This window comes from Notolepis coatsorum, assembly GCF_963971535.1.
Source record: "Notolepis coatsorum genome assembly, chromosome: 6".
In the NCBI taxonomy this organism is placed as follows: Eukaryota; Metazoa; Chordata; class Actinopteri; order Aulopiformes; family Paralepididae; genus Notolepis; species Notolepis coatsorum.
Genome location: NC_140170.1, coordinates 129,461,546 through 129,533,634, shown reverse-complemented (window position 1 = coordinate 129,533,634; position 72,089 = coordinate 129,461,546). Strand labels below are relative to the sequence as shown.

The 72,089-nt window shown below is 42.8% G+C and overlaps 1 protein-coding gene across 1 annotated transcript; it reads right to left on the bottom strand.

Annotated features, from left to right (window-relative positions):
• Window positions 1–18,088: 18,088 nt before the first annotated feature.
• Window positions 18,089–68,021, bottom strand: LOC311230777 (protein SSUH2 homolog; the record flags this gene model as incomplete). The annotated part of the gene is made up of 12 exons (XM_084317136.1): window positions 67,970–68,021; window positions 38,535–38,627; window positions 38,318–38,396; window positions 34,233–34,362; window positions 27,923–27,983; window positions 24,061–24,185; window positions 22,108–22,170; window positions 21,778–21,857; window positions 20,855–20,947; window positions 19,583–19,688; window positions 18,853–18,960; window positions 18,089–18,223 (listed from the first exon to the last, which is right to left on the bottom strand). Exons 1-12 carry the CDS (start codon window positions 67,992–67,994, stop codon window positions 18,089–18,091), a joined length of 1,098 nt encoding a protein of 365 aa, XP_084173262.1. The 5' UTR covers window positions 67,995–68,021.
• Window positions 68,022–72,089: the final 4,068 nt, after the last annotated feature.

Sequence of the window (72,089 nt, the reverse complement as noted above, 5' to 3'; positions counted from 1 at the left end):
CTATGTTCGCAAGCAATCCGATAGGCTTCAGACATCTTCTCAGCCCATTGCTCCGCGTATCCTCTGGGTGAGTACGGTTCCTCTTTCTTCGTTAACCCAAACAACAGGTCAACGGGGAGGTGTGGATGACGACCGTAGAGGAGGAAAAAGGGTGAGTAACCCGTTGATTCATGTTTGGTACAGTTGTACGCGTGTAACACATGCGGGAGGTGGTCCTTCCACCGCAATTTCTCATTTTCAGTCAATGTCCTCAACATCTGTAGTATGGTCCGATTGAGCCGCTCCGCTGGGTTGCTCTGTGGATGGTAGGGTGATGTTCTAGAGTGGCCGACCCCAGACAGCCGTTGCAGTGCTTGGAACAGTTTATTCTCAAATTCTCGACCCTGGTCGTGATGTAATTTCGAGGGATAACCGAATTTGGGTATAAAGTCATTAAAGATACGCTCTGCAGCTGTTTTCCCACTCTTGTTCTTGGTGGGGTATGCCTGGGCAAACCTTGTGAAATGGTCGATCACCACTAGGATATATTCATACCCTCCACGACTGGTTTCCAGATGTAGATAGTCGATACACACAAGTTCTAATGGGAAGTTGGAGGTAATGCTGCCCATGGGAGCTCGGACATGGGTGACCGGCTTCTTAGACTTGATACAAGGACATCTTCGGGTCACATATTCTTCAATCTCTCTGGACATGAAAGGCCAGTAGAATCTTTCTCTTGCGAGGTGGATCACTCTTTCTGTTCCAACATGACCCATCTCATTATGTAGATGTTTCAGGGCAAGTGTTCTATATTTTACAGGGAGGACCAACTGTTGGTATTGATTGGTCTTTCTGTAAAGGAGATCATTTTCAATATGTAATCTGCTCCATTCATGAAGTAGCTTTCGGGTTGCTGCGCTTACGGTTCTTCGTACGTCGTCTGACAATTTCGTGTTCGACTCTTTCAACTCCCTGATCGTGTTGATGGCTTGGTCCTCTTTTTGGGCCTTCACCAGTTCATCGTGGCTGATTGTTTGTAGGTGTGGGTGAGACTGCTGGTTTGAGTCTGGGGACGCGATGTTGAGCGCCGCAACCCATGCCACGTCTTTCCTTTCAGCTGCTTGGCTTCCTTCCCACGTTGCTCGTACTGCTTCATTAGAGAGCTCTTCTGTGCAGGTCCTTTCATATCTCTCCATATCCAGGGGAAGGCGGGAAAGTGTGTCTGCATCTATGTTGGACTTTCCGGGTCTGTATTTGATGTCAAACTGGAAGTCTGCCAGTTCTCCAACCCACCGATGACCGACTGCATTGAGCTTGGCAGTACTCATTACATAGGTCAACGGGTTGTTGTCGGTGTAGATAGTAAAGTGTGGGGCATAATACAGGTAGTCACGGAATTTCACACACACAGCCCATTTCAATGCAAGGAACTCCAGTTTCCCACTGTGCATATGGTAATTTCGTTCGGCTGGTGACAATGTTCTTGACCCGTACCCGATGACTCTCAGTTTTCCATCTTGATGTTGATACAGAACAGCTCCCAGGCCTTGGTCGGAGGCATCCGTGTGCAACCTGAAGGGTAGGTTGAAATCAGGATATGCCAAGACAGGGGGGTTTGTGAGAAGGTCAATCAGTTGTTCAAGTGCTCTCTGCTGTTCCGTGGTCCACTCTATGGGCTCTCTGGAGGGCAACTGGGGGCGTTTGATGTTCTTACTCCGCGCTGGGGCTGGGGTCTTTCCTGGCTTGATTTGGAGTAGCTCGTAGATGGGTCTGGCAATTCGGGAAAAATCCTGAATGTATGAACGGAAATATCCCAGGAATCCTGTTATTTTCCTCACTTCGCCGACAGTTCTGGGTGTCTTACTTGACAGGGCTTTCACGGCTTCAATGTCTCGTGGGTCTATCTTGACCCCTTCTGCTGACACAAGGCGACCCACGTATCTGACTTCTTGCTTGAAGAGGTCACACTTCTCAGGTCTCAATTTCACTCCGTGACGTTGAAGGGCTTGGAGAACCTTGCGGAGGGTCTCTACATGTTCTTCAAATGTCTTTGCGTAACAGAGTACGTCGTCAAGATACGGGATACAGCATTCGTCCCTGAGGGGACCTAGCATCTCCTCCATGCTCCGTTGGAACGTTGCAGGGGCATTCGAGAGTCCAAATGGGATGCGCACCCACTCGTAAAGACCCCAAGGAGTGATGAAGGCGGTGAAGGGTCGTGAACCCTCGGCGACGAAGCCCTGGTGGTAGGCTTTCCCTTGGTCTAGGATACTAAACCAGGTATAGCCTCCAAGCGTGTCAGTCAGGTCTTGTATTCTAGGTAGTGGATGACGATCGGGCACAGTCTTTTTGTTCAGGAGGCGGTAGTCGATGCATAGCCGTAGGCTGCCGTCCTTCTTTCTGACGCAGACTACTGGGGCAGAATATGGGGACTTTGACTTGACTATCCAACCTTTCATTAACAGTTCCTGTATGTACTCTTTTACTTCTTTAAACAGTGGCTTTGGTACTGATGAGTACGTCTTCTGGACCGGGACAGTATCATGGAGAGCGATTGTCATCTGCAGGCTCGGGATGCACCCAATGTCACCACTGTCTTGTGCAAAGGACCCAGCCTCTTCACAAAGCATCCGGTTGACTATTGTCTGTTGTTCGTCGTCGAGGTGACTGAGATCGACGGGGGGTTTGAACAGGATGGAGCTGGGCACAGCCGACGTTGTAGCAGCACGGTTGGGGGGTACCGTGGGCTGGGAGATTTCAGGTGAGTAGGTTGGGATGGGGGTTTGCCGTGGGGAGTCTGTCGTGATGACTTTCCCAACACAATGGATGCTGCCCAGGGCTGTCTTCCTGGAGAGAGTGACGTTATGCCTTGTGTTGTTTCCCACAGGCACGGTGACATACGGCTTCCTGGGGTTTTGCGCTTGCAGCAGGCCTTCTCCAACATCCAGTTCTGCCAGCGCTAAACTGCTGTCATCTGGTTCGAACAGGAAGGTGGGGTCAGACAGGTCCACGTGGGGGGGGATTTGGCACTTGACCCAGGCCACTTGACCGGCGGGGATGACAGTGGCTTGTTTACCTGTTCGTAGACGACCAACCTGGACAGGGGGTCTGTCAGTCTGGATATAACTCACCAGGAGTTCTGCCTTCTCGGCTGGTATCACCATGGCGTTACAGAGCAGGCTGGTGAGAGTTGGGATCAGTCTTCCAGGTTGTTCTTGTATCATCACTTCCAGCACATTAAAACCCAGTAGGGGTCTCTCAAGGACAAGGCTGCTTACAAGGAAAGGCACAGTGATTGACAGGTTAGGATCTTCATTCCCCTTTAAGTTCACTGTAAGGGCCACCCAACCATCAAATGGGAGGACCTCACCGTTTACCGCATAGACTTTCAACTCCTCTTCTTCTTCGATGATTTCGCTAAGGGGTCTGACTGGCATGTCAGGTAAGTATCTATTCTTCCAAGTTCTGTCAATCATGCTTACTTGGGCCCCTGTATCAAGCAGGGCTTGGACTGCTAAACCGTTTAGGTTACAATGGGTGAGAGCTCTTCTCCCTACGAGCTTGGCGAGGCATTCACTCTTAGTGTTTGGTAAATTAGGGGGGTCTGTGTGCTTCTGTATCTGGTTTACCGTCTTGGTTCCTGTTCTAGGTGCAGTCTTCTCCTCTCTTACTCTTTCCTTCTCAGGCTCACTAGTACGACGGTTGTCAGGTTGGGACAGTAAAGGGGAACCGGTCAATGGTTGTCCTCTTGCAGTGACCGGCCTCAGTTTCCCTGACGCGGTGGTCTCTTTTGACAGCCTAACGCTCTATGGCCTTCTTCGCCACAATGGAAACAGTGAGGGCAATTAGGTAAATTCTGTGCTACACATTTGCTACAGCCATATGGCCTGTCCCTCTGCCTATTTATCCTCCCTGTTCTGACCTGGGGTGGTTGTTGCAGGAGATCCACTAGATTGGTAAGTTTCTCTACTTTCTCTGTTAACTGCTGGATCGGGTCTAGTTTAAGTTTCTTTCCTGTATTTTCTTCCCTAGTGGGGGGGGGACACTGTGCTCCCTTCACCTCAGCACCTGCACTATGTACATGGGGGGGTCTATTGCGATTGGTAGGCCCTAACCGTCGCCGTCTTTCACTCTCATCGCTCATGACCTTTTTCATCTGTCTGAGAATGGCCTCATCAGGTACTCTGTCTTCAAGTAAGGGTTTGAGTTCCCTACGAATGTCATCATGTTTGTGTCCTAAACCTTGATATACAGTGTGGAGAAAGACATCCTGAACGGTTCGTTCGTTGTACTTAACGTCAGTAGCAGCATATTTTGATGCTAGTAAAATCTTCTGCTTGAGTCCTATGACTCTATACAAAAACTGCTGTGGTGTTTCACTATCCTTTTGCTTTGTACACATGAGTTCTTGAAACAACTCTGTATTACTTTGTTCACCGAGGTGAGAATGGAGAAAACCCTTCAGCTCATCGATAGTCAAATCGTCTTTTACCATTAACATATCCTTAAAGCTGCCAGCTTTGATCACTCTCAAGACTGCTCTAACAACCTCTGCATCGCTGAATTGCTCCTTCAGACCTTCGTCGATCTGTTTGCAGACACTGTTGTAACTAATGTCTGATCCCTGGTCTCCTATCTGACCTCCCTGGAGCTTAAACTCCCTGCGGTGAAGGTACGACAGTTCTCGTAAAGATATTAGTTTATCTGGCGACACACCAGGGGTTTCCTGTTTACTTTCGGTGTCTGTTACACTCTTATTCAATGGCACAGCCTGAGCTGTGGGTGGTGGTATACTGGGCAGGCACTGTAAAACCTGGTTGCTTACTCTTGGAGTGGGCACACCCTCAATGGTTTCACTTACATCATAAAAGACGCTAACGGGGTCGACTGGTACTGCATCACTTTGACTGGTGGACCGTAGGCCCTCGGTTTTACCCTCTTCTAGACCCACCACCTCACTCTGCATAAGTCCATCAGTTACATCTTTTATCTGTAATAAATAAGACAACCCTGTATCCTCTAACTCCAGTAAAACCTTACTGTACAGGTAGTCGTTGATAAAGTTGAAGCACCCCTCCACGTCGTCTACGGTAAGGTGGGTTCGGTCAGACGTCTCCAGTCCTGGTATCAGTTCCAATGCCTCGGCAATGCGAAACAGTTCATCCGCAGGTAGAGTGAGCAGGCTCTTCTTGATGTCCCACACCAAGCTTTTCCTCTCGCTGTCTCCCATGGCTGCTTCCCGATTCCTCGCACTTGGCTCTCAGTTCAGGATAACTGTGACGACTTTCCGTGGTGGGTGGATCTCCTCTACACGACACCGGTCTTCCTTCTCGTCAGGTAGAGTAGTGGACGTAGTCTCGTTGTCATCTGGCATCAGATGAGGCACTTCACTGCTGTCGATACTGCGCAGATCAATCCCTCATTCGACGACCTTTACACCGGGCGTTGGTTCCTGGTTCATCGGGTCGCGGTTGGTCCAGGTGTCAAGATCTCTGGATCAGCTCCCATCCAGCAGGTGGCGCTGATCCCGGACGAGCCCCCAATAAACTGTTACAGGTACCAGGATATGGCACCTGATAGCAGAGATATGTTTAACCTATGAAACAGGTTGTAGTTAATCATTTGACAAAGGAAAGGTGCAGACACGATGTTATTGACTCTGGCTCCTCCCGGTTGTATATTTCAACAACATTTATTCATTCAATAGAATAATCAATCAATCATCATCATCATTGTATCATCATTGTATCATCATTGTATCATCATTGTATCATCATTGTATCATTTAGTTACATTACTTCAATACATTCAATTATAATCCCATACTTGTTATTAATTCAAAAGCATATTCATCATTGCAACACACATTCTACCCTTTTAGGATACCCTGGTTCACTTCAATAGCATTTTCCTTTTAAATGTAATTATCCAGTATTATATACTGTACATTGTGATTACTTATGTCTTTATACATATTTGGCGTCTTAAATATAAGCACGTGAGAAGAGAAACATTATCCTGTTAACCTCTGTCTAGACATGTCTAGGCATGTTGGAAGGGACCATAGTATGTCTTTTAACCAACACTGTCATTCTCATTGTCTGTCAAACAATTCCTTAAATCACCAATAAGTGTTACCTTTATCATCAGTCACTTATCATCAGTCATATCCACTATTCTCTAGTATACCGAAATACCTCCACACCTCAGTGTTATCCATAGTTGTGTTCCTGTCTCAAGTTCTATTGAAACTCAAATGTGCACTGAAAGTACATTTATATATATATTTGTATCGGGCCGTTCTCAACCCTACTAGGAATTTGCTAAACCGTGACCATGGTATAACTCAAGGGAATAGATTTATATTTACATTTAACTGAGGGCGCAATAGAGAGAGAGAGAGAGAGAGAGAGAGAGAGAGAGAGAGAGAGAGAGAGAGAGAGAGAGAGAGAGAGAGAGAGAGCATGTGGTACAGCCCCGGTGTTTAGCTACCTTCTTGGTAGGGTAAGCTAAAGTACTTTCCCTCTAACCATCTTGTACACAATATACACATTTACTACACAGCAATTCAACCCAACACAGTATGTATTTCAAAACATAAACCTTTATAATCCCCTTGGAGATACTTAACTTCGACACGTTAGTGCTTAAATGGACAATTGTGTTCCAACACTATTTAAATGTACCAACGAAACGTGGCGCCATCAATAGACGGTCTGCTTCTCAACCACGTTACCTGTCGTCTTAAACTTCTTAAACTTGACTCAAACATCGACAATAGTTACTTCATTTGAACCCTCGACATTGCATGTATCCTTGTTAACCTTTATGTGTGTTTTGTAGTATATTACCCACCTATGAAACAGGTTGTAGTTAATCATTTGACAAAGGAAAGGTGCAGACACGATGTTATTGACTCTGGCTCCTCCCGGTTGTGAGGCTGAGATTGCCTCGTGCGTTCCTAAGCACACCGTAACGGGTCCCTGGAAGGCGAAGTCACTAAACACCAGTCCTATACCGCCACCTATTGACCAGATTATGTTAATGTCTCCCATTACATATAAATGACTCTTCTAACTTGTTTCTGATGGAGGTAATCCTGTACCCATATGTTCACACTGTTTTGACACATAATCTAAAGATATTAACATGATACCACTTCTAGTGGGCATCACAATAACATATATGACATACAGGTAGACAGATAGACAGTAGGCCTACTGCTACATCTAGACATTTATGACATCCAGATTTACAAATACAGTACTGTTTGTGATACAAAGAGTCCAGAAAAGAGAGTATATAATACATTTGATGTAGAAACTGTACATTGGAGGAGGTTGGGTAGGTGTGAGTGGGGGGGACTGTACATTGCTTCTTCTAAGTGTCTATGCTTTTTTTTGTCAGTATTTACTGGCTTTAAAAAAAAAGAACATCTTGTTGCTTGTGTGTTGAAGGACTTTTTACCGAAGGGTTACACATATCATGTCTGCACATACAGACGTGCGGTGAACCCATCCTGCGTTGACCATACCTCTTTTGAGGCCACTGTGCGAATGACTCACTAGTCTGAGGAGGAGATCCTGGTGTGGGCAAGGTCGATGCAGGTCACCTGGAGAGTGGCCCATACAAGACCCAAGAAGATCATCTTCAGAGTATGTTGTTCTTTTAGAGTTGGTATGGTCAACATTCCCTGAGAAGTGATTTTCCACTTTCAGTACGTTCAGCTGAAAGGTCATTTATGGCTGATACTATAATATTTGTCTCCAAATATATGATGGCTCTGGATCATTTGACTCTTATTTACCATTTCAACCACATTTGCATAAATACAGTGGATGTCATTACTTGGGTTCATGACAAAGCAACATCTTGGGAGGATCTTTCTGGTAAAATAAATATCTTATAATTTGTATACAGAGAGACTACAGGTGCCAGCACAACACCAAACCCAGACACACTGTGGACTCCCGTGGACAACCGAGCAGGTCTAACACACAAACCCATTTACATTCCAAATGGAATTCAAATTTTATATTTTTAGTTTTTTATTTCTCTGTTTAACAATATGTTTTACCACACCAGGAGCACTGATCCCCACATTCCCGCCTATCCCATGAGCGTGTATATCAGCAACACCAGGTACACACCAACCACACCAACACCTGGCAGGGTGTCTAAAAACACAGGTTGCCCGGCTGGAATGAAGATCACCCTTGTGCGCACTGTGGACTCCCGTGGACGGCCGAGCACGTATGTGTAACACACAAACCCATTTACATTCCAAATGGAATTCAAATTTTATATTTAGTTTTTTATTTCACTGTTTAACAATATGTTTTACCACACCAGGAGCACTGATCCCCACATTCCCGCCTATCCCATGAGCGTGTATATCAGCAATATCCACAATCACAACATCCATGTGGCTGATGCTGTTCGTCACAAGGATGTGGGCAGCGAAGCCATAGAGAAGCTCACCAAGGTGTTCGAGTCTGTTTTAGCCAGAGAGAGGTTGCGGTCCCAATTGGAGGAGTTCCAAGAAATGCTGCTGACCAATGAGGAGCTTCAAGTGGGAGCGTCAGCCATGATGAAGACCTTCGATCAGCTGAAGGGGAATCCCTCCAAGCTGCTGGCAGCTCTACACACCTTTGGCCGCTCTGGTAGCAGCCATGCACCAAGACGTGCACAAGCGCTCAGGCGAGTCGCTAACCGTGCTGGGCCAAGCATAGCGGCTCAACCCACCTCTGTTGCCCGTCGTAAAATGAAGCTCGGGGGTAGACGCCGGCTCGCTGCGAGGAGGCCGATCAGCACCTCCTGGTGGTCCCCAGGTCTAGGCTGAAAACAAGGGGTGATCGAGCCTTCGAGGTGACCGCACCAAGGCTCTGGAACGCTCTCCCCCTGGACCTGCGAACTGCCCCCTCTGAAAACTCTTTTAAAAAACAACTAAAAACACATTTGTTCAGACAGGCCTTTGGTCATACATAGGCACTTTTTCTTTTTCTTGTCCTCACTGTTCCTATAGTTTTGTTTTAATTAGTGACTCATGATTTTATCCAAATTCTTTTATTCTACTTTTTCTATCTGGTTTCACTGTTTTTTTTAACTACTGTCTGTTGTTGTTGTCATTTATTTCTGATTTTGTTTTATTGTTTTTTTTTATATTAAGCTGTAGTATAAAGCACCATGTGCATTCGTGCTGTGAAGGGTGCTATATTAATAAAAGTCATTCATTCATTCAAGAAAAGTGTGGTGAGCGCAGACCATCGCTATAGTTTCCCAAAAGGAGTAAAGTCTGGAACGCACCACAGCCTGTCACAAGCAGTAGAGATGTGTCGTAGCAATCCGAAGTGACATTGACCACCAGCCTCTTTCTCTTAAGGCATTAACTGTGTTAATTAATATAAATGTTATATTGTAACTGTCTAGTTAGGCATTAACTGTGTTAATCTAAATGTTACATTGTAACTGTCTAGTTACATTTACATTTTACATTTAGTCATTTAGCTGACGCTTTTATCCAAAGCGACTTACAAGTTCTGTACGACAAGCCATCAGGAAGGGCACAACTCTATCAGCTGAGCAACAATGTTCATCAAAGTGTTGAGTGCTACAGTGTAGGTTAGTTTATTAGGACAAGTGCATGACAGTACGGTTAGTTAGGGTTAGATTTTTTTTTTAAATTCAGATAATGGTTGAAGAAGTGCGTCTTTAGTCGACGGCGAAAGATTGGACGTGATTCGGCTGTCCTAACTGGGGTGGGTAGTTCATTCCACCATTGTGGGGCAAGGACTGAGAATAGGCGACTTCTCTTTGATGACCCTCCCGGAGCTTGGATAGGAGTAGGTCTGAGGCGGCCAGAAGATGCAGAGCGTAGGGGTCTTGAGGGTGTGTAGTTAGAGACCATTGACCGGAGGTAGGCGGGAGCGGTTCCCTTTGCCGCACGGTATGCTAGGTCGAGGGCCTTGAAGCGGATTCGTGCAGCAATGGGGAGCCAGTGCAGGTCCCTAAGAAGTGGGGTGACATGGGCCGACTTCGGTAGGTTTGAGATCAGGCGGGCCGCTGCGTTCTGAATGAGTTGAAGAGGCTTAGTGGCAGTGGCCGGGAGGCCAGCGAGCAGTGCATTGCAGTAGTCGAGGCGGGAGATGACTGTTGATTGGACGAGGAGTTGGGTGGCTTCTTTTGTCAGGAAGGGGCGTATCCTTCTGACGTTGCTCAGGAGGAATCGGCTGGTTCTGGTCGTCGCTGCGATGTGAGCAGAGAAGTTCAACTGGTCGTCGAGGACAACACCAAGGTTCTTGGCGGTCGGGGACGCAGTCACAGCTGCATTCTCGACTGTGATTGAAAGGTCGGTTAGGGGGGAGGATTTGGCCGGCAGGTGGAGCAATTCTGTTTTGCTTAGGTTCAGTTTGAGGTGGTTGGACGTCATCCAGGCTGAGATGTCGGACAGACAGGCCGAGATCCGCACAGAGACGTGGATATCTGAGGGAGGGAAGGAGAGGAAGAGTTGAGTATCGTCGGCATAACAATGGTAGGAGAAGCCATGAGACGTGATAATGTTACCCAGTGATTTAGTGTAGAGGGAGAAGAGAAGGGGTCCTAAAACCGAGCCCTGGGGGACACCCGTCCGCAGGGGGCGGGTGGCCGACAGGGTCCCTCTCCATGACACTTGGTAGGAGCGGTCATTGAGGTATGATGACAGCCATGTCAGCGCAGAGCCAGCCACTCCCATTCCTGCGAGGGCCGCAAGGAGGATCTGGTGGTTGACTGTGTCGAAGGCTGCAGATAGATCTAGGAGAATCAGGACAGAGGAGAGGCCTTTCGCTTTTGCTAAGTGAAGTGCCTCTGTGACCGCAATGAGGGCTGTCTCTGTGGAGTGACCAGTCCTGAAGCCTGACTGATTAGGGTCTAGGAGGTCATTCTGTAAGAGATAAGTAGTAAGTTGGTTGGATACAGCACGTTCAAGTGTTTTAGAAAGGAAGGAGAGAAGAGAGACAGGACGGTAGTTGCCTATGACGGTAGGGTTCAGGGTTGGTTTTTTTTATGAGCGGCGTGACTCTGGCTTGTTTTAGGGAGGTGGGGACCACCCCCGAGTTGAGTGAGGAGTTGATGGTTGCAGTTAGGAATGGGAGGATGTCTGGTGCTATGGTCTGGAGGAGTGGGGAGGGTAGCTGGTCCAGCTGGCAAGTAGTCGGACGGTTTGACGTTACCAGTGTCAGGGTCTCTGCTTCTGTAATGGGAGAGAAAGATGACAGAGTGAAGGATGAGGTTCTCGATTCAGCATTTGGAATGGGTGGGGGTTGGGAGAAGGAGCTGCGGATGTTCTCCACTTTTTCCTCAAAGAAGATCGCAAAGTCTTCGGCAGAGAAAGATGAGGGAGGGGGGGGTGGGGGGGGAGTGAGGAGGGAGGACATGGTAGCATGCAGTTTGCGAAGATTCTTGGCAGAGGCCTCGATCCTATGGTGGAAGAAAGAAGCTTTGGCATTAGTGATGGTTTTAGAGAATGTTAACAAGAGGTTGTGATATGTGTCGATGTCAGCAGTGAGGCGTGACTTTCTATACTTCCTTTCAGCTGCTCTCAGGACCTGTCTTTGTTCTCTCACTGGATCTGTCAGCCATGGACTGGGTGGGGAACGGCGGGCAGGTTTCTCAACGAGGGGACAGAGCTTGTCGAAGGAGGTTGCAAGGGCTGAAAGGAGGGTGGAGGTTGCCATCTCTGTGGAGAGAGCAGAGAAGGTGTCACTCAAAGGTAGAGCGGATAGTATGTCAGAGGAGAGGGTGGAGGGGGATAGGGAGGGCAGGTTGCGTCTTGAGTGAGACTGTTTGAGTTGGGGTGAAGACCTTTCGGTTAAGCATGAGAGTTAGTGAGAAGGATATGAAGGAATGGTCAGATACATGTAGGGGAGTTACCGTGGTGTTAATGATGCTGGAGTTACGGGAAAATATGAGATCCAAGGAGTTGCCTGCTTTGTGGGTGGGAGGCATGGCAGTGGGAGTCAGGTCAAACGATTGTAGGAGGGAGACTACTATGACTGACTGAGATGAGTCAGGCAGGTTGAAGTCGCCCAGTAGAAGGAGAGGGGTACCATCTTCCGGTAAGGAGCTAAGAAGCATGTCCAGCTCATCTGTGAAGTGATCGAGTGTACCTGGAGGGCGGTAGAGTGTAACAATGGTGAGATTGAAAGGATTAGAGACAGATACTGCATGATATTCGAGAGAGGAGAGTGACAGTTCTGGGAGTGGTGTTACGTTTGTAGCCCATGAAGGAGATGTCATGAGGGCAGTGCCTCCACCCCGTCTGGCATTAAGGCATTAAGGCATTAACTGGGTTAATCTAAATGTTAGGTATTGTCACACCAGGATCAGTTGGTATGATGAAACACATGTTATTATATGTTTGATTGAAATGTTGTGTCTTACTAATAATAACTAATTCCTTGGTCAATAGAAGTCTCTGTGATACTTTCTGAATATGATGTTCCCAAAATGTTTGGGAACATCAAATGGGCAGGGTTATAATAGAAGAAAGACAGTGTAAACAATATAATTAACTCTGAATATAATAATGAGGAAAAAGAAACAACAAGGTGCATGAGATGAGGTTATATATGTAGAACATGGTACAGTAAGTGGGGAGTGTAAACATTTATAGTTAAAGACAGTAGAGCTTGAGTACTTTCGATAGGGCTTTGATTCAAACCCCCTCAATGTACAGTTTCTGACAGCTGGGCTGTGTTGTGATTGATTGATTGAAAAGTTTATTAACAGATTGCAGAATGGGTACAGTACAGCTCAATACATACAGTTGTTAAGGGGATGCAGACCAGAGAAAGACTTTCGTCTTGTTTACATCAGGGTCCCCCATTTTCAATTAATCATAACATATGACACACACAACATACAGATAGACAGTACTGCTACATCTATACATTTATGACATACCAGATTTGCAAATACAGTGCTGTTTGTGATACAAAAAGTGTCCAGAAAAAGAGTGTATATACATTTGACGTAGAAACTGTACATTGGAGGAGTGAACGAAATAACGTTATGAATAAAACGCGAAATAACATTATATAATGTTATGTTATATAACGTTACAATGTACAGTTTCGAAATCACGCAAGCGCACTCAGCCAAGTGTACCCCCTCAGCAACGCCCCCCTCCAACCCCATTGGCTATCAAGAAACACACAATCACTGATTGTATAATAGCAACAAAGGGCTTTATTATGACAAAGTTTAAAAATAACTCACTACATTACAACAGTATTTATTTCATTATAATAGTGCTTGTCACAGAATACATTGTGGTAGCTTAAAGAAAACAAAAACATATATGGTAATAATGATTTGAATGTACTTTGAAATGACAATTTAACAATAAAGGCCACAGAGGTAGCTGGAAATGAAAAAATAGAGGAACAAATATAGCACTCATTGTTGTGTTATTGCTGCAATATTGAATAAAAAAATCCTAGACATTGTTGTTTAAGGCCTTCCTTGAGAGGCTGGTCCCTCAATTTAGGAGTGACATCACAGACACCAGTCCAACCATCACAACAGTCTCAACTGTGTAATAAAACTGTAACATAATGGAGCCATTGGTTGGCATCTCAAACATCTAATAGAAATGCTGTACTGGAATCACTTCTAACTACGGTAAGTCACTATGATCACAGTGGTTGATGGACATTGGTCTGTGATGCTAGCAAGGTCAGTGCTACATGTGAACGCATGCTACTGTACATGCGAGTATGACAACCTCCCCTCCCTCCATGTTAGCCAGTGTATATATGATAGATACCATACCAGGAGCTGGGGGGGAATTGTAAAAGAAAAAAAGAAATACACATAAATATTAAATAAAATATGAGAAACAAGAGTGGTCGTGGTAGTTATATGTAATGACACCAATGTAGGGATGTCCCGATCCGATCACGTGATCGTTCCGAAGATCGGGATCAGCAAAAAAAAAAAAATCTGGATATTTTTTTATTCAACAAACATGACCATGTTCACGTCTTAAACTCATACTGAGGCCTTAGTTTTGGTTTTAAATTGCATATCATCATTAATTTATTTATTGTCACAGAGCAGAAGAATTTTGCCAAAACAAACGCATTTCCTTTGATTTAATTATACATCAAATGATTTATGTCAAGGATTGCAATACCTCGCTTGAATGAAGTTAACTTTTCACCTGGATAACGTCAACATTCAGGGTGAATGTAATGTGAGAAATTGGGATGGAAAAAATATATATATAGCCTATATATTTAAAATAAAATAAATTTGATCGGATCGGGAAAGATCGGTATCGGTAGATACTCAAAATCACATGATCGGGATCGGATCGGGAGCAAAAATAATTGATCGGGACATCCCTAATTATAGCACAGTATAGCATCATGGCAAAGGTTCTGAAACTGTTCCTTTCAGGACCCAAATTCAGGTTCATGGTGCATTCGGTTGGTCCTCATCAAGTAAAATGGTAGGCGATAGCTTTCGTGTGTGCTAGTTAGGTCATAAGTCACCACCAATCAGATGCACGATCAGATGCATGATTATTCAACCTTTCTTTCTTGATGCAGGTGGTTGTGATTTCTAGGAAACCCAGCATGTCAACATCATATTTCTGACGATGTCTCATGATACTCCATGTTCATAATAAAGTATATTTGCACCACAATAGGTGAAGGGTCAGTGAAACATCACAACTCATAAACTTTGGTATCATGGAACCTGCCCAAGTTTACCACTGGTATTTACCATTTGGTCGGCCATTCAAGTGCAATTTCCTGGTGGTAAACTCCAACTTTATAGGTTGAGGAGGATCAACCAAACACACAACCAGTATCATGAGGCCTCTCTATTGGGTTCCTAGTCCCAACATATAGTTTAAGAAACACTGCAACCTCTTGACCTGGTAACATAGTATATTATGACTTTCTGATCTGGCACTGAGAGTATAGCGTTGTGCATGGGCTATTATTATCTGGCACTGAGTTTAGCCTACTATGGCTTTAGTGTCCTGGCAGTGTATAGCATTATGCATCATAGCATTATGACCTGAACTTGAGTATACCATACCACTATTATGGTATTATGATGTGGCACTGAGTATAAAATGATGGTATTATGACCTGGCATTGAATACACTATTATACTATGACCTGAACCTGAGTATAGCATTATGAGTTATGACCTGGCACTGAGTACATTAGAATAGAATATAAATCTATTATATAGAGCCAGTTGTTTAAACAGACAAGCTGGTTTACATAGTCAGTCGACAGAGCAGGTTGCTTCTTCTGAACAATATGCCCAGACAATGAAAGTAACCTCTCACATGGTACTGTGTAAGAGGGAGGGGGGACTTCAGTTCTACTGTACAAAAGTGTATTAGTCTGTAAAAGGTTGGCAAGAAATTAACATTTGACTCCATTCAGTTGGATTTTGTTTTGATTCCACATAGTAAAAGGGGACGTTTTCATTTTAATGTGATGTTTGACACAATTGCATTGTGTGATTTGTTTTAGAAGTACATGTGAATAGGGCGGCTAGGTGGTGTAGTGGTCTAAGGCACTCGCCACCAGTGTGGAGACGCTAGGATTCGCGTGTTCGAATCCAGCTCTCCACATTGTTTTTCAGTTTGGCTGGTCGTCCGCAGTAATACACATTGGCCGTATTACGGGGAGGGAAAACTGAAGGGTGGGGATCGAACGTTGTGAACAAGCGACTCCTACAAGTCGGTTGGTGCGCCTGCGCAGTAGAATCAGGAAGTGTCGGGGGCAGCGTGAGCCTCCCACGCGTTACTCCTCGACACTGATAGATCGAGCTGCGCAGGTGAAAAGATGCGACTGCTGTTACCTCAAGTACCGGAGGGGACTTGTGCTATGTATGACTTAGTCCACATTGCAGCCGGCTTGTGGGAGGCAAGAAACAGCGTTCGTGACAGGGGAGGGTTGAAATTGGATGATACGAAATTGGGATGGGAGAAAATATAGAAAAATGGGAGAAAAAGTGGATCAAAAAAGAAGTACATGTGAATGATCTTTGAGTAATGGAAAATGTAGGTTACCAATGTACCTGTTGTACAGTGTGTCTGTTGTTGCGATGCATTGAGGTTCATTGTTTGGTTTTCATGCTTAAAAAAACAGGGGATGTTTTAGTGAACCTTTATAAGAGTAAAGTTGGACACTAGGTTGTTTAAGTACTCGTGAATATTCGTGAGTAATTTACATTTAGCAGGTTAATATGGTCATCTGTTGTTGCCTATTGGGCTTTGCCATGTTATGATTATTTGCAGCATATTTATTTTATACCAAATGCAGTACCTTTGGTTTTCTGGACAATATTTGCCATTTTAGTTATTTATTTTATTTAAAAAAACATACATTTGCATAAAGCAAGCTATCTGTCCACTCCCATGTTGATAAGAGTATTCAACATATAAAAGATATCCCTTTAACACTTTCAATGCCAACGACGCTATATGTCGTTTGTTCATGCCGACCGTTCATTGCCAACGACGCGATATGTAGTTTGTTTTTTTATTAGCGATTTGAGACGCGATATGTAGTTTGTTTTTTTATTAGCGATTTGAATTCATATTTCATCAATCTAGTCTCACGTCAGTGCTGCAAACTCTCTCTGAGCTCCATTGGGAAAATACCGCCCCCTATCGTCTCCCGGATGGTAATGCACGCATTGGAATGGACTCAATGAAAATGGATGAAAAAAGAAAAATCCGGAATCCACATTTTACTTCTCAGGCAAGTAACCCGAGTGTGTGTGTGTGCTGATCAGGAAATGAGAGATTCGATTTTTCAGCTCGCTTCTCTAGCGTGCATAAGTACATGCTATCGATAATCTAGCGTTTATTTGAAAACTATTCATAAATAGGCCGAAAAATTACAACGTTTTTTGTGTATTACAGAATATTCCAGTAAAGGGCGATTATCATAGAATCTTTATATTTTCCTGAAACTTAAAAAAAACGAGCGATTTTCTATTTCTATTTTCTATTTTCTCCAGTGCCAGCGCTGGAGAGAGGTCTGGCTGAACCTATTATCATTCTGGTATAGGGGAAAAAACGCTCTGGCTTGTTTGATTTTCTTCAAACTAATCACAATCATCCTGAACGGCGCTAAGCCCAGGATGCAGTAATGGTGCTCTTGCAAAATACTTAGTGTTGCAGTTAGCGGAAGTGGAGAATAATTCCAACTGGAATAGTCAGCCAATGGCATGCTTATACCCACAGTCTATATCCTGTGAGTCAGACTACCTGCCCACTAGTGTTGTCAAAAATATCAATTTTTTTTTTTCAAGTAACCTTATATTTTACAAAAAGTGATGTTTGGTGAAAGTTAGATTTTCACTTTATTAATCCCAATAGGGAAATTCATTCTTGTTTGATGATCAAGAGGCACCTTTTATTTGTTTTAAGTGAAGTTTGGTGAAAAAGCAAGTTATTGCACTATTAAACCCAATACGGACATTCATCTTTGTTTGATCAAGAGTAACCTTTTATATATACTTCAATCCCAATAGGGAAATTCATCTTGGTTTGATTTTTTTTGTGTCAAATAAAAACAACGGTTATTTGAATGATTTCTAGTTTTCAAGAGAAAAAAATCGATTAAAATCGTAAATCGGATTTAAAAAAAAATTATCTGAGATTTAATTTTTAGGCCATATCGCCCAGCCCTAAAACAAAGGGTTTTAAAAGTGTTATATTTATCTTCTCTTATAATACCAGAGAGAAGGTGAGGAGAATCGACCAGCAACAAAAGCTAAATAAAAAAAAAATATTTATAAAGAAATGTACATTTTAAGATTAAAATCGTTTCCCTGTGGTATCGAAAATGGTATCGAATATCGATACTTTTCAAGGTATCGTATCGAAGTTAGAAATTCCAGTATCGTGACAACACTACTGCCCACCATCCCCCGTTCGTTTAAATAGTAAATGGACTGCATTTATATAGCATCCAAAGCGCTTTACAACAACGTATGCCTCACATTCACCCATTCACTTAAGTTTAAGTTCTTTGCTCAAGGACACTTCAACACGCTGCCGGGAGGAGCTGGAACGTTGTGTTTATAAAATAGTGCATGCAGAGGGGTACTTCGGAGCATAGACTTTGTTCTCCATTCCATAGATGTAGTAGTCGTAGTCTTTTCCACTGTAAGAGTAGTGGGCATGGGTCAGGGGTACCAGCTCGATGGTCTGGCGCTTTAGAGACATAAGCAGACATGCCATTAGTATCACTGCAAAAATAAAACACTTAAGCTATTTTAAGTCGAACTCTCTTTTTTGCACAAGAATATAATTGCGTCTATCATCACAGGGAAGTATATTAGATCTCTCTAATTGAGAAACATTGATTATAGCTCAGTCCTTTTTGTCCATTGACCCAAATCTAATAATCTAAGTATACTTGTCAGTTAAAGTAATGGATCAGATTGGTAATCCATACTAGCCCATATTTGTTTATGACTCAAATAAATGAGCTATAAAGCAATTTCACTTGTTTCATGAAAATGCCATTTGAAACAAGTTTCATTTTCATGAAACCTCATGCAATGATCAGTGTAGAAATTTGATACACTGCTATCTAGTGGTCAATGTATGAAACTACATCGCAGCTTTCCCACAACAAACTAGGTTTCTGCACTGATGAATGTGTGTGTGTGTGTGTGTGTGTGTGTGTGTGTGTGTGTGTGTGTGTGTGTGTGTGTGTATGCGTGTGTGTGTGTGTGTGTGTGTGTGTGTGTGTGTGTGTGTGTGTGTGTGTGTGTGTGTGTGTGTGTGTGTGTGTGTGTGTGTGTGTGTGTGTGCGTGTGTGTGTGTGTGTGTCAAACCTGTTGCAAGATGCGTCTGCTGCTGCTAAATCGACTGAAGTGTTCGTTAATGGTTTTCCTGGAAACGTCACAGATCTCTTGATCTGGGAGACCATGGATGGGGTACACCTGGGGGGAGATGGAGAAGAAATCAAGCATGTCCTCAAATAGTCTCTGTCTTCACACTACTTCATCTTGGGAAGCCTTGAATGGATACGCATTGAGAGGAGACAGGGTGCAAAGCAAGTACACCTGAAGTAGATACCTTCATCATAATTTACAATGGTATAGCTTGGGGAAAGCCTGGGTTGAGGACACCTGGGAGGAGATGGGAGTTAAAGCAAATACACCCAAAGAAGCTCCTGTCATTTGTACTGGTGCACATTGGTAAACTATGAATGTGGTATAACTGGGAGTAGATGGAAAGCATACAATATAACATGCAAACAAAGATTTATGGGCTTCTGCTTGGGAAACCTTCGCTGACCTACTCCCAAGAGCAAGACAAACATTCTTATGGTTGCTAATGTGGTTTAATATCCTGATCCAAGTTTTGGGAGAGGAGAGGAAGAGGAAAGGAACAAGAAGAAGAGAGGAGAGGAAGAGAAGTGGAGAGGAAGAGGAGAGGATGAAGATGTAGATGAGAGGAATAGAAGAGGACAAGAGGTTTCATTTGAGATGATTTCTATGATGGCTAAAATTATATGAGATCAACTGAATGTAATATGTAAGACATGTAAGGGGTCGTTACCAGAACGCTCTCGTCAATGAAGAAGGGGTGTCCTTTCACCTTCATAAACTTCTTGTCTGGGAAATCTGGCTGTCGGTCTGGGATAAAGTCAGTCACATTGTTCTCCCTACACCCACACACACACACACACACACACACACACACACACACACACACACACACACACACACACACACACACACACACACACACACACACACACACACACACACACACACACACACACACACACACACACACACACACACACACACACACACACACACACACACACACACACACACACACACACACACACACACACACACACACACACACACACACACACACACACACACACACACACACACACACACACACACACACACACACACACACACACACACACACACACACACACACACACACACACACACACACACACACACACACACACACACACACACACACACACACACACACACACACACACACACACACACACACACACACACACACACACACACACACACACACACACACACACACACACACACACACACACACACACACACACACACACACACACACACACACACACACACACACACACACACACACACACACACACACACACACACACACACACACACACACACACACACACACACACACACACACACACACACACACACACACACACACACACACACACACACACACACACACACACACACACACACACACACACACACACACACACACACACACACACACACACACACACACACACACACACACACACACACACACACACACACACACACACACACACACACACACACACACACACACACACACACACACACACACACACACACACACACACACACACACACACACACACACACACACACACACACACACACACACACACACACACACACACACACACACACACACACACACACACACACACACACACACACACACACACACACACACACACACACACACACACACACACACACACACACACACACACACACACACACACACACACACACACACACACACACACACACACACACACACACACACACACACACACACACACACACACACACACACACACACACACACACACACACACAAAGTGAAGGAATTGGAAAGTTAGAGGTAGAAATAAACAGGGAGGGTTCAAGCAGAATGTATGGTTTCAAGTGTGTGTGCGTGTATAATATATATATACATAATACATATTATGTGTGTGCGTATATTTTCATACCATACCATGTAACAGTCAGCTGGATGAAATGCAGTAGATTTTGATTGCCATGGCAAACACTGCAGGTCCTGAAACCATCGCCACGACAGGAAGTACACCTGGAAATGTGAAAGTGGATGTTTGCACATTATAAATCATCAAAACACATGTCTGGGGCTCTGCCATGTACAGAGTAATTATAAGTTATTTGGCCTGGTGTCAATATGTATGTACTGCCTGTGTCTCCTCCATAGCTGTAGATAGGACATGATTTGTCCTTTGCTGTAATGTTTATAAATAACATTTAAACAAACTGGTATTTTTTAATTAAGCAATTCTCAAACATCATAACATGGCAGTCAATGGAGTTTCTCGTGGGCTCTTCCTTGTGTTCTCAGCCAGGTTTAAAGATAAAGATCCATGGAAATGGCCTCCATAGCACCACACGCTTTAGCAATTTGACTTATTTCTGAAAGCAACAGACTTTTGGGGTGGGGCAGAGGCTGATTTGATTGATGTTTGATTTGACATCCTGATGATTTGAGTACCTGTGCATTGGAGGGTGCGGTTCAAACTCAAAATATATTGGAGGGGTTCACCCTCGTGTGGTGCAGGAGTAGGTACATTTTTGAGGAAGGTAAAACAATGGATTTCTTGGCACATAGTGATAGATAGATGAGAACTACATGCAGACTAAATGAGGAAAATGCATTTTTTATTTGATGTTTAAATTCAAGATGGCATCCAGATAAATCAAGTGAATGTTTCTGCTCTCTTCTCACCTCCTCTGACCCCTGCCATGACAGAAGCTACAGGGTGTGTCCCCAGAGAGACCATGACCCTGACATGACATGCAGTGGTTCTGGAATATGGAGAGGACCATTTAAACAAGACATGCAGAGACAGAAACAAAAGACAGACAGTCTGTCCACAGCTCCTCTCCTCTCACCTCTTGCGACCTCTCCCATGACAGGAGGAGCAACGCTTTTTTCTAGAGCGGCCATTGCCATGGCATAACGTACAACGCTTCTGTAACAGAAAGATATGCATAACATACAATGCTTCTGTAACAGAAAGAGATGTAGATAGATAGATAGATAGATAGATAGATAGATAGATAGATAGATAGATAGATAGATAGATAGATAGATAGATAGATAGATAGATAGATAGATAGATAGATAGATAGATAGATAGATAGATCATCCATAGAGTACATACAGTATATTATAGACAGGGAGAGTAAGACAGAGATGATGAAAAATAGTTTCTATCTTACCATGCCTTTGCCATGACAGTGGGTGCAGCGAGTTCTGCCACAGCCATGGCACTTGTGACACGCCTGAACACACACACACACACACACACACACACACACACACACACACACACACACACACACACACACACACACACACACACACACACACACACACACACACACACACACACACACACACACACACACACACACACACACACACACACACACACACACACACACACACACACAGTAGCACAGTAGCACAGTAGGACATTATATGATAAAGAAAACACAGTAAAAGCAGACAATGAAAAAAGATAATTCAAATAAAATGGGTAAAAGGCAGCAAAAGAGGAGTATCTATAAAAAGTGAGGGGGAGTGTTGCGACAAAAACAAGGTTGAATTTTTGAGGGGAGAAAAGAAAAGAACATCCTGCACATTCTCGACTTTTTACATGAACACGATAACTCGGATAGCTTTCATTTGAATCCTTTCAAATTTGCAGTGCACATTTATGACCCCTAGAGAGGAAGAAGCCTATTCGTTTTGGTGACCCCATGACCTTTCCTCTAGTGTCACCATCAGGTCAAACCTTTAGTTGACCTCCTGACCCCTTAGTCATAGATGCGTCTACTCATGCACAACAACTTTGCCATAAGGACATAAAGCGGCACGGTGGTGTAGTGGTTAACACTGTCGCCTCACAGCAAGAAGGTCCAGGGTTCGATTCCCGCTTGGGGACCAGGTTTCCATGATGCCAGGTACTCAGGTGGGGTATCTCCCAGGCCCCTCTGTGTGGAGTTTGCATGTTCTCCCCGTGCTCGCAAGGGTTTCCCCCCCGATAAGATAAACCCAATGGAAAAACATGCACAACAGATCGCTAAAGCTGTGGCGTCCTTGACGAAGACGGACAGGAGCACTTGGATTGGTCCCCGGGGCGCGGCTCACGTTGACGCCCTATCTGCTCCCGGCTGCCCATGGGGGGAAGGACAACGGGATGGGAAAAGTGCAGAGACACATTTCATCGGCGACTCAGTGCATGTGTGTGTGTGTTCCTGTGGGTCGCCCATCTCGCGTGTGTGTGTTAAAACTGCATGACAAATAAAGACTTCTATGTCTATGTCAGGACTTATGAAGTCCACCATATTAGAATTTCTGCCATCTTGAATGATTGGAAAAACACTTTTCCCCCCTACTTCCTCTAGCCAACATGTCTGTGTGGAATCCGAGGACTAACATCTTCAAATGTGTCCTTTAGATAATTGATAGGCCAAACCATATGACCACCGGATCAAATACAATTTTGGAAAAACACATGGTAAACAGGACTGTCCAATTTCCACCAAACTTGACAAATATGTTTGCCTTCCAATAGCGAGCAGGATTGTGAAGCTCTGAGTCATCTTGCCTCCTGGTGGCGCTATTCTCATGGTAAATGGCTGCTTTTTTTTTATAGCGCTTTTATCCAAAGCGCTTTACAATTTCTTACTCGCATTTTACCCATTCACTCACACATTCACACACCGATGGCGGAGGCAACCATGCAAGGTGCCAACCTGCTCATCGGGTGCAATTAGGGGTTAAGTGTCTTGCTCAAGGACACATCGACACGCTGCCCGAGAAAAGCGGGAATCGAACCGGGAACCTCCGGATTGCCTGACGACTGCTCTACCTCCCGACCACTGTCGCCCCCTACACAATAACTCATGAAACTAAAAACGAACTACTCCTCAATACCTCAGATTAGGGGCATGGTCGAAAGGTGGATTGAGAATTCGGGCCGTTCGGGGATACACTCACTGTTGGTCACCGACAGCACAGATGTTTTGTTGTTTTGTACCTTTTACTAGTATGGGTAAATAATAATACAAGTATTTATTCATGTTGTATATGGTTTGTCTTTCTACACTATTAGTTAAAATAATTTTCCATACTTTTCCATATGGAATAAAAGAGACGTACTGTACCTTTATGAAGGAGGAATGTGGCACACGGATCTTCTGAACTACATCGGTGTATCTATCAGGCATAGATACCGGGATGTCCCAGGGGGGCGGGCTCATGCCGTACTGGGGTCCATCCGCTGGCTGTCCTGATGGCACAATACAGAAATGTCATGAATGTCATATTACACAATCAACACATACACACCAATAGAAGCACCTGTACCCTGGTTATATGTACATTTCCATCCAAACCACAAATATTTTATAGTTAGGTCAAGCAATTACTACTACTACTAACACTGCCCGCTAGGGAGTAATACCATGATATTACTCTTAGTTTTGATTGTGTGACGGTATCAAATTTTTCAGTACAAATTACAATGTGATATGAGGATTTTTTTATACTGCTGCAAGAATAATTTTTTTTATTAAAGATATATATTGTGGATGATGGTATTATAAAAATCCATACTTTTGCATGGATCCATGACGGTACACCTTCACATTTTTTTTTTATTATCTTTTTCCCCCTCCTTCTTTTTCCGATTTTTCTCCCATCCCACTGTTAGTCGTTATGCCAATTCCCAACCCCCTTCCTGGTTGTTGCGCACTTTCCCCTACTGTTGGTCTGAGAGGCCGGAGACTGTCACATGCTTTCCTCCGACGCATGTGCAGCCAGCCGGCAGCCAGCCTGGCCGCGCAGATTCTCACTGGGAGAGTGTAACGTGTGGGAGGCCGCACTACCTCTCACCAGATCCTACCTTCGCTGAGCAGGCGCCCCGACCGAACTGTAGGGGTCGCTGTCCACAACGCCCAGGACCCACCCACGGCTCCCCTCCCCCTAACTCAGCCAAACGAGTTAGTATAGCGATCAGCAAGGCAATGCTGACTCTCCGGGAGTCGAGACCGCAGCCTCTTGCATTACACCTTCATATTTGGTAAACCTCCCAGCCCTACTGCCCACCATCGAATGTTCGTGCTATTGTGAAAAGTTATGTATGGTCTTTCTCCAGTCTTCCCCTATGGTCTTTCTCCAGTCTTCCCCTGTGGTCTTTCTCCAGTCTTTCCCTATGGTCTTTCTCCAGTCTTCCCCTATGGTCTTTCTCCAGTCTTCCCCTATGGTCTTTCTCCAGTCTTCCCCTATGGTCTTTCTCCAGTCTTCCCCTGTGGTCTTTCTTCAGTCTTCCCCTATGGTCTTTCTCCAGTCTTTCCCTATGGTCTTTCTCCAGTCTTTCCCTATGGTCTTTCTCCAGTCTTTCCCTATGGTCTTTCTCCAGTCTTCCCCTATGGTCTTTCTCCAGTCTTCCCCTATGGTCTTTCTCCAGTCTTTCCCTATGGTCTTTCTCCAGTCTTTCCCTATGGTCTTTCCTCATTCAACTGCAGGAGATCTCACCATTTCCCCACCTGGACACCTACTGTAATAAGGAACTAAGGGGCATAACCCAAAGTGTTCTGCTATATAACCTTGTAGCCTTCAGACTATCCTGTGTGGATGCAATTTAAAAATATATATTATTTCAAGTCTCACCCAAACAAATACACGTTTAGTCAAGTTGACACAGAGCTTTTTATGTTTGTAGTCTATGGTCTTGGGTGCAAATTTAAGAGGCACGTATCTGTGCTTTTACGCCAACTTTCCACTTTACATTCGTTTGAAAAACTACCTGTTATTAATATGCTTGTGAATACTAATATAAAATACTAAAGTAATTGCTATTTCTGGGTCTTGATAGTCTTCAGCATGATTTACATGTTTGTTTTGTCTTACAGTTGTAAATTGTGAACTGCCTCCCCCGTTTAGTTCAGTCCGATGTATTACATACTTAAATAAACTACATTTAATAAACTAAATAACTAGCTTCAAGTTTCTTTAATAGTTGTCATACAGAAGTACAGAATACTTTCATACAAAATGCTTCTTACTGTTACGCTCCAGAGACTGTGCTAGACAAGATAGTATCAAATAACATAGTATAGCATGTAATTTAGAAGAAGAAAATGAGGTCACAGTGTTCGGTATAGACATATGTACAATGTTCTGAGTTACCATATAATATACAATACTATGCAGTGTACTAATGTACAGTACTATATAGTGCAAATACTCCTCATCCATCACCCTCAACATAGGGGCCCCCCAGGGCTGTGTTCTGAGTCCCCTCCTCTACTCCCTATACACACACGACTGTGTGGCTCAGCGGAGTAGCAATACAATCATCAAATTTGCTGACGACACAGTGGTGGTGGGCCTGATCTCTGCCAACGACGAGAGGGCCTACCTGGAAGAGGTCAAGGTCCTGGCGGGATGGTGCCAGGAAAACAGCCTCTCCCTGAACGTCAGCAAAACAAAGGAGATGATTGTGGACTTCAGGAGGTCGGGGGTCAAGGACTACAGCCCCCTCAGCATCGACGGGGCACCGGTTGAGAGAGTCAACAGCTTTAAGTACCTCGGAGCCTACATATCCGAGGACTTGACATGGACCACACACATTGACAGTGTTGTGAAGAAGGCACGACAACGCCTCTACTTCCTCAGGCGCCTAAGGAAGTTCCAAGTCAGTCAGAAGATCCTTAAGAACTTCTACTCATGTACAATAGAGAGCATCTTGACCGGCAACATCACCTCCTGGTTTGGGAATAGCACTGCACAAGACCGAAGCAGACTACAAAGAGTGACACGTTCAGCCGAACGCACAATTGGAGGGGGGCTCCCCACCCTCCAGAACATTTACAACAAGCGTTGCAAGGGCAAGGCTAAGAGAATCATTAAAGACTCCAGTCACCCGAACAACTGCCTCTTTAAACTGCTGCGGTCAGGCAAGCGATACCGGAGTCTCAAGGCGAGCACAGAAAGACTCAGAAGAAGCTTCTATCCCCAGCCCATCAGGCTGCTAAACGAACAATGAATGAACACTACACCAAACGCACATAGCACACACATCCACACGCACACACTCACTTTAAACAAACACACTGTAGCACCCACTCCACACACTTATAGCACACACCCACTTTAAACAAACACACTGTAGCACCCACTCCCCACACTTTATATTTATTGATGAAGGATTGCACTACAACTCGTACACCTTACTGTAAATTGTACCTAAATTGTACCTCATCCCATTTCTGCTTTGCACTATATAGTACTGTACATTAGTACACTGCATAGTATTGTATATTATATGGTAACTCAGAACATTGTACATATGTCTATACCGAACACTGTGACCTCATTTTCTTCTTCTAAATTACATGCTATACTATGTTATTTGATACTATCTTGTCTAGCACAGTCTCTGGAGTGTAACAGTAAGAAGCATTTTGTATGAAAGTATTCTGTACTTCTGTATGACAACTATTAAAGAAACTTGAACTTGAAAGAAACAAAGCAGAAATGGGATGAGGTACAATGTAGGTACAATTTACAGTAAGGTGTACGAGTTGTAGTGCAATCCTTCATCAATAAATATAAAGTGTGGGGAGTGGGTGCTACAGTGTGTTTGTTTAAAGTGGGTGTGTGCTATAAAGTGTGTGGAGTGGGTGCTACAGTGTGTTTGTTTAAAGTGAGTGTGTGCGTGTGGATGTGTGTGCTATGTGCGTTTGGTGGTTGTTGTTGTGTAGTGTTCATTGTTCGTTTAGCAGCCTGATGGCCTGGGGATAGAAGCTTCTTCTGAGTCTTTCTGTGCTCGCCTTGAGACTCCGGTATCGCTTGCCTGACCGCAGCAGTTCAAAGAGGCAGTTGTTCGGGTGACTGGAGTCTTTAATGATTCTCTTAGCCTTGCCCTTGCAACGCTTGTTGTAAATGTTCTGGAGGGTGGGGAGCCCCCCTCCAATTGTGCGTTCGGCTACTACATCATATTATTATTATTATTATTATTACCATTATAGGATTCAAACTCCCAGGCACTAGTTCTTGCCTCAGTGTAGGTCTCCAGCCGATACTGCAAAACAAATAGGTTTGAAGTCAGAAAATACATGGAAGGGATTTGAACACTGAGCCATCTATGACTGTGCCACTATGTCAACAGTAAGTCATTGTGTAGCTGTCAGTGTTGGCAAATTACATTCAAAATGTAATATATTATATATTACTAGTTACTTTCATTTGAAAGCAATAAGTTACTTTACAATATTACTGTCTGTGTAGAGTAATGTGTTACATTACTTATTACACTACTTTTGTGTTACTTTCTAGTTAAATAAATGGAGAGACCTTCTGAAGATATATCTGTTTCAGTCTTTGTTTTTGTATAAGTGAATGTTCTTAACACATTGACCGCCAGCAGCAGGGGGCGCTGATCCCCATTCAGCTCCAGGTCTTTATTCAATGGATATAGTTTTAGAATGCCAGACTTGCGAGTCCTAAAACTATATTTTATATTATAGCTATGGATCTAATAACGCTGTCGACTGTCAGTGAGTTGCTTCTGGTCAACATACAAAAAACAGATTTGTTTTTTCATCCGTACATTTCCGTTTTATACCGTTTTGAATATTAGTATGGTTTGGGTGATTCTAAGTAATTCCAGGAAAAGACGAGAAAAAGGCATTTTAGTGTAATCCAGTCATCACGTTGTAATTTTTCGGCTGATTATCTAATCATCCTGAAATCAACGCTAGATTATCATTATTATATCTCCTCGTGCATACATGAAATGGCCCTCGTAGCGGCCATTAGCCATTAACACTGAAGAAGGAACACCTGTTCTGAAACATGTCTGTTGTATCCGGCTGCGATATATAGTGTTCTTACCTTGTCTCTGATGTAATGCAAAAAAAATTATCCAATTATCTGATCGCCATTCCAGTTATCCACAGCGATCCTGTCCCCGACATTACCGAGCGTTACACATGAACGGGCGGGCAGGGTTAGTGTTCCATGCCATCGTTGTAAAGGCCTGCCTCCCCCGAGTATTTAAACCCCACCCCCACGGCTCAGATCGGCTCGGAAAACACACCAGACAATTTCCAATGGAGTGCAATAGCTCCGCAAGGCAGTAGAGGGCGGTGTTGACCATCTGCCAGCTCAGACAGGGTATGAAGGGTCTGCAGAGGCTGCAGCCATGAATTATGAATAGATATAGCGAATAAACGAAACAACAATCCCAAAAACTAGTTAACTCGTTGTTGGCGCTGAACGCATGGCAGGCAATAACGAGTTAATTCGGTCTTGGCGCAGATTGTGTTAAGAGAGAGAGAAATGAGACTGCCTCTCGCCATTCAGTTCAGCATCACGGACAACACCGTGGGAATTATTTTCACTGGATATTATGACCGGAGAGATTTAAATATGTCAGACGAGATAGGGCTCATTTCAGTCCCACATAGAGACTTCACAAAGAACTTACCAAGCCATCTCAGCCATCGATTTTCAGCAACAGGAAATTATTCAGGGGATATTTTTTTGGTGGAGGAACAGTGAGTGGTGTGGATTAATTCTTAAAATTGGCTGGTAACGTGGGTGGTAACGTGGGTGGTAACGCGGGTGGTAATGTGGGTGGTAACACGTTACTTGACATAGTAATTGTAATAATATTACTGAAATCCTATTAGTTATGTTATATTACTGCTAAAAGTAATATATTACTGTAACAACATTACTTTTGTACACTGGTAGCAGTATAGTAATACAGTGTACTATTAACATTGGTAACAGTATAGTAATACAGTGTAATATTAACACCGGTGACAGTATAGTAATATAGTATAGTATTATGAGGTTGGCAGTAGCCTAAAGGTTCAGTAAGTGAGTTTGTAACTGGATGATTGTTTGTTCTAATCACTGGACCCATTGGGAATATCTGGTTGAGGTGAGTTATTGAGTAATCATCAACTCATCAACGATCGTTGAGGAGTCCTTGAGCTAGGCACTTAACCGCCACCTGCTCCAGTTGGGCTGCTCAATGGTCAACTGTTAAGACAGTGATTGCACTGGGAAGCTCTGAGGGGTGAATATATGTAACTATGAGTGTGTGAAGCAGGGTGTTGCTCTGAGGGGTGAATATATGTAATGAGTGTGTGAAGCAGGGTGTTGCTCTGAGGGGTGAATATATGCAACTATGAGTGTGTGAAGCAGGGTGTTGCTCTGAGGGGTGAATATATGCAACTAAGAGAGTGTGAAGCAATGCGTTGCTGGAAGCATGTGTTCAGTTAACATGAAAAAAAATCATGCTCCTTGAATTCATACTAAATTGAATGTGATTGAATGGAATTCATGAATGGTAGTAATTCTAAATCCTGCCATTGTGGATAATATTATGGTTGTGGATTCTAGCCTATCCTGTTTAACATGTGCATACAGTATTCCTGTATGTTTGTCTGTCTTATCTATCACCCAACCATATACATTTAAATATATAAATTAATTTGTGATTAAGAAGATAGTGAAGGTCCACACTCATTTAGCACACTTAGCTATTTAGCAGTTCAGGTTTTCACTTTTATCAACAGCTGTTTTTACCGATCAGGGGTTCACCTGTGTGACATTGTGTCATCAGTCACAGTATGGCAACCGCATGTCAGCCCTGATGGGCCGAAGTGACTGTCAAAATAATGTAAAGCTCTTCTAAATGAGTGCAAACCTTCCTGTCCTTCATCACTGATCTGTACAAGGTCTATGTGCACTACTACCATAAGCAATTTTAATCATAGACTAGTCCCCATTTTCCAGGGACCTCCACTTTCAGTGCCGTTCACGTAGATCTACGGTTCTGTCGTCCGATCGTTGAGTGCCGGAAAACGTAGATCTACGTTTCTGTCACGGTATTTATTTTATTATCTATATCCATTCATAATTCAGCGGGGCACCTTGTGCATACTGTTCTGAGTGTGTCTAAGCTGGCAGACGGTATTATACCGCCCTCTAACGCCTTCGGCCAGTAATGCACCCGGTTAGACCAGGGTTTGTTTATTTTCTATACCGAGCTGCGGCGTGGGGGCGGGTCCTAAACACTCCGGCAAAACACACGCTTATAGGGATGGCTTGGACAACTGACCCCGCCCGCCCGTTGAAGAGCAATGCCCAGTAACGTCGGAGGCACGATCGCTGTGGATAAATGGAATGGCGATGAGATTATTGGATTCTTTTTTTTCATTAAGTCATGTCAAGAGTCAAGAGTTTTATTTGTCACGGCATACAAGTATACAATGAAATGCGGGTGGTCTTGCCCGCAACGATGTGCAATACAGTGGTACAACATGTAATAGAATCCAATAAAAAACAACATTGTGCAATAAACAGGTAACAGGTAACATGGTGGGACATCTCGGTATCTGTACATAGTTATTTACAGGGCATATAGGACATGCTAGGTAGCTTAGGTAGTGCAATACACTGTTACTGTTGTTATACTAATTTAAAGTGACCTTTCCTTTTTGGCCATAAGTGTGGGCGTGTGCGGCATGAGTGTGTGTCTGCTCATGTTAAAGTGTTAAAGTGGCTGCTAGTGTGTGGGTGTGCACAGCGTGCGTGTCGTGTGTGTGCTCATGTGTGCTTGTGTGTGGATAGATCAGTGTTCTGTGGCACTCAGTGTTCATTGTTCAAGGCTCTGATGGCCTGGGGGAAGAAGCTGAGCCTAAGCCTCTCTGTCCTAGTAGCTGGGGTTCGCAGGCGTCTGCCTGACCTCAGCAGCTGGAACAGGCTGTTATTGGGGTGGTGGGGGTCTTTCATTATTCTGCAGGCTCTGGATTTGCACCTCTTGTTGTATAGAACCTGCAGGGGAGGTAGTGCAATACCCGTGGTACGCTCGGCTGAGCGCACCACTCTCTGTAGGGCCTTCTTGTCCTGTGCCGTGCTGTTTCCATACCAGGCAGTGATGTTTCCAGTCAAGATGCTCTCTACAGCTCCGGAATAGAAGGACTGGAGTATCTTCCCCGATACTCTGAACTTCCTTAACTGTCTCAGGTGGTAGAGGCGCTGCTTCGCCTTTTTTACGACTGTGTCTATGTGTGTTGACCATGTCAGATCCTCTGAGATGTGGACCCCCAGGTACTTAAAGCTGCTCACCCTGTCCACGGTAGCCCCGTTTATCATCAGTGGTGTGTGTGTCTCCTGCTGTCCTCTCCTATAATCCACGATCAGCTCCTTGGTTTTACCAATGTTCAGGAGCAGGCTGTTGTCCTGGCACCAGCGTTCCAGTACCTCAACCTCCTCCCGGTAGGCCTTCTCGTCGTTGTCCGAGATCAGCCCCACCACCACTGTGTCGTCTGCAAACTTCACTATGGAGTTGGAGCTAAACTTGGCCACACAATCGTGTGTGTAGAGTGAGTACAGCAGGGGGCTCAGAACACAGCCCTGGGGGGACCCGATGCTCAGGGTGATGGTGTTGGAGGTCTGACCCCCCACCCTGACCGCCTGGGGTCTTTCACTCAGAAAGTCCAGTACCCAGGCGCTCAGGGCAGAGCTCAGACCCAGCTCGATCAGCTTGTCCACCAGTCTGGTGGGGACTATGGTGTTGAATGCTGAGCTGTAGTCCATGAACAACAGTCTCACATAGCCCCCCTTCTGACGGTCAAGGTGAGAGAGGGTGCTGTGCAGTACCTGGGAGACCGCGTCGTCAGTGGACCTGTTTGTCCTGTATGCAAATTGCATAGGGTCCATATCACTGGGGAGGGAGGCACAAATGTGGTCCTTGACCAGCCGGTCTAAACCACATTGCATGCGTGCACCACAAAGGATAATAGTGATGATCTAGCGTTGATTTCAGGAAGATCCGATAATCAGGCGAAAAATGACGTGTTTATTGAATTACACAAAAACACTGTTTTCGTGTATTTTCCCTGGAATTGCTCAGAAGCGGCCGGACTATGTTCATATTCAAAACGGTATCAAACGGAAATGTACGGATGAAAAAATAATCTGTTTTTTGCATGTTGACCAGAAGTAGCTCAATGAGACTCGAGGGCGTTATTAGACCCATAGCGATACTATAAAATATAGGTTTAGCTCTACAAACTACAACTACGTTTACATGGGGTTAATGGGCGGCACGGAAGTGGTCACTTCCCGGAAGGGGCGTGGCACTCAATGTGTTAAGGGCGTTCCAGGGGGTCCCCAGTAAAATGGAGAATAGTTTAATTTCACCATAATGTATTCACTAGACGTTAGCACAATGAAATAATTAGGGATGCTCGATATTGGCTTTTTTACCGATATACCGATATTGTCCAACTCTTAATTTCCGATACCGATATCAACCGATACCGATATATGCAGGGTTTCCCCCCCGCAAAAAATGGAATAATTTTTAGGTAATTAACATTACATATCTCTTTTAACACAACATTATGCATACTTTTGACAATAAATACAATCAGAATTTATTCTTACTTGCTTGCCTGGGTAAATAAAGGTTATAGAAATGTAAAAAGAATAAATAAAAATTGAAAACCGATACCGATATTTTCCGATATCACATTTTTATGCCGATATCGGCCGATAATATCGGACATCCCTAGAAATAATGTATAAGAATAACTACATTGATCATAGATTTCCTCTGTTATCTCCCCATCTACAATAGAGACAGTTATGTAATTCTGGACTAAATAACATTTTACAACCAATATCTTCTCAGATGGGGGTCCCTGGGAAGAAAATCGTATGAAATGGGGTCCATGGCCTATCATGTATCAATGTGGGGGTCCATGGCCTATCATCGATGGCCTATCATGTATCAATGTGGGGGTCCATGGCCTATCACAAGGATAGACACCCTTTTAGAATATAGTCCAAGCAATAGGCTAATTAATAACATAATGGAAAGGCTTACAGTAGGCCAAAGCCTTTTGGTTAAACAGATGCAAAATAATAAATAATAATAAAGCTAGCACTTACAATGAGCTTTGATAGGTTTAAATAGTTTTTTTATTCATTTTTTTATGTTATGTTTTATTTTCACCATCTTAACCGTTGGCACCCAATAACGTATATATACGTGAATGGCCCCGAAAGTGTTAAGGGAATACATCAAGTATTGCTTGATGGTGGCACCCATCGCCCCTAAAGAGTTACACACACCAAGGGTTGCTGTGAGGTGCATGATCACCGGAGGTAGACTTGAAGGTAGATAAAAAGCATCACACACTCCAGCTCCATATGTACGTTTATTCAACAAGGTTTTGGCCCTCAGAGAAATCCATATGGAGCTAGAGTGTGCAACTATATGCCAAACAGCAATAGCGCTACCTACCCTGTAGACAGTGATATGTTTAAGGTTTTTAAAGGTAAGATATTTGGCAGGCTTGGAGCGATAGTTCCACTTTGAGTCCACAAACTTCAGCAGGGCTTCTCTGGCCACATCCTCTGACACTGTGGGAACCCTGGATTAAATATAAACACATAATACATTATATTATATTATATTGTATAAATGAACATGATATGAAAACAATAAAAAACTATAAATAAAAATTAAAAGTTTTACTGCTCTCCTTTGAGATTGATGTTAGGTGTGTATGTGTGTGCACGCTGTATAAGTGTTTAAGTGCGTGCGTGCGTGTGTGTGTGTGTGTGTGCGTGTGCGTGTGTGTGTGTGTGTGTGTGTGTTACCTGAACAGAGCCATATGCCATATGGAAAAGGATTATAAAAAACATAGTTATGCCTTCAGAAGGTTTTATAAGAAACATATAGTTTCTGCCCCCAGATATCCTTACCTTACTCATCTCATCTGTGTTTCTTATACTGTCATATGTTAGATTACTGGTTGCCCAGCTATATATGGCAGATTCTCTAAATTCCTTGTAAGAATAATATATGTGGATTTACTGCCATATGTTTTAGTTACAAATTTTTTTTTATCCACTTTTTCTCCTCCTGTTTTTCTGTATTTCTTCTCCCATCCTAATTTAGTCGTTATGCCAATTCCCCCCTCCCCTTCCTGGTTATTGCGCGCATGTGCCCCCCACTGGTCGGTCTAGGGAGCCCTGATTTTAGTTACAATTTTGAAGGATTTGTCTGCATCTTTTCCATATGGGGGATGGCTAGAGAGGGGGTGCTGGGTGTGCTAGACTATAGACTGTATAGACCAGTGGTGCCCAACCAGTCGACCGTGATCGACCGGTAGATCACGCGCTGGTTTCAAGTAGACCGCAAGATTATTTTTGGAAAATCATTGTTACGGGTCTAGTTAGATCGAGGCAATCGGCAATCGCTTGCTTTTGTTTTCATGAATACCCGGATGTAGAGGAATGTGAAGCACTTTGCTTACATACGCTGAACTTGATACTTGTGTCTGTCGTTATTCATGCCGTAGAAACATCCACACAAACATGGTGTCAAAAGTAGTTGAACTTACGTCCATGTATGTACATATTAGCTGACTATGTCACAGTCGGACTCCGGTTCTGAAGACAACATTACGGAGGCCGAGACAAGTAACGTTGGGCTATTGTCAGCTAGCATGGCGGCTAATATTCCACCCCCCTCCCCGATGAGCTTCACAGGCGACTGGAGCGTCAGCTGGGACATATTCTGTGCCGAATACGAGGACTATGCACTCGCTACGGGTATAACCGAGAATGACATGAACATTCAGGCTGCAACTCTGAAGAGTGTGGTGGGAAGCGAATGCAGGCACATTTACCGTCACAACCTGAATCTCACCGAACAGGATCAAGGGGACGCTAAAGTCATACTGGATACATTGGAAAAGTACTTCAAACCGGCGAAGAACGGAGAGACTGAGAGAAAAGGCAGCAACCTGTGATACTACGGGCAGCTAAGAGATGAAATGATTCGTGACAAAATTGTACTAGGTGTTGCAAACGAGAGCATAAGACGCAGACTCTTGAGAGAGAAAGGGCTCACGTTAATCACCGCTATTGAAATGTGCCGAGCAGCGGAACAGGCTGATATGGGAGTGAGAGCGGTGGAGATAGCGAGCCCATGCGCCAACGCTGTTCACGCCGTTGATAGGCAACAAGTCAGGCATAACCAAGGGAGACGGAGCTATTCACCCAGAACTGGAGACAGATTATACATGCAAATACTGTGGCAACTCTCATCCAAGGGGCAGAGAACATTACCCAGCATTTGGGAAACAGTGCAAATCATGTGGATCACAGAATCACTTTGCAAAAGTGTGTCAAAAAAGCGAAAGAAAACCCACTGATGGAAAAGTGCACTGCATTGTAAATACAGCTGACAATTCAGAGCAAGACAGTGAGGATGACATATATGACTGACATTTAATTCTACAAAATAATAGATAAAGGAGAACTATCAGTGACTGTTGACAGACCTTTTTGTGGAATTGTTTTTTGATTGTATTCCACTTTTGCTTTGGCAATGTAAACATGTTTTCTTTGAATTTAATTTACTTGTGTGTTGTCAGTTGCAATGTGACAGCTCTGTTTACACGTCATTCCTATTCCCTTTTAATTGTACATACATATATCATTTTTGTTTTGATTGTATTGTTCCACTTTTGCTTTGGCAATGTAAACATATGTTTTCTCATGCCCATTGAATTGAGTGTGTGTGTTGTCAGTGTGTATGCAGTAGGGCTGACCCCTATTAATCGATTAGTCGACTAATCGGTCGAAAGGAGCCGTAGTCGACTGGCCAACCTCTTAGTAGAATATAATTTAAATTATTATTTTTTTTTAAATCCAAAAGAAAAGAGGCCTAGAAGCGTGGCTAACGCTAATGGCACACATACCAGAGGCTAACTGCCTACGAAAACAGGCACAGAGGCACTGAAAGAGGATTTCACCCATCTAATGAACACACTAGACTAGACAAATATCAAGATGTATCCATCAGTGGACCAATTGCATGCTTTTGCAGAGGACAAGAAACCTTCAGTAGACTCCTTCAGACATTAAGCACCCCCCCCCCACGGCCCAAATGGAATGATAATTTTTTTTTTTTTTTTTTGACCAATAGTCGACTAACAGCAAATTTTGGCCAATCCTAGTCGACCATCCAAATCCTTAGTCGGGGACAGCCCTAGTATGCAGTGTGAAATAAATGGGTCACGCTGCCTGCATGCCCAACGTGAGAAGTTACAGTCTTGTCATTCTTGTAATTCCTACACTACACCGTTACAATGATATATAAAATATCATATTATATATTATATTATATACCCATTCAATATGCACATGACAGAAAATATTATATGCCATATAATATTTTCTGTCATGTGCATAATGAATGGGTATTACTAATACTATTACTACTAATACCAGCCGAGAGTAGGTAAAATTTGGGCTGGTAGCTCTCGGCTAGGTGGCAAATTAAAAAGTAGATCTTGAAATTAAAAAGTAGATCTTGGTTCAAAAAAGGTTGGGCACCCCTGGTATTAGGGGTGGGAATCATCAGTTGCATCACGATACGATACGATATCGATTCTTTGGACAACGATACGATATTTGCCGATATCACAAAGTCTGCCACGATACGATACGATACGATTCAATTCAGGTGCCTGCGATCGATATGAGGCGATATTATGTGCCCATTTAACACAATCAGTCACATTTAGATCAACTAAAAAAAGGCTACGGAAATATCAATTGATGTATTTATTTTTGAGCTCTTCCAGACATTTAAATGAAAAACAATCTATTGTTTTTAATACAAATAGACCTCCTGTTCACTTTTGTTTTTATATATTGAGCTTTAACACACACACAGACACACACAGACACACACACACACACACACACACACACACACACAGTCCCCCACAGCTCCCACCCCTCCTCCTTCCAAGTCCCCTCTTCACTCTCCTGTTCTCTCTCACGGTTAGCTGCTTAGCTTTTAAGCAGCCAACGCGACGTTCATTTAGATATTTAACGCGACGTTGGCATAAAGGAATGGCGACGATGCAACGCCTGTTATATGCATTTGACCCGTTGCGGGGAAAAACTGCACAGACTTATATCGGCTCGCAAAATAGACGCTCTGTAGTGCTTTAGAGCAGACGCAAACACTGCTGTAATGTATACACGGAGTTTCACAATACTGGGCGCCGGCGGATATGACTCGCGGGGATTTTCAAAATAAGAGTATCGCAATATGAATCGATCTTTTTACGTTGCGTCGATCCTATTTGATTATTGATAATAGATCGATATATCGATCTGGATCGATGTATTGTCCCACCCCTACCTGGTATAGACCGTATCAGACTTCAAACATAAACATTCTAAATTAGTCCAATTTTACTTCCTGTTGCAGTGCTTGCTAATACAATAGCTGCCAGGAAATACACTTGGACCACAGCTGTTCCCTAGCAACACAATTCCACTGAAACTATATGCTCTTACCTGACATCAGGCACAGAAGTGTTCCTGTCTAGATCAGGCTGGGGGTTGTAGGCAGGAGGAGGTGGATACAATGGGTCATCTGGACACACACAAGAGAAACAACACATGACCAAAGTTACAAGAGAAAAAGATGCAACTTAGCATGACACAATTCAATAAAATAAGAGAACAAAAGAACTAGAGAAAATAATATGGAAGAGAAAAGAAGAGAACTCACCTCCTCCAGGGCCCTGATAGCCGTGTACATTGTCCAGCCAACCAGGCGGGGGTGCCGAAGGACCCTCTTCCGGGATGTTGGGATCAAAAGCACCTGAAAATGATAATACAATTAATATCATACAATTATCTCCTTAGCTATTTTACTTTCTTTCTCCTCTCTCCAACACACACACACACACACACACACACCACACACCACACACACACACGCACACACACACACACCGTTTTTAGGTAATTATAACACTCCATCTCTATCTAGGTGCTGCATTTGTGTCATTTTTTGTTTTGTTTTTTTAATCTATAATTCAACTTAAATGTTTTCTCAAACTTTAATCTGTATTCATAGCAAAACTAATTGTGTTATTGACAGAAGGGAAGGACAGCTTCTCTCTCCTGATGAATTGAAAATGGGGGACCCTGATGTAAACAAGACGAAAGTCTTTCTCTGGTCTGCATCCCCTTAACAATTGTGTGTATTGAGCTGTACTGTATTGTACCCATTCTGCAATCTGTTAATAAAGTTTTCAATCAATCAATCAAAACTCTGTGACAGGAAGAGCACACATTCTTTAGGAGCGGGTCTGTCAGGAAACAGACTGCTGCAGCAGACACTCCTCAACAGAACTGACAACACAACATGTTCAGAAATGTCTTGTTCACTGAACAGGACAACACAACATGTTCAGAAATTTCTTCTTCGCTGAACAGGACAACACAACATGTTCAGAAATGTCTTCTTCGCTGAACAGGACAACACAACATGTTCAGAAATGTCTTCGCTGAACAAAACAAACTTGTTCTTGAATGTTCTTGAAAAAGGTCACCTAAGCACAGGTTCTTAAAACCTTTAGCCCGGGGCCAAGATAGAGTACACTACAGCTACAAAACGTGCCAGTTGGGAACTGGGTGATTGCTTGGCCCCTGGAAGTGCTGCTTGCAGTGTTGTCGAAAACCACAGTATTGCTGCTTGCTGTGTCGAGAACCACGTATCCAATCAACTTCACATTTGACACTTACTTGGGTCTTCAGCAATACACCCACGAGTGTGAAGTTCTGTATCGTTAGGGCTCAGCTTGGCTTCGCCTTCTGCACTATCTCGCGTACGTGCACGCGTACTGAATAAACCACAAATGTACCTCTAATACCAGTATTAGTCTGACCACACCCCTCATCAGCTTACCTTCATAAGCAGGTGTGTGGTCACCTGCTCTCCTCCTTCTCGCTTTCACCACAAGGAAGAAGTGCCTCGGTAGATCCCCACACTTGACACCATGATGGAAGAAATTGGATTAGGAACAGCTTGGGAAACAAGGATACGTTGACATCATATCTTTATTTTCTCTCTCACTATTTTCGAGAAAATACGGCGATATTGTCTTCGTACTGGAGTGTCTAGAAGATGATGATCATTCTACAAACCCTCCACCGGTTTTCGTATTGGGAGCACGCCGCTGCATGCTTCTCAACTGCAGTTCCTTGCTGTGTTTGTTGGGGTGAAACCTGTCAAGCCACAGCTGAACTGTCGGACATGCCGCTGTTGTGAGGAGCGGTGCGTTCCAGGTTGGGTGAGTAGTGTTTGCTGGCGGGCTCCACTTGTCTGTTAGTGCTATGGGGGCTACTAGACGAAGTTTATGGAAACCGGCCCCAGGCTAGGGTCCTTTGTTTAGCCGTCTAGGCGACAGAAGGCCTTGGTCTGGCGACCATTATAGTTTTAACTAGTGGGCCGCGACCATTGACACTGGTGATCCCTGTGTGTTCTGGACGAGTGGATTCTCTCTGTCACCGTGTTAAGACCCCATCTTTCATATCCAAATGAGAGTATTCCTTCACGAGGGGATATGTGCATGTAATGTGCGATAGCGGCAGATTCATGTTCAAAGTCAGCTATACAGGCCAGTTGGTACTGTGCTGATTCCGCCGGACGTGTTATTATCACCGTTGTGAAGCGGTGTTGACGTCTTGTTTTTCCTTTTCTCTTAAAAAGTGAGGAGGGTTCAGAACGGCGGCCTGTCTGGGTGAGTGTTATGTCATTGTTTACATGTTCATAGCTTACGGTTAGCCGGTCGGTGGCCTGGCGCGGGGTGGCTTGGCTTCTCGCGCGCCGCCGGGAGCTCGCTCCTGATCGCGTGCGTCGTAGATCGGCGTCTCGCGAGCGGAAGCGATAGCACCCGAACGGCTGGAGCAGCCGTTAGCTTGATGCTATTCTGTTGAACGTGCTTTGATTTTTAACATGTTTTACACTTTTGACCACGACGTCATCCTTGACAGGGGATGTTCGTCAACCCTGCCCGAGCCTAGACGGGGATTGCGTCAACAAAGGGGACTGTAGCGACTGGTGGAGCGGCGACGCTGCCCGGATCGAACAACACGGGACGCTTGTGACTGCACTTCGCTGATCTGCGTTCCGGGCAGGTACGGGGTTGGCCAGACCCTCATAACACGTCTTCTGGTTTTACCTTGCTAAATGTATTGTGAATGACGGTGTTTTTTCCCAAAACGTGTGTTGTTGCAATGCATTTGAGATACGTTGCGGGTTGTGTGTGAGCTGTTTTTGTCACTGGCAGTAGCTTCTCCGTGCAGGTCGTGATGTATTGATCTGGTTGTTGTGTGAGAAACATCATGGTGTTTATGTGTACCGTGTACTCACTACTAAGGCAACTAACCTATGAAGCTATGCTTGGTGACGAGTGAGTAAAAGAATGTTCTTTCTCAGACTGTAATGACAATGAACAGTGAGTTCACACATTAACAGGTTTTCCTGTTTTAACTGGCCGTATTGAGGGTGAAATAGGAGGATTGTGTTTCCCCCCCCGGTTCCCTGGGGACTTTATCACCTCCTATCAGACATGTTGTGCATTAATTGTGTCTTTTGTGTGGTAGGGATACGATGTAACTCTCAGCTTGATTGCTGAGGTTGTGCTAAATCTGCTGGAGAAACTTATTTCCTAAAGGGAAATTGGTTTGGTTGCTGTCGTGTGCTTAGCAAGGCCTGTGGTCGATACTAATCAAGAATGATGTATTCTCTCATTGTGATGATGATGGGTTGTGTGTGTCATGTGACCTACAACTGGGTTGTACTGGCCACAGAAGAACATGTGTATGTTGGACCGGGGTTCTTAGAGCCCTCTCTATTCTGTGTTTTTCCTTAGTAAAAATCAGATAGCAGGTTAGCTCGTGCGCTGTGTGGAGCTGTGAAACGCTTCATAGAGCTGACTATGACTGTGTCATATTCTCTTTTTGTCGTTACGTCGTATCATGGGTGTGGGGTCGTAAAGGGGTGAACTGGTAACCTTTCCTCTCCCCATTGTTCTGTCGGTCAGGGGTACACCCCCTGTCCTTCAAGGTTCCCGTCACGTGGCGGTTCGGCACGTTACGGGGGGGGGGGGGGGGGGGGGGGGAGGGAGTTCCTGGTCCCACGGCCTGGTATATTGGGCGTGTGCACCGCAGGAATTCCCCCGCCATAGAGTACGTCACCGTGCGCGTCTCTGTTGGTAGGACTTCCGTGTGCTGTTCAGGTCCATGTGATGGATCTGTTTTCAGGGGGGGTGGTCAGGGCTCCTCCTCACCAAGCGCCTACTCAGGCCTTCTGTGAGTTCGGACTCCTTCTTCCATGTGATCCATGTGAGGAAGCCTCCATCAGAGTACAGAGCCTTCCTCCTCAGATTGTCAAAGTGAGTGGACCCTCTAGAAGGGTCCTTTTCTATTGTATGTATATTCGATTCAATTCGTTTATTGAGTGTGTATGGGTTCGGTGCCTCTTCCCCGGAGGCCCTAAAACCAGTTTTTTACATGGCTCAAGGTGCAATATATTCTTTTCAATCTGTACAGCTCGCGTGGGAAGTCTCTCTGGGGATCCCCGTCTCTTTCCTATGGGAGGGTGGTGGGATGTAAAAATGTGTACATTTTTTACCCCGGCTGTGTAGACTGGGATACATACTGTTGATGCTTCCTTCTTTCTATTCCAGAAGTGTTGGAGTTAGGGAGTGTCACACCCCTCTTGTCGTTCCCCTGGGCGCCTTGGGGATTCAATGGCAGGTCTAAATAGCCTGTTCATTGATGGGGGTGTGTCCCGACGCACGTATAGTGCTAGCTCGCTGTAAACAGGCGATTGACTGGCACGCCTTAGTTGCTTGTGGTTGAAACAGCGTTTTTATAAAGCAACTGAGATGGGGGTTTTTCCTCTTCCGGCGACCACATCCCATGACCTGGGTGGGTTGTCGACGGATCCTCGTTCATGTCTGGGGGATGATGACGGGATGGATCTGAACATATGTAGTGGGGTCTCACGCCCTTGGGGTGGGCCACCAGGCGCGGTTCGTCCCGACGTCTGGGTGGCGCCTTCTTTTCATGTTAAGATCAACACGCATATCTGCCCTTTTCCTGGGGCATGTCGGCGTGGTTAGGGCACGGGACTGGTTCTGGTCACGCTGGTCCAGATCAGTTGAACCCGTTGTCCGCCGGGGATGCAGATCTGCTGTTCTGGTACCCTGAGGGACTTGGGCTTTTTTCAGGGGGAAAAATGCCAGGTCGGTCTGGGTGTCACAGGGTTAAGCGCTATGGAGACCCTGGTTGGGTATGTTTTTACTCAGCACTGTCGTCATGGCTTACAGCCATGCCATTCTGTACGCGCTCGATCTCGTCGGATCTCGGCCGCTACACAGGTTGGTCCTGGTTAGTACTTGGTTGGGAGACCGCCGGGGAATACCAGGTACGGTGTGCTTAGGGGCTGGTTCTCCATTGTTTTTCGCTCCTCTCTCACGCATGGCGAAGAGGGGCCTGTGGGGGTGGTTTTTTGACCTCCTCTGGTGACCCTGTGCTTCCCGTACCGCCAGGCCCGGTCCGAAGTGATGTTTGCGACCCGTAGGCCTGGGTTAACCCTTTTTGGAAACTGAAACACTTGTACTGCGGTATAGCCGGTGTATACCCGCAGGTGTGTTTTGGAGTTTTTTCTTGAGGGGTTATAGGAACAACCACCGCATTGGGTAACACCGAGGTGGTTGATTCCCTGGTGTGTTGGAGCAGTGTCAACTCCCGGGTTCACCGGTTGAGGGTGCCCCTGCACGTTCATGACGTCTGCCAATCGTGTCAGCCTTCTCTGCCTCGACCCCTCTGGGTGGGGGTTGTTAAATGGAGGCTTGGTCATGCAACACCGCCAGCTTACGCTCCTTCCGCCGGGGCGGCTGTGTTCAGCTGTCCCCTCTGGCGCCTGTCTCGTCCGCAGTCTCCAGGCTAGGGTTAACAGCCTGTTGCCTGGTTTTTCCCCGGTGCGCTGCCTGCTTCCGTTGGTTAACCTTTTTTGTGTGCTTACGGCCATGCTGACTGCCTATTCTGCAGGGTCAGTGTGCCAGGCGGTGTACTATTGGGGGGACGGGGCCCGCTCGGCTTACTGGCCTGGTTGGTTCCGCCTGGGAATACCAGGTGCAGTAACTGAGGGGCCTTTGTCCGAATACGCTGGCGATGTGGGGGGCGGGGCACTACGTGCCCACCTGGTGGGGTCTTGATGCTGGCATCATGGACTTCTCCGGGCCCCCATTCCAGGGAGTCCAGTCCTTTTGGTGGGTCTGGGTCTTCCTTCGTGCTCCGCTGCTACGGCCTTGCCACGGGGTTGGGTTTGCCCTTGACCCCGTGATTCTGGGGGCAGTAACGAGGTTGTTCCTCCGTTCGTTCCCGGGTGGCATGCGGGTTGTGCGTGTGTGTAGTCGTGGGTCAAGCCACGGTCTGCTCACCCTGTGCGTTAAGTTGCTTGAGAGCTCTTCGCACGGTCGGGTCCGTCGCCTTCCCGTGAAGCCTCTAATAGGGGGGATACCCTCCATTAGGGGGGGTCGGGGGGGCTCGGCCCTCCCTGTTCTGATGGTTTTGGGGGGCTGTCAGCGGGGTGTATTTGTCAGCCAAGTGGCTCCGCTTGGCCTCCCTTGTGCAGAAGGCGAAGCCAAGCTGAGCCCTAACGATACAGAACGTTAGGTTATGACTATAACCAAGTTCTGTTAGTTAGGGCGATGCTTGGCTTCGGACGGCCGCTGCAGCCCTTGACCTCACCTTGTGGTGAAAGCTTGGGAAGGAGGAGAGCAGGTGACCACACACCTGCTTATGAAGGTAAGCTGATGAGGGGTGTGGTCAGACTAATACTGGTATTAGAGGTACATTTGTGGTTTATTCAGTACGCGTGCACGTACGCGAGATAGTGCAGAAGGCGAAGCCAAGCATCGCCCTAACTAACAGAACTTGGTTATAGTCATAACCTAATGTTTATGTTTATTAAAGGATCCCCATTAGAGACCCATGAAAGGGCCTCTAGTCTTCCTGGGGTCCTAGACAAAAAAAATACATTACAAATGTACAACGAAGAATACGAATAAAAATTTAAACAAAACACAAATTAAAAATTAATACAAATATACAAATTCACATTATAAAATCTAACATTCCTGTCAAACAACAAAAAAATATATATATAATACACAGATAACAGTTACATACTTGACATGTTTGCAAGATATCTCTTAATATTTGTTTTGAAAGTAATTTTATTATGTATTGTGGATGAGATGTTTTTCGGCAGAGCATTCCAGAGTGCTATTGACCTATATATGCCAGTGAGTTTGAGACAATTTGATTTTGGTGCTGATTTTGTTCTGATGTTACCAGAAGCGGCTCCTCTAGTGTTGTAACCATGCTTAGAAGTCATTTCTAACTGCTGAGCCAAGCTAGATGGCTTACCAGTGCTAATAATGTTCCGCAGCAGCATTAGAAGACTCATCGATACTTTATCTTCAACCATCAGCCATGCCAGATGTTCATGCATAAAACCAATACTTGTCCTGTATGAACAGCCTAGTACCAGGCGAGCCGCTTTATTCTGAGCAACCTGCAACTTTTTTAAATTCGATTTTGTAGCTGACGACCAGATAACAGGGCAGTATTCTAAATGAGACAAAACCAAAGAATGAATAACAGATTTCATTATGGAGGGAGTGATAAAAGCAGAACATTTCCTAGTCATAAAAATTCCTCTACCCATTTTAATGACAATATTATTTATATGTTTAGACCAAGATAAGGAGCTATCAATAGTAACTCCGAGAAGTTTTATTGTGTTCACTTGTTCAATTTGTGTGGTGCCAATTGACAGTTTTAATTGAGGATGCATGCCCAACATGTGTCTAGATCCAAGCACAATGGCCTTTGTCTTAGAGATATTTAACACCAACTTGTTGCACTCAATCCATTCATAAATGTCTGTTAAGGCCCTGTTTAAGGTGTCAGTTACATCTTGCTCAGCTGTAGCTGCACTGTATAATGTTGTGTCATCAGCATACATAATTGTTTTAAAAAAATTTACAGCCAACGGTAAATCATTGGTAAAGATGGAGTATAACAAAGGCCCTAGGCAGCTTCCTTGTGGAACCCCACAGTTAATGGGATTCCATTTTGAAAAGCTGCCATTAAAGAAGACTCTCTGTTGTCTCCCTGATAGATAATTAATAAACCATGATAGTGCATTGGAGGTGAAACCGTAACACTTTAGCTTATCTACATGCAAGGTATGATCAATTACATCAAATGCTGCACTGAAATCCAGCATAACGGCACCTACTAATTTCTTGTCATCCATACTTGATAACCAGTCATCACTCATTTGCAAGAGTGCAGTGCTCGTAGAATGACCTTCCCTGTATGCATGCTGAAAGGCTGAGAGCAGATTGTTATTGAAAAAGTAATCCATGACCTGTTTGAATACTATTTTTTCTATTATTTTGCTTAGCAATGGTAAAATACTGATCGGACGGCTATTTGGACCGTTAAATGTTTTATTTTTGTCTTTCGGAAGTGGGATGATTTTAGCTTCCTTCCATGCTGTAGGATGAACCCCACTGATTAAGCACTGGTTGAATATATGACATATAGGAGTAGCTACAGAGTTAACCACAAGTTTAAGTATTTTGCTGTCTAAGTTGTCTATACCGGAGGAAGTGGAATCAGCTTGAGACATAATTAATTTCAAAACTGTTGCTCTATCAATCTCATTAAAGCTAAAGAGACAGTTTTTGCCTTTCATTATTTCTTTCTTTATTAGTGAATGAGATAGTGAACCATCACTACTTTGTAGACATCCTCTTAATTTATCAACTTTATTTTTAAAGAAATCATTGAAGTAGTTTGCCATGTCATGAGGTTTTGTTATGAATTTACCTTCAGATTGTATGAAGGAGATTGATGTATTTGATTTCCTGCCCATTATCTCATTCAGTGTTGACCATAGTTTTTTCCCATCATTTTTTGTTTCACTAATCCTATGTTTATAATACTCTTTCTTTTTCGTTTTATTTAGCCTCGTCACTCTGTTCCTTAATTGACAGTAGATTTGTCTATCTGACTTCAAGCCTAGTTTATGTGCTGTTTTCTTTGCATTATCCCTCAGAGTCATTAGGTCAAGGATTTCTTTATCCAGCCATGAAGCACCTTTCGACCGAACAGTAAATTTTCTGAATGGTGCATGCCTGTTCACAATTTCCATGAGCAGATTCATAAATACATTAACTGCTATTTCGGGGTTGTTCTCTTTGCACACTATAGACCAGTCTAAGTTGATGAGCGGTTCTCGAGATATGCAAAGGACAGACAGGAGCATTATCGCTATTTAAACGTATGATGCTGCTACAGCACCACCTATAAGCAGAATGGCACCAAATGTGTCATGGCCACTCAGATATCATATCTATATGTGTTCACCAAATGTGGTTGGAATAGACCTGTTCGCTGTATACGTCAGTACTGTGCGCGCGCATCACCGGCGGGGCAGAAAGGAACGTAAACCTGGTCAGAAGAACGGGGTAGACTACAATATATTTGCATTTGTTAGCCATGCTAGCGATCTAAACAATCAATCCATGCCAAAGCTAGATATGTAAAAGGTGAAAGACTCACACTCACAGCCATGCTGATTTGGCTAAATTACATCCAGATGGTGGATGGAGGGATGATTTACAATAAAGTGCTAAAAACTGAAAGGTAGGCTACTTACATTCTTGACGCTAGAACTCCCAAAATAGCGTTAGCATAAAAAAGAAGGTAGGCCAGCTGTAGTTTACATAGCTTGCATAAAATGAGGTTCCACAAGTTACTCAAAATCCTAAGTATTTCCAACCGGGACTTGATATATTGCAAGTGCAAATCACTTTACATCTTGGTGACCGATGGTCGCGGTTGCTGTTCATTTGTTACTGCTGGCATGTTCTTCAGCTCAATGATGTTGCGTGTCTCCTATCCGTCATGCAGCGCATTCAGGCCCACTGTTTTTTTCACAATCTAATTTTATTATTATTTTTTTTTAACAAGTCGATTATTAATTTGAATATAGGATATTCGTTGACAGCCCCTGAGTGGAACATGGGAAGCCAAACTTTCCCCGACTGTACCGAAAACCCGTACCGAACAGTGACTTCAAAACCGAGGTATGTACCGAACCGTGGTGTGACATAGGTAGGTTGGTCACCATGAATGAATGAATGAATGAATGAATGAATGAATGAATGAATGAATGAATGAATGAATGAATGAATGAATTAAAACTTTATTTAACAGATTGCAGAATGGGTACAAATTACAGTACGGCTCAATACACACAATTGTTAAGGGGATGCAGACCAGAGAAAGACGTTTGTCTTGTTTACATCAGGGTCCCCCATTTTCAATTCATAGCGACATTTATGACATACACAACATACATGACATCATGACATTTATGGCATAGGGACATACATGACATACAGGTATATAGTACTGTTACGTTTGTGACATATACGATATGCAAATATACAGTACTGTTACCCATAGATCCTAACAGAGAATATATACATATGATGGGGAGGAGACTGTACATTAGGAGGGGGTGGGTGGGAGAGAAATATACATACGGTGGGGAGAGAATATATACATACGGTGGAGAGGAGACTGTCTATTAGGAGGGGTGGGGGGGTTGGACTTTTACGGTGGCGAGTTTCGAATTGCAGCCTCCCGTAGGTGTAAGAGCTGTTTTGAATGTGGGTAGGGATTCACATCTTTTTACGGCTGTGGGTAGGGCGTTCCACATTGTTGTGGCATAATTGCAAAATGTGTTTAGTCCCTTGTTTGTGCCGAATCTGGGTTGCACATGATTTGTGGAAGTATTTCGACATGTACATGGGTAGACCAGGCCCATTGCAAGTTGCAGTTGCTACAGGATTTTCCGAGACTATGGGGGGTGAACCTCCGACCCTCTAGGGAGGTCCGGGGGGATGTCCCTCCGGATTTTTTTTTTTTTTTTAATGCATCAATCTGGTGCACTTTGAGAGCAAAATAAAGAGGCTAGATCTATGATGAACTTTGTGCTCAAAACACAAAATCTACTAGACTAGTGCTTCCCAATCCTCTCCTCGAAGCACCCCAGCCATTCAATGTATTTGTTAAATTCCACCACCAGCACACCTGATTCAACTTAACTAGCCCTTTATTAGTTGAATCAAGGTGTGCTGGTGGTGGAATTTAACAAATACATGGAACGGCTGGGGTGCCTCAAGGAGAGGTTTGGGAACCACTGGACTAGAGCATACATTTGAGCCATCAAATAAATTAAGCAAAAGTAGTTACCTGTGTTGAACTGGTTTATTTTTTAGGAAAAAAAATATATATAGTGGATTACTATTACGACTACTACCACTGCCAATACTACTGATACATCCCTATTGGCAAACTTTATATTTAAAAAATTAATTAAAAGAAAATACTTATTTTTTTGGTTCATTGTACAACTGTGGCAGGACTAATTAGGCCCCCACAGTCTAGGTAATTAATGGGAAACCCTGACTCTAAGCCATCCTAGGTAGTCAAAGTGGGCAGGGATGAGGTGGGTTCTAGGAGTAAGGTCAAGTAGTAGTCTGACTAGTTTGTTTTGTGATGTTTGTAATCTTGTTTTTAGCGCCTTTGAGGTGCTTTGGTACCATGAGGTGCAAGCATAGTCGTAGTACCCTTGAATGAGTGCTCCTGCCAGAGTCTTCAGGGTATTCTTGTTTACCAGAGAGGAGATCCGGTACAAGAATCTAGTTCGTTGTAGGGCTGTCTTAAATATTTCGAAGCTTCGAAGCTTCGTTCGATGGCACAAGCTTCGAAGATAAAAAAAAAATCGAAGTTAAAAAAAAATACAAAATAAAAATTGTACTTCGCTTTTTGTGTGTGTGTGTGTGTGTGTGTGTGTGTGTGTGTGTGTGTGTGTGTGCGCGTGTGCGTGTGTGTGTGTGAGTGTGTGCGTGCGTGCATGGGGCCATTGGGTGGGGCCGGGGGACAAATACACTGGAGGAAAGTAACCCAGCTCAGCACTGCCCAAATTATATCATCACTATTGCCTGTTTGAAGGATATCATCCTCAAACACATATACACCTACATGCCTTGTAGAATTCCACACATAAGAAAGAAAGATACTGGGATGAATAAACAAAATAGGAAATAAAATGTAGAAATGCATGCAATACATAAATAAATATGAATCTCCATATATGAAATAGAACATTTAGATAAGGTTCTACTGAGATGTTTTGGTGAGTTCTTTGTTTTTTTGTGGAAGTAGCCCTTCTTAAAAATGCATGAACATTCACTGATAATTGGTCTGTAGTGGAGTCTACAAGGTCTACATTGCCGGACCATGTAGAATCCGGACCTTGTAGACTGACATAATTCTGTGCATAGTTTAGTCTACACAGGCCATATTTCAAATAATCAAAATCTTACTTCATTCATCTTAAACATTCTTGATTTGGGGGATTGGTAGTTCCCATGAAATCTGAAGTTGTTCAAACGACAACAGCGATCCACCTTGAATTAAATCACACAGCCGAGTGAAACCTTGTTGGCTGCGTCACAGTCACGAAAGGGGCTACTTAATTAATTAATCCAATCCACTTTATTTATAGAGCACATTTAAAAACAACAAAATTTACAAAAGTGCTGTACAAGTCCCACAACATAAGATAAAAAATTAAATAAAAAAAGCTTCGATTGCCAAAAAAAGCTTCGAAGGTCAGCCCTAGTTGGTTGACTTTTTTGATTACATTGGATGACATTTTGTCACAGGAAAGATTTGCCTCTAGGATGGAACCCAGGTATGTAATTTCATCTTTCCTTGTGACAATATTGTCACCCACTGTAACTGAGAAGCCGCCGGGCTTGCTGAGTTTGTTATTTGATCCGAAGAGAATGGACTCTGTTTTACCCAGGTGTAATGATAGTTTGTTATCAGCGAGCCAGGTGCAGATTCTGCCGAGTTCTGAGCGGAGGGTTTTTTCAACCTTTAACTTGTTCTTGTCAGAGACCAGCAGGGCTGAGTCGTTCGTGAACAAGAACAAGTTGCAGTCACAAGCTGACGACATTGAACAGTATGCTTCCTTGTGGAACACCACAGCTCACTGTGAAGGGGGGGGATAGAGTACCGTTTACCTCCACCATCTGTTCTCTCCCCTCCAGGTAGGATTGCATCCAGCTCACTGATAGACTATCAAAACCAATTGCTTTTAGCTTGTCAATCAGAATGGAGTGATTGACAGTGTCGAAGGCCTTTTGTAGGTCCAGCATGACCATGCTGCAGTATTTGCCTGCGTCCACCTCTTGTTTGATGTGGTCGTTCAAATAGAGAAGGCATGTGTGTCAGTGGAGTGGGATGTTCTGAAGCCAGATTGGAATTCGTAGATTAGATTTTTTTACCATCCTTATCATTGTATTTCTATATGGTGTACTGTTCACCTGTAATAATTCCCTCTTGTGTTTCCCCCCTCCTCAGGTACCGCCCGCACTTTACTGTAGTGTGCTGATTACCAGATGATCACGGCAGCTGAGGGCAATCACTCATTAACACTTTCAGCGCCAGCCATTACCCTTATCCTTGTAGCTAATAACACACCAGGTTTCCATAGCCTACTTTCACTGTGTGTCACTATGTTTGGAGAGCTATATCTATATTCTATATTATAGCTATGGAGACAATACTATGGTCATTTGACAGTGACTTTCTTCCGTCGAACATGCAAAAAAGAGATAATTCTTTCATGTATACGTTCGCTCGTTATCCCGTGGTGAATATTGTATGGTTTAGGAGTGATCCGGGCTAATTCCTGAAAAGCTGAGTTATAGGGCGCTACGTGAATTCTGCTATACGCGTTGGCGTTTCTCGCCTGGACACGCTACTATTTCCAAATCAAATGTATATAATAGGTATTATGTTTCATCATGAATGCATGAAAGGGGGGGGTAGTTTTTTTTATTCTTTGATCGCCAGTAACAGCATTTGTTTTGAACACCACACACGCTGATCAGCTGGATCGATATGAAATCATTGTAGGATCAAATTGGAATTGACGCCACCTAGCAGGATGTGGCCGGTATTGCACTCTAGCGATTCAGAATGATTCCCTATGGTAACCCAGAGGTCCGTGTGCCTGAAATTAATTAAAAAAATCGAATAAAATAAATAACAACCCAAAAACGTATATATATGTTTATGGCGCTGAACGGTTGGCGAGCAAACGCGTATATATACGTGGTTGGCCGTGAATGAGTTAAGGGGCGGGTGGATAAAACCTGAGATGCTGCACCCACACATGGCCTTTTGCCATTGCCACTGAATTGTGTGGATTGTGGGTTGTGTTGGCCTTATTGCCACTGTTGTGTGGAACTGTGTGTGCGTTTCGGTTCACACTGCTACTCGTAGTAGCTTGATTGTGTCCTTAGTACTGGTGTTTCTACCAGGTAAGGTTGATTGTGTCTTGTGGCACTCCGGTTATTAGTAGTAGCCTTGTTTTGTCCTGCTGGTGTTGATTGCCATGTAAGTGTGCTTGTGTCCTGTGACACTTGGATTACTTGTTTATTTAGTGTTTACCCTTTGCCTAGTGTTGTTCGTATTGTATATTCCTGTTTTGTTCTCCCTTACCCTATGCCTTGTTTGTGTGTTTACAGGTTTCATTCCCCTTTATTTAAATAAATATAATTTACTTAGGAAAACGTGTTATTCTTTCCTCCTGCCGGGACTGGTGCTACATTTACATTTTACTTGCACTTACTAAACTCGGTTCAGATATACAGTTATGGGTTAACTGATACATCTGCAAAGCATTTTACATCATAATTATCAACCTTTGTATGTGACATGCAGGTTTTTGTGTACCGTTACACCCATAGTTTACAGTATTTCACCTGAAATAGAAGTTTGCTTTGACAAGAACAATATGATGATGACGTGGAGTGCAGTGTGTGTATACTGGTTTCGTATTGCATATAATTGCATTTCTTCAGCAAATACAACACACCTAGGTTGCTTGCCTTAGATCAGGAGCAGGTCTTTCAATGTAATAACAATGACAGTGAAACTCTGTATGTTGAAATAGCCTGCCCAAAACTAACAGAGGCCAATGTGTGTTATTACAACGTTGTGTGTAATAGATTACAGTGGGTATATTTGTTTAAACACACGTGTAAGAAGTAGGGTATAAGGAGGGACATGAGCACAGTGGTTGGGTTGGGCTAGCCTTGCATTTCACCTGTCTAAGTGGAGGTTTCATAAATTACACTAAAAAATTCAAACTGGAAGAATATATTACTAGGGATATGCTAGATATGGAGTTTCAGGTTGATCTTGATGAACTGGTGAGACGTTATAACCCCATTCGATTTTACAAGCCCATACCAATTATATTGTTACAATGACACGTAATCGTGGACTTGATCAAGCTTCGACTTTCCTTCTTCATATGGTTGTTCAGAAACTGAGACCCAAATGTGCTTACAAAACAATATCTTGTTTTTACAGCAATGTAATATTATATTACTTCATACAATAGCACCTTGATTGAGATACTTCCGAGGCACCAAAGCAGCAATTAAGTCATATGCCTCATATTGTCACTCTGTGAATGTCCTCTTCCAAACCCACCCCACGGTAAAACCAGACCTATTCATCAGGGTGCTTTCCATTTCCACTGTTTTCCCCAAGCTGCCAATACTGAGGCGCTAAAAATACAACCGAGCCAGTGTGCTTATGTCATCATACACAATACCCCTGGTCAGGACATATAAATACCAAACAGAAGGTGGTTCCCTGAAACAATCTAGCCAGAGATGGACCGTGAGAATAACATGGGGGAGAGAGAGAGGTGGGGTGGTGGTGGTGGTGATGATGATGGTGGGTTTATATGGAAACAAGTTAGGAAATAATATGGTGATGTGTGAGAGAGAGAGAGAGAGAGAGAGAGAGAGAGAGAGAGAGAGAGAGAGAGAGAGAGAGAGAGAGAGAGAGAGAGAGAGAGAGAGAGAGAGAGAGAGAGAGAGAGAGAGAGAGAGACCCATCAACGTTACCATATTTCATCACAAGGAATCAGTTGATACCTATCCCTACCAATCCCAGTTACCTGTAAAGGGGGTCCTACTAATCACCCCAAAGTAGCTGAAAATACCAGAAAATACCCCAAAATACCCTAAAATACCCCAAAGTATACCCCAAAATACCAGAAAATACCAGAAAATACCCCACAATACCCTAAAATACCCCAAAGTATACCCCAAAGTACCAGAAAATACCAGAAAATACCCCAAAATACCCCAAAGTATACCCCAAAGTACCAGAGAATACCAGAAAATACCCCAAAATACCCCCAATGTATACCCCAAAGTACCAGAAAATACCAGAAAATACCCTAAAATACCCCAAAGTATACCCCAAAATACCAGAAAATACCAGAAAATACCCCAAAATACCCCAAAGTACCAGAAAATACCCCAAAATACCCCAAAGTATACCCCAAAATACCAGAAAATACCAGAAAATACCCCAATATACCCTAAAATACCCCAAAGTATACCCGAAAATACCAGAAAATACCCCCAAAATACCCTAAAATACCCCAAAGTATACCCCAAAGTACCAGAAAATACCCCAAAATACCCTAAAATACCCCCAAAGTATACCCCAAAGTACCAGAAAATACCACAAAGTACCCCAAAGTATACCCCAAAATACCAGAAAATACCCCAAAGTACCCCAAAATACCCCAAAGTATACCCCAAAATACCCCACAGTACCCCAACATATCCCAAAATGAAAAACAAAAATGTGCACATTTTGTGTAATAGTGTGTAATAGTGTAATAGTGTGTAATAGTGTAATACTGTAATAGTGTGTAATAGTGTAATAGTGTGTAATAGTGTAATAGTGTGTAATAGTGTAATAGTGTAATAGTGTGTAATAGTGTAATAGTGTGTAATAGTGTAATAGTGTAATAGTGTGCTAGTGTGTAATAGTGTGTAATAGTGTAATTGTGTGCTAGTGTAATAGTGTAATAGTGTGTAATAGTGTAATAGTGTAATAGTGTGTAATAGTGTAATAGTGTGTAATAGTGTGCTAGTGTAATAGTGTGTAATAGTGTGTAATAATGTGCTAGTGTAATAGTGTAATAGTGTACTAGTGTGTAATAGTGTAATAGTGTAATAGTGTGTAATAGTGTAATAGTGTGCTAGTGTAATAGTGTAATAGTGTGTAATAGTGTGTAATAGTGTAATAGTGTACTAGTGTGTAAAAGTGTAATAGTGTAATAGTGTGTAATAGTGTGCTAGTGTGTAATAGTGTAATAGTGTGTAATAGTGTGTAATAGTGTAATAGTGTGCTAGTGTAATAGTGTGTAATAGTGTGTAATAGTGTAATTGTGTGCTAGTGTAGTGTAATAGTGTGTAATAGTGTGTAATAGTGTAATAGTGTGCTAGTGTAATAGTGTGCTAGTGTGTAATAGTGTAATAGTGTAATAGTGTGCTAGTGTAATAGTGTGTAATAGTGTAATAGTGTGTAATAGTGTAATAGTGTGTAATAGTGTAATAGTGTGCTAGTGTGTAAAAGTGTAATAGTGTGTAATAGTGTAGTGTGTAATAGTGTAATAGTATGTAATAGTGTAATAGTGTGCTAGTGTGTAATAGTGTAATAGTGTGTAATAGTGTATAATAGTGTAATAGTGTGCTAGTGTAATAGTGTGTAATAGTGTAATAGTGTGTAATAGTGTAATAGTGTGTAATAGTGTAATAGTGTGTAATAGTGTAAGTGTGCTAGTGTAATAGTGTGTAATTTTGTGTAAAAGTGTGTAATAGTGTAATAGTGTAATAGTGTGTAATAGTGTAAAAGTGTGTAATAGTTTAATAGTGTGTAATAGTGTCTATTACACTATTACACACTATTACACTATTACACACTATTACACAAAATTACACACTATTACACTAGCACACTATTACACTATTACACACTATTACACTATTATATTATTACACACTATTACACTATTACACACTTATACACTATTACACACTATTACACACTATTACACTAGCACACTATTACACACTATTACACTATTACACACTATTACACTATTACACACTAGCACACTATTACACTATTACACTATTACACACTAGCACACTATTACACTATTACACACTATTACACTATTACACTATTACACACTATTACACACTATTACACTAATACACTATTACACACTAGCACACTATTACACTAGCACACTATTACACACTATTACACCATTAGCACACTATTACACTATTACACACTAGCACACTATTACACTATTACACTAGCACACTATTACACACTAGCACACTAGCACACTATTACACTATTACACTAGCACACTATTACACTATTACACACTATTACACTAGCACACTATTACACTATTACACACTATTACACTATTACACACTATTACACACTATTACACTATTACACACTATTACACTATTACACACTATTACACAAAATAACACTATTACACTATTACACACTGTAACTGATTGAAAGTATAGTATCATTAAACCACTACTGAGTTATGTACTTTAATTACTGGCCATACAGTACACAGGTATATGTGATGAACACCCACACAATAACACGGCTTAACAAAGAAAGTCCTGTTTGGAATATTTATTAGAAGAGCAGCAATATTAGATTACAGTATTGAGAATTAGAGTCGCGCTTGTATGGCGAAGAATGTGCATGAATAGGTCAAGAGCGTAAGTCCATGAGCATATTACGATGGCGATAATTAATACCACCTGTAGCATAAGAATTATATAAGGCACACTCGTAGGTCAGCTGGAGATACTAAGGGGGTTCCCTCCGGTTGTAAGCCAGCAGGGGAGAGGAATTGTCGGGAGCAAAAGTCTGGATCAACGAGGAATAAAGAGACTCCAGGTACAGGAGACGGTGCAATAATCCCTTGGTCCTTAGACAAAGCAACAGCTATACTCCGGTATGCACTGCAGCATGGATGAAAGCTAGCCAGCCTCTGAGTCCTAGAGGCGGGCTCGACGGGGCTCCTCACAGGGTAGATCCCACACGGTAGTGGGGGTAGACGGTTCTCTGCTCCAGCAGCCACAGGACCAAAGCAATATAATCCAGCCGAAAAGGGCTCTGCATTCGTCGGTGTAGGTTATCCAGTGTACATATCCACACGGTTCTTGTCTAGGGCTCCTCGGATGGCGGCACAAGGTTAGGCCGCCCAGCCTGGATAAGCGCACTAGCTCGGTACGATGAAACGTTGGTAATGCTGGTCACTGTAGAACGGTAGCCGCACGATACACTATACATAATAGACTATTACTTTATAATAGAATAAGTCGAACTCGACGATACAGCGTTAAACTCTGACACTTTAGCTATCAATTCGCACGCGGTCTCAAGGCTCTATTTAGGGGCAAAAACGGGCCCACTTCACAGCACGTTGTATCGTGGTGAAGGCTTCAACTTGTTGGGGTAACTAACTGCTGTATCCACCTGCGACGTATTTATACGTAAGGTGAATAATCTAATGCCAACCTTATTTCTGTCTCGTATTACTGCGCAAACCTGGGCATGTTGAGACATGTCTTAGCGGTGACTTTGAACTAGACATTGGGGGTATGGCCGTGGCGCCTAGGGGGTCGCTGTCCAATAGGAGAACGAATATTATGGTCTGGCCTGTACCTAGGTAAAGGGATATTCCGTGTATATATACAAAGAATATACAAGGGATATCAGACGATATACAAATATTATACAATATATCTCAAGTAATAAATATATATATTCGGTTTAATCTGACCCTTTGTAACACACACTATTACACTATTACACTAACACACTATTACACTATTACACTATTACACACTAGCACACTATTACACTATTACACTACTGTAGCACACTATTACACACTATTAAACTATTACACTATTACACACTATTACAGTATTACAGTATTACACTATTACACTATTACACACTATTACACTATTACACAAAATGTTCAAATTTTTGTTTTTCATTTTGGGATATGTTGGGGTACTTTGGGGTATTTTGGGGTACTTTGGGGTATTTTGGGGTATACTTTGGGGTACTTTGGGGTACTTTGGGGTATTTTCTGGTATTTTGGGGTATACTTTGGGGTACTTTGGGGGTATTTTGGGGTATTTTCTGGTACTTTGGGGTATACTTTGGGGTATTTTAGGGTATTTTGGGGTATTTTGGGGTCTTTTCTGGTATTTTCTGGTACTTTGGGGTATACTTTGGGGTATTTTAGGGTATTTGGGGTATTTTCTGGTACTTTGGGGTATACTTTGGGGGTATTTTAGGGTATTTTGGGGTATTTTCTGGTACTTTGGGGTATTTTGGGGTATTTTCTGGTATTTTGGGGTATACTTTGGGGTATTTTAGGGTATTTTGGGGTATTTTCTGGTACTTTGGGGTATTTTGGGGTATTTCCTGGTATTTTGGGGTATACTTTGGGGTATTTTCTGGTACTTTGGGGTATACTTTGGGGTATTTTGGGGTATAAGATACATTAAGTTATGTATTTGTCAACTTGTCAATGCAATTAAACTTTCAAATTTAGTTCTGCCTTCTTGTCTTCTTTTTAAGATTTTTCCCATTAAAACACATGGTGACAACCAACCCCATAGTGTGTGACAACCATCCCCAATGGGTTGGTTGTCACAATGTGTCAGTGTCTTTGATAGGTGATAAACTCTTTGTTACAATACGTTGGAAAATGAGAGGGATACACATTTCAAGCCAACATCTTAAGCTTCAATTTAATGTAGGAATGACTATTGAAAGATGTTTTGATGATGAGCAATTCACACTAGAGTAAAAAGTGTGACAACTATGAACTATCCCCGTTCTCCCCTAGCAAAGGCCTGGTCGCTTGTCCTTTTCCTGATAAATGTCAGGACAGGATTCTCACTACCTGGGGATGTCCAGTGATTTGTAATAACTGCCATGCCTGTAATTCATAGTGTAATTCTACTAGTATCCAAAGCACAATGCAAACATTAGGCTACACCTATTTTATTTATTCCCGTTTGTTCCTCTGGTCATGTTTTCACATGTTTTCGTCATGTTGTACATAGATTTAGGCTACATGGTGAATGAATGAAACCTTTGACTGCCCTTCAAGGGAATTTGCTTTGCGCAAAGAGAGCAACAAAATAGCCTAATAGGCACAAATATGAACTATACAGCACAGACAAACAAGACATCAGCATAATAAATACGAACATCATAAAAAGCATGACACTGCATGACCCTCAAGTCACCCAAACAACGGCCTCTTTGAACTGCTGCGGTCAGGCAAGTGATACCGGAGTCTCATGGCCAGTACAGAGACTCAGAGGGAGCTTCTATCCCCAGGCCACTACACTATGTAACAAACCATCAAATACACTCACAGCACTCACAGCACACACATCCACACGTACACACTCACTTTAAATAAACAACTCACTGTAGCACCCACTTTACCCACTTTAGACACTAACACAATTTTATTTTTTTTATCAAATATTTTTATTTTATTTTTCTTTATTTTTTTTCCAACATGAAACAAAACATATATCACAATACAATAATAATAATAATAATAATACATAAAAAGACTTCCCAAGACAATAACTTAACACCACATGACAAGACAATAACTGATACAGACTGTACAGTGATCATCCTACATGGACACTCGCTCGTTCTCTCCCCCCCCCCCCGCTCACCCAAGGACCTCAACATGAGTCACACTGACTCACAATACATTATTCAGTAAAAAAAACAAAAATCAAAACAAATTCCCAAACTTATATGCGTTCTTTTAACTTTGCCACTGCAGCCAACCAAATTGCGATATTAGATTCCTTAACCCCTACAACACGTGCCGTGGATATCTCCAAATAGATCACATCAAGGTAGGTGCGAAACCATACCTTTGGGCAGAGTTTGTCTGGGTGAAACCAACGTGAGTAGGCCTGCCGCAATAAGCAATAAATCGATTAATCGGCGCAATAATTAAAATGAATGCAATGATTTTGACGGGCGCAATTAATTGCTATTTGCGCGTTTGTTTTAATGAGGCGGAACCAGTACCCCTTGTCAGTCACTCTCCGTGTGGGGGGCGGCTGGCCTTACTACAGAGTACAGCACGGGAGCTCCGTGGGGCACTAGCAACGCCACATAGCTTAACTACATTTCTCAATAGTGTTGCTCCTTTTAACCAAGTAGTGTTCTTTGTAGTGTAGCTATTTTTAGACCCAAGTAGTTACTCGCTACTGCCCGGAGAAACTGGACTGCTAAATAAAGATTAAAGATCTAGCGTTGATGCTATCAACATTAGCTAAATAGCTAACAAACGAAATACAACGTATAGCATAGCTAGCTACAACACAGAATAACGTTAATACAATTACATGCATCATTGTTTACAATGAACGGGTAGGGCTAGTCAAAGGACTGGACACGGGGACAAGTTAAACATGAATTAATTTATTATAACAGGTAGTTTCGAGTCGTGCCTACGCACCACAGGGCTACTATTCTATTATATACGGCTTTGGCGCTTCCTCCTCATCGTTGATTGCCTGTAGTAGCTGCATCTAACGTTAAAACTAACCTAAAGTTAGTTGTTCACCAACAATCTCAACATTTGTTTTATCATTAGCTCAAAAACACAGAACCGGACGAGACAAGTTGTCCGCTCAATACGTTCTGCTAGGATAATAACAACAATACTTCCGCTCCGGACTGGTGGGTGGGTTTCAAAATAAAAGTCTAAAACACCGGAAAAGATGTTTATTTTGTACAGCGTTTTCCTCCACGAGTACTCGAGTAGTCGAGTACATCATGTGATCAATCGATCTGGATTATTTTTGCCCATCCCTAGTTTATCCTGTGCTGAAGTCTCCATTCCAATAGAGATAGTATATATTTTGGTGTTTATTTGATTATTGTTTCACTGCCTTTTTATTTATTACGTTTCCACAGTTTTTTCCTCATACTTTATTAACATTTTGTACATGGTACCGCAAGGTACATTAATAATAAATGTACATGTTAAAAGGATGATACAAAAAGCCAGACGGAGGGCTTGTTTCCACTTTCAGTTTGTTTTATAATAAACAATCAAATTGAGCATTTTTTTTATTTAGGATATTTAAAATATCTTCCAATGTTAAATAAAGGTTTATTGCACTTTGAAACGGTTTCCTTGCATTATTATGCTATTATTATATTAGTAAAAAAATAAAAAGGTTAATTGAAAACTTTTGGGAAATACATTTCTCAAAAAAAAATCTCTCAAAACCGCAATAATATCGCTTATCGCAATATTTTCTGGGACAATTAATCGCCCAGCAAAATGTGTTATCGTGACAGGCCTAAACGTGAGGCAATCAATTATTTTCGGCTGTGAGGCCGGCCAAAATGAGTCTTTTCACCTGTATAGAGGTCGGTAATTGAGAGAGATCATTCAATAATAATACAGAAGGAGATACAGGTATGGTTAAAGAGAAAATGTCTGAGAGCTGATATGTAACATTTTCCCAAAAACTTACAACAGGAGGGCATTCCCAGTACATATGCATAAATGTACCTGTGGCGCCGTTTGGACACAAGGTACATAAAGAGTCAGGTCTGAGACCCATTGAATTCAATCGTCTAGGGGTTAAATAAGTCCTGTGAATAAAATGTAGGTGAATCTGTTGGTGATCTGGGTTGTGTGAGGATAACCGAACATTTTCCCAGACTGCATCCATTCCCAATCAAAATCTACATCCAACTTTAACACACTTTATATTTATTGGTAAAGAGATTTGCACTACAATTCATACCTCATTTTGCACCTTACCCTAAGTTGTACCTCATCCCATTTCTGCATTGTACTGCATACTGTATTGTAACTCAGTTACTCGTACTTGACTTTATATTTTATATTTTATCTATTTTTATCTAGCACACTCTCAGGAGCATAATGGAAAAAAGCATTTCATATAAAAGTATTCTGTATTTTTGTATGAACTAATAAAGAAACTTGAAACTTGAAACTTGAAACCATGGTGCAAGTGCTAAAAAATACCAAATAAATGCTGCGTGGGACAAAGGACGTAATGCATCGTTTGGTTCTAGTCCTAGGAAGGGCTGGGCGATTAATCGATTTTATCGATTAATTCGAATAAATTATTTGGGACGATTTTCAAAAAAAAAAAAAAAAAAGGAAAAATCACCTTATTTTACAAAAAGTGATGTTTGGTGAAAGTTAGATTTGCACTTTATTAATCCCAATAGGGAAATTCATTCTTGTTTGATGATCAAGAGGCACCTTTTATTTGTTTTAAGTGAAGTTTGGTGAAAAAGTTATTGCACTATTAATCCCAATAGGGACAATTCATCTTGGTTTGATAATTTTTGTGTAAAATAAAAACAAAGCTTATTTGAATGATTTCCTTGTTGTTTCTAGTTTTTAAGAAAAAAAAATCGTAAATCGTATGTGGTGTGAACAAATCTGAGATTTTCTTTTTTGGCCATATAGCTAGGGCTGCCACCGACTGCCACGGTATTGATTTTTTCCTTACCGCACAAATTAGCAAAGCCATTCAAACCGCCGCGGTAACCGCAATAATTTCTTTCTTTTTTAAATGTAATGTTAAAATAATTGGTTCCTAAATATACTTTTCAAATGCATTTATTTCTGTAGTAGTCTATTCTTTATAGCCTCTAGTCTAACGTTAAATGTCTATCTTTATTCCAGTGTTGTCATTAAAGAGGATGACTTTGCAGCAGGAATATTGGTTGAAAACAGCTGGCTGTTCAGCCTGTTCTTGAAACTGCTGGTCACGACTCGCGGTAGCTAATGTTAACCAAACGCTTGGTTCAATAACCAACTAGGAATTAATTGACTGTGTCCTATCTATCTGCATAACGGATAATAACATCATGGAATCGTTTTTGTTCAACCCAGTGGCCAGCGAATTAACACCAGCTAAAGCTAGTTATGGATCTGGTTATTACATGGGGCTTAATCAAGAGTTAAACTGCTCACTCAGCCCTATCGTTACATTAGATAGCCAACAGTTTAATACCTAACGTTATGTGTAGCTGGCTATCCTTCAACACATACCATAACACGGCCCAGGAGTACATTTTAGCTTATTCTACCAGGTGCCGCTTTCTACCAACCTGTTACAGACCCGAGTTTATATACCCAGCAAAAAATAAACGGAGCTAACGTGCTAATGTTAACTTAGGCAACTGCGCTCAGCGCGCACACACACACACACACACACACACACACACACACACACACACACACACACACACACACACACACACACACACACACACACACACACACACACACACACACACACACACACACACACACACACACACACACACACACACACACACACACACACACACACACACACACACACACACACACACACACACACACACACACACACACACAATATGGAATATCTACTGCTCCAGAACAGAACCAGAACTGAACTGTCCTTGCTAACTGTGACCACTCCATCTTCTTTCGGGATCAAAACAGCAGCATTTACGATTGGGTTTCGCTACAAGATCCATGTTTTTTGCAGATTCAAAGCGAAAACTTTCCGTAGCAGCAAAACAAGTTCTGGGGTTCGATCAGAATGTTAACTGCGCAACTGCGAGTGGAAACTTTCGAACACATGGCGTGAAGAAAATAGGCTATACACAACTATAATAATCATTATTATTATAAAAAATTTAAAAAAATTAAACAGCCGGTGATGCGGTAATCAGCTTGACTCTGTGGTGGGCGTGACATGATGGCAATACCGCGATAATGTGGTAACCGCGGCATATCGCCCAGCCCTAGTCCTAGGCAGGCAGTACCTCCGCCCTGAGGGTAAGAGTGCATACTCAGACCATAGTGGGTGCAGTTGATCGGCTATGATCTTTTCTGCCAATTTCCTGGTGTACAGATCTGACATGTTTGTAATACTGCACATTCAGGGAACAAACTTAACTTTTCGACTTACCAGCCATTTGGCTGGTAGATTTTAAAAACTACCAGCCGGGCAGATTTTTTACCAGCCAAAAATCCAATTAGTATTTATATTGTAACCAGGGACCGAAACTAGAGAGCGCCACCCGCCATTTGCGCTCAGTTTTTACATTTGGCGCCTCCCACTGAGAGGTCTGACCGCCGTGTGGCGGGCAATCAAATAGTCATGTGAAAACCGAAAATCATGATCCAATTCTTTAGCGGAGTTCTCACTCGCTGTCTCAGCACAGACATGCAGCGCACCGCGCACTGCTGCTGCTGCTCCTACCCCCTCCCCACCTGTTTCTGTATGCCTGCATGTAAACAGAGGCTATTGCCTCCGAGTCACCGTGACGTTAGTCTAGTCAGTGTGGGACCTTCGTGAGATAACGTTAGCTACCGTTACAAAATGACCCAGTCAACTATTCACTTAGTTTAATACATGAGGCATTGTGTAACGTTATCCAGCCGGCTAGCTCTCACAGTGAGCTGTGGTGTTCCACAAGGTGTTCCACAAGGAAGCATACTAGGACCGCTACTGTTCCTAATTTATGCAAATGACATGTCGTCAGCTTGTGACTGCAACTTGTTCCTGTTTGCGGACGACTCAGCCCTGCTGGTCTCTGACAAGAACAAGTTACAGGTTGAAAAAACCCTCAGCTCGGAACTAGGCAGAATCTGCATATGGCTCGCTGATAACAAACTATCATTACACATGGGCAAAACAGAGTCCATTCTCTTCGGTTCAAATAACAAACTCAGCAAGACCGACGGCTTCTCAGTTACAGTGGGTGACAATATTGTCACAAGGAAAGATGAAATTACCTACCTGGGTTCCATCCTAGAGGCTAATCTCTCCTGTGACAAAATGGCATCCAATGTAATAAAAAAAGTCAACCAACGAACTCGATTCTTGTACCGGATCTCCTCTCTGGTAAACAAGAATACCCTGAAGACTCTGGCAGGAGCACTCATTCAGGGGTACTACGACTATGCTTGCACCTCATGGTACCAAAGCACCTCAAAGGCGCTAAAAACAAAATTACAAACATCTCAAAACAAACTGGTCAGACTACTGCTTGACCTTACTCCTAGAACCCACCTCACCCCTGCCCACTTTGACAACCTAGGATGGCTTAGAGTAGATGACAGAGTACAGCAACTTGCAATGGGCCTGGTCTACAAGATACACTACACGACCAAGGTACCCATGTACATGGCAAAATACTTCCCAAAGGTCAGTGAATACCACGATCACAACACCAGAGGGAGCTCCACAAATCATGTTAAACCCAGATTCGGCTCAAATAAGGGACTAAACACGTTTCGCAATTATGCCACATCAATGTGGAACGCCCTACCCAAAGCTGTAAAGGAATGTGGATCACTACCCACTTTCAAAACCTCTCTCAAGAGACACCTACGGGAGACTGCAATTCAACACTGGCCCCTGTAAATATCCTAACCCAACCCCCTCCAATGTACAGTCATTTACCTAGTATGGTTTTGTCAATAGTCCAATGTACAATTTTGTTTGTTTGTACAGAGTCTCCCCCCCCTCAATGTACAGTTTTGCTTGTCTATACAGTGTGCCCCCCCCCCCCCCAACCACCTCCAATGTAAATTACCCAGTATGGTTGTCAATATCCCAGTGTACCCAACCCCCCCCACCCAACCTCCTCCAATGTACAGTTTCTACGTCAAATGTATATACTCCCTTTTCTTGACTCCTTCTGTATCACAAACAGTACTGTATTTGCAAATCTGGTATGTCATAAATGTATAGATGTAGCAGTACTGACTATCTGTATGTCATGTATGTCATATATGTCCTGATGAATTGAAAATGGGGGACCCTGGTGGAAACAAGACGAAAGTCTTTCTCTGGTCTGCATCCCCTTAACAATTGTGTGTATTGAGCTGTACTGTATTGTACCCATTCTGCAATCTGTTAATAAAGTTTTCAATCAATCAATCAATCAGCTACTGATAGCTCCAGATAGTCCAGTGCATAATACCTCCGTTGGCTAGGTAGCTCACTAGTCACTACGAAATGTCGCAGTAAACTAAATAGTTCACTGAGGCGTTGTCCCAACGCCATCCAGCAGTAGCTACAGATAGCTCCTGGCATCAATGTCCTACAACAACAACATGCGTATTCGAGTCCCTGGCTTACATCGCATGAGTGAGGGCTGCTGAATAGGGTCCAGCTGTAGCTCAGGAGAATCCTTTTGCATGCTGAATGTAGCGTTTAGGGTCCAGCTGCAGCGCCGGAGAATCCTTGCTGGAGCTGGAGGCCACTCGAGTATACACACAGACAGTGGAGCTGTTTGCAGACAGCGAGGTGGCGATGTCTCGCAGATAACACAATCACAAGTATGATTATATAATATATATATTTTATTAAAAAAATATCTATATAAAATAATAATAAAAAATAAATGTATCAAAAAAAAGTTGGCAGGTAAGAAATATGCTTGGCGGGTAGATTCTTCCCATCTACCCGCCACTGGCCGGTGAGTCAAAAAGTTTATTTCGCTCCCTGATTGTAACGTTTGGCCACTTTAAATCATTGAACAGAGAGAGAGAGAGAGAGAGATAGATAGATAGATAGATAGATAGATAGATAGATAGATAGATAGATAGATAGATAGATAGAGAGAGAGAGAGAGAGAGAGAGAGAGAGAGAGAGAGAGAGAGAGAGAGAAGGCAGGCCTGAAAACCTACCTGTTCAAAAAGGCCTTTGACTGTTAGCTTTTTATTTTAATTTAATTGCGCTTTTGTTTTTAAATTGTCTGTTTATACTATGTTTTTAATTAACTATGTTCTATTTTTATCTTATTTTTATTCTGTATTTTATTTTATTTGTTTTACTAATAACTATTTTATTTCTATTTTTTTAACTGTTTTAACCATGTAGTGTAGCACTTTGGGATCCCAGTGAACAAAAAGTGCATTACAAATCCAATCTATTATTATTATTATTATGTGTGGCTGCCGCCCTGGCATCTGTGCTCTACTGAGTGCACCTTTCTAGTCTAGAGAGAGAGCGCTGATTCCCCGTAGCTGAGCATTGACACCGAGCACAGACGACCCATTACCTGCCGGCCGTGGTAGATGCAGTGTATTTTGTTAGCCGCCAGGTGGCGGGCAGACCTTAAATTCTAATCGCCAAATTATAAATCTACAAGCCAATGGCGCTGGGCGTGTAACTATTTTGTACCCTGTACACATTGCTTCACCAGTTGTCTTACCTCCTAATTTCACCACCATATCTAAATTATTCTTATTCTGTACACTTAGTGCTCCCCCCAGCACTGAATACAGAAAGTCAGCACACTCTGGATGCAAGTCTTATAGAACAGTATCTGCAGAGTTCTGTCCCCTTTGAAACTTCTACGTTTCCTCAAGAAGTACAGACGTTGTTGAGCCTTTGCAGATCTGGCATTGATGTTAGCATTCCATGTGAGTTTGATGTCGATAATGGTGCCCAGGTATTTGTACTATTTCAATTGGCATGTTATTCGTGGTCACAGGGGGCAGAGAAACAGATTTTTGTCTAAAATCAAAAACCATTTCTTTTTTGTATTTAAAATCAATGAGTTTTCAGATCACTAGTTAAAAAAGTGGTCAATCACAGCTCTATTATGGGGCCGCTCCAGTAGCACACCATATAGCGCGCTGAGTCGCGAAGCGGTCGTCCCGGGTTCGCTTCCCACACCCGGTGACCATTTGCCGCATGTCCTCCCCTCCCCGTTCTACCCCTCCTCTGTCGGTCCTGCGCGACCAGGAAATAAAAGCTGTAAAAATGATAAAATAAACCTTTAAAAAAGAAATATCACAGCTCTATAACTGGTCTCATCGTCAGTAAGAAGGCCGATTAGCGCCACATTGTCCGCAGATTTTATAATTTTCCATTAGTCCTGGTGACTAATTAAGTCATTATGTACAATATGAACAGCAGAGGTGCGAGGACACAACCAATTCATCAGGACTATCTTAAACTTACTCACCAAGATCGTCGTGTTTTTCGTCCATTTGAATGTTGCTTTCGCCTTAGACCCTGTTAAAAATAAGATACTTGTATGTAGACTCAGAATTATATAGATAGAAGGAAGAATCCAATACTACGTCAGTAGGCTACGCCCATTGCCTCTCACACTGTTAAACCAGAGACGGGGTGGAACCTCTTTGGTTAAGTTAAGCCTCGGTTTTACTACGAGCTTTATTACATAAAACAACTCATCCTGGTAGACTATCGATTGGTTTTGTTGATGTGATACTCATTCTTATCAACTTCTCGAGACGTCTAGCAGTTGATGCTCTGTTGCTCCCTAGATCTACTGGAATGGGACAACAAGCCCCCTAGTGGTTTGAAAAGGAACATGTTGAATGAATCTTTACCAAATGAATCAAATAGATTTCCACGAGTGGCCTCGCTTTTTAAAAGGACCACATACATTTTAGTAGTCTCGCAAACTAAGAAAATGCTATCTGAAATATAAATGATCAATAAATGCATTCATGCATCAATCCCGCAACTGAGTGGTGCTGAAAGAACTTGGTTCAGTCAATATTCATGTTATTTACATGGCCTGGGAAAATGCAATCAATATTTCTGAACATGAGCAACCCCTTCCCAAAGCCAGAGACCAGAGGAGGTAAGATTGACACTTATGTCGTCATCAGGTATACGGTCCGAAGCTGCTGGACAATGCGAGACTGATTTTAATAAGATACAATAAGATATTCCTTTATTGATCCCTAGGGGAAATTCAGGTATCATAGCAGCATGGGGGGGGGGGGGGGTACAGCCTGTACCGTACAGGTAGTAGAAGACATACAGGTAGGGGAGAGTGGGGTGAGTAGTGCCAAGGGGCATGTAGTTCCACCTAGAAAACCATAGAAGAAGTTGGTCATGTGACAACATATTTTTGAAGAGGCATCCATTTCACTCAACCTGCAGAGAAGGGAGACACCTGGCTTGAGAGGTAAGCACATTTAAGTTAAAAAAACAGTTTTTGCCCTCCAAAGTAAAATTTGTATGATCAAGGTTTTTTTATTGCTGTGTTTGAACAATTAGACAACTTTGAAAACAGTTCACACATGTTTTAGTGCTTTAGTAAGCTACACCATGAGTCTATACAGTTAGCATGATGCTAGCTCAAAACAGCTGGGGGATGAATTTTTTTCAAAATGGTAGGCTTGGGGTGATTTGTGCCAAAGGGCCTGGGTTAAGTTGTGCCAGATATTCTCTTTGTTAAGTTGCCCCAACTTATAATTATTAACTATATATATTACTTTATTGTATTTTATTGTTATTGTACATTGCATTCTTGCATTTGATCACTAAAACTATGTGAAATTCTTAATTTTAGACCAAAATCCATCATGCCACGCAGATATACAAACGGAAGACAGACAGGGTTTCAACTCCTCTTGAGAAGTTGGAAAGAGCAGTGAAAGAGGTGCAACAGGGGAAGACTATACGTCAGGTTGGAAAGGAGATGAAGATCTGCAGGATGCTTTTACCGCTTTTGAGACTAAAATGATCTGTTTTACGTAGAATTATCAATGGCACAATTTACCCCAGTGTATTCGCTCTAATGTCACAACTTACCCCGCACGGGGGCAAGTTGTGCCACAAAACCACTTTTTCTTCTAAAGCTATATTTCTGAAACAGTTTATTTAAGATCCAAAGTGATTGTCCCCAGGGATGCACAACATCCTAAACTATATGTACATATTTTAGTTGGGGGCATTACTGTAATCCCCTTGCTTTAAAGGCACTTTAAGTAAAAAGTGGCACTATACTCACCCCACTCTCCCCTACAGGTCACAGAATTATAGTGCAGTGGAGAAGTAAAAATAGAATAAAAATGCAGTGTAAACAATATAATTAACTCTGGGGTATGAGTCTGTGACTGAACATGCTTCTCATCTTGACTAGCTCATCGTAGAGGGGTTGGGATGGATTCTCCAGGATAGCAGCCAGCTTCCTTCTCTGCCACCACCTCTAGTCTGACCAGCTTGACTCCCACCCCGGAGCTAGCCTCCCCCCCCCCCCCCCAGCATGCCACAGCATAAAAGAGGACACTGGCCACTACAGTCCAGTTTATTGTTCAGGTGTACCCCAAGGAATTTATAACTCCACCACCTCCACTTCATCCCCTCGGATGGTGATGGGAATCGGGGAGGGGGGGGGCTCTTCTTGCCCCTCCGGAAGTCCACCACCAGCTCCTTGGTTTTACTGGTGTTGAGTTGGAGGTGGTTGCTGTCGCTCCACCACACAAAAGGACCCACAGAAGACCCAAATTAGTTTTCTTCTAACTGTAATATATTACACACAGCGTTGTAATAACACACAGTGGCCTCTATTAGTTGTGGACACTGGACAGGCTGTTTCAACATAGTCTCACTGACATTGTTATTACATTGAAGACCTGCTCCCCACCTAAGAAACCTAGACGTGTTGCAGTTATACGCAATAGGAAGTGTTGAAAGATGAGAAACCAGTATACACACACTGCACTCTACGTCATCAGCATAGATGATAAACCAGTATACACATACTGCACTCCACGTCATCAGCATAGATGAGAAACCAGTATACCCTCTTAACAGGCACCCAGAAAAGTGGCCATTTATTTACTTGAACTTGAGGACTGCATACTTTAAAAAAAAAAAAAGCTTAGTTATCTACTTTATAGTTATAGCACTCTTATAGGTCTCTTTTGAAAGATACCATTCTGAAGTTACTAAATCACTTTTAGTGCTAATGAAATAGAGTAACATAGGTCTGAACTTGAGTTGAACTTGAACTTGTGTACTCACATTTCTCTGTAGTGGTTGCATATAGGTATAAGCTGGAAAACACCACGGATCCATAGCCTGAAGTCTTATGTAGTACAGGTCCAAATGTTATAAAAATCCATTCAGAAATGTGTCTTTTAGAGAGATCCGGGTAAACCTTGTGCCAAAAAAAAAAGCTCTCCCTCTCCAGTATTCCATTTCCTCGTCCAAGGCCATTAATTCGGAATTGTTTTCACTTCTGGTTTTCGCTCGTCACCTTTGACCTAGATCCCTTATTCCCTTAAAAAGTTGCACGCCTGACATATCGTCATGTATATGTTCATCAAAAAATGCCGCTAGACACTCGCAAAGTGGCATGACTTTCGTCTGTGCCATCGGTGGGCACGACGAATGTTAAGAGGATACACACACTGCACTCCAAGTCATCAGCATATTGTTCTTGTCAAAGCAAACTTTTATTTCAGGTAAAATACTGTAATCTAAGTTAGTTTGATTTAGTTGTTTTAAAGAGGTACAGTCCTTATTTTTCTGGATCGCCTATACTGGAATGAAACTTGTAGTAAAATGTACACACAATTTACACTCAATTAGCCTAAACCAATTCAGGAAAGAATCCAGTTCAAATACTTTTGGCATGAGAAGGTTATCCTGTCCAACATATTAACAAATAATTGATGAGTAGAGTGCCCTATCACTAGCAAATAAATCACAGAAACGTCGATATTGACTATCCAAGGAGAGAAGGACCTATTATCTGCAGAGGATCACAATAGGTCTTATATTCTTGGATAGTTCATATTTAAGTTTTCTGTGTAAGAATAGTGTTTCACACTCCCAAGTTGAACACTGAAGAAAGCTGACTAGTGCACAGGGGATAGTATTATTTTAGTAGGCCTACAATGCCCCATCGTCTTTGCAGATACCTTATTAACTTGTTTATTTTAAAGGGACATGCGTTGCTATTCCTAGCACTATTTGGGCAACTTTACACAATTCCTGTGAGTCTATTGAAGACATCTGTACGTTTTTTTCAAAAAAAATGCAGTTGTTTTATATTTCTAATCATGTACTCAAAACCATCATTTTTCAGCCTCAGGATTTCAAGCTGTTATGGCCTGGCTCCGCCCATAAGCACTTTGAGTGACAGTCAGCCCACACAGTCTGCAACTGGTAGACAGAGAGAGAGAGAGAAAGAGAGAGACACACACAGAATGATAGAGAAAGAGAGAGATAGAGAGAGAATGATAGAGATAGAGAGAGAGAGAGAGAGAGAGAGAGAGAGAGAGAGAGAGAGAGAGAGAGAGAGAGAGAGAGAGAGA